This window comes from Ranitomeya variabilis, chromosome 6 (assembly GCF_051348905.1).
Source record: "Ranitomeya variabilis isolate aRanVar5 chromosome 6, aRanVar5.hap1, whole genome shotgun sequence".
In the NCBI taxonomy this organism is placed as follows: Eukaryota; Metazoa; Chordata; class Amphibia; order Anura; family Dendrobatidae; genus Ranitomeya; species Ranitomeya variabilis.
In genome coordinates this window covers 48,945,732-49,017,820 of record NC_135237.1, presented here as the reverse complement: position 1 = coordinate 49,017,820, position 72,089 = coordinate 48,945,732, and the positions used below count along the sequence as shown (strand labels likewise).

Below are 72,089 nucleotides of genomic sequence, written 5' to 3'. Positions count from 1 at the left end.
GTCAGGATTCAATACACCGGAGACTTTTTTTTTCTTTGTTAAGTTCCTATTCTTCTATGAATATACATCAGATTCAGTTTACTGCTGTCTGGAGAGAATAGTCTTCATTTTAGTATTCAGGAAAAAGACACAAAACCCATTTTAGAGAAACTGTAATAGTAATAATGACACCAGCACCCCATCCCGAATACAATTAGGGCACCACCCATCGGTAATTTCCTGGCGAGTTTGTAAAAATGGGGCACTTTTTAGCCAATGGCCATAAAAAAGTGGGAGAATCTATGGCCCCTGATTCATTAAGCAGAATTCTGACACATGGCTATGCTCCCACGATGAGTTTTTTTACACTGCATAATTTTTAAAAAATGCAAGTAGTCTATTTTCAATAATGGGTGCAGAAAATGGCCAACAGAAAAAACTTACCAAATGCTAGGATAGGTAGACACCTCTCCATTACCAAGCCGTGGGCTTGATGTCACTGGACAATTCAAAGGTGTCATCTAGTTGAATGGGTCTACGTGTGTCTCAGGTACGTGTTGAATTTGTCACCACACGTACTGGAAACACTGACTTGTGCAAAAAAGCCCTTAGGCTGCTTGAAATGTTACAAAATGTTTGCACAACACAAACTTGTTGTTTTTTTTACACCAATTCTGGTCATCTTTGGCAACTTTCTGAAAAGTTGGTGGCGGTCAGATGAGACAGGGCGTGGTCGCGAGCACTCAACAAATTCTCTCGGCATCCACCCCATATAGTATACCCTAAACCCAGCAGGTGACCGTGAACAGTAAACTGTGGGCCTTTTTTTGTAAATGTTTTAGATCCTTGATGAGGGTACTGCCCACCCACAGGTGAAAATGAAACGGCCAAAAATCTCATCAAATTTGTCCAAATTTTTTAAGAGACAAATGTAATTGGTGCCTGTAATGTTATGGTCATCTATCATATGCCTGTAGGGTTGTCTTTAAAATGATACCTGCTACACTGAGAACTCAATTCCGGGTCCCTGTGCAAGTTCACAACCCTGTACAGGAGATGAACAGTGAAGGCCAGAGCTTTCATGGGACATGATAGTTGTAGAAGCTAGAGCAAAGATTCAAAGTTCTACTTAGGTCTTCCAGACGATCTCGGACTGTTGCATGATTCCTCAGCAATAATGAAAAGCTTAATAAAGATGTGATGAGCTTTATCAAAATTAGGTCAAAGTGAACATTGAGGAATTGCTCAATGACCAACAAATTCTTTGAAAAAGGTTTCCCTTGGACTAGTTTTGAAGAATCTCCTGTAAGGTGCTTTCTTGTGATCATCTCAGAAAACTTGCCTAATTGAACTGATACAGTATATCTACCCTGGTGTCTTGTACAGCTTAGCTAATGTTCAGATAGTGGTTGACGACATCTGTATTTGCTCCTGACTGATCGCTCTACAATAGACCTTAATCTGATTTATGTAGCAGTTTATTGCTTTTATTATCCTCGGACCTCAGATCCAGTGCTACAGTGAAGCTATGATGTATTCTTTGTTATCATTTTTAGCGAAAGTTTATTGTGAACAAATATGGCTTTAAATTCCAAACATTTAGGATGCAGTATTTCTTTTCTACGGGTTATGGTGTCATTCAGAGTTATAGGAACAGAAGAGTCCAAAAAAGCTCTCAAATGTAATCCAGCCATCGGCCAGTGATAGCATGTGTTTCTGATAACAAGGTCATCACGTGGAGTTTCAATAAAACAGAGACGGTGAAAATACATCCAAGAGCGATGCAGTTCAGGAGTCCGGTATATTGGGAACAGTTAATGCTCGTATTCGAGAAGGATAAAGCTTTGCTCACCTTTACAACACATTAAAGTTGGCTGGCGCCACTCCTTTAATAGTACAAAGGGATCCTGCCACCTACAAAAACACGTTTAAATTACATCTGGCTGACTTAATGGAAGTGCAGCTACAGGGAGAAAATGAAGTTATATTCTCCCTGCAGCCGCTCACTTCCAGTCATTGGGCGGTGCAGAGAGTGGTTACAGTCAGTGCTCACTATGTTATGAATGCGGTGTATCCACTTCCCGGCTCATTGATTGACATCCTGCTCTGCAGCAACTGTGTGCATGCAACTTGTAAGCAAAGAAGGCTGTCAATGTATGTGCTGGGAAGTGATTACAGCACGCTTATAATGGGCAGTGATTGTAATAGCTCCGTAGTACAGCAAAAACAAGCGGCTGCAGGGAGAACATAACTTCATTTTCTCCATTTTCTCCCTCTAGCCACTGTTTTAGTATGGCAGCCAGGCAAGTCTTACACCCTATTTTTCCTGCAGGTTACTACTATATCAGCAGATGAATAATGTTTTCAAAGGCAACAGGTTCTCTTTGAATTGGTTCTTCATTTTGGACAGGGCATCCCAATTTGAAGGCTTTCCAATGATTCACGACATCCCTTGCCAAGAGAACCCTGCCATGAAATACCATTCTCCTGCAGCACCAGCACAGGAAAAATGGAGTATGACACAGCTCCAATTAACTGGAGCTGTGTAATACAGGACCTACCGTTAACCACGGGTGGAGCGGAACTCCACCTGCTTTTGTTAACCGATTAAATGCCACTGTCAAACTATGACAGCATTTAACTCGTGACGTCGGGCACACGAGTACTTACTTCCGCCCATTGGCATGCCATGACGTGATTGTGGGTCGCCCATGGATTGTCATGACAGCCGGGGGTCAGCTGATGACCCCGGTGACTGTCATTACAGAACTTCCTTGAAACTCCGCCTATGGCAAGGCTTCAAAGTAGACTGTGATTTCTGCTATAAACAACGATGCTGTGGCATTGCTGCTTATAGCACAAGCAATCAGATGATCCAATCTAAAAGTCTTGTAGGGAGGGCTAACAAAATCAGTTAAAAAAATAAGTTTTAAAATATATGAAAAAAAAATAAATTAAATAGAAGTTCAAATCACCTCCCTTTCCCCCTCAGTGAAATAAAATATATATATATATATATATATATATATACACACGCACACACACATTTGGTATAGTCATGATTAGAAAATGTCCGATCTACCAAATATAAAAACCATTAAACAGAATAGGTAAACAGCCCAAAAGGAAAAAAATTCAAGAATGCCACTTTTTTTTTTTTTTTTAAGATAGCCACGATTCCATAAAAAAAGAATGCTGTAACAAGTGATCAAAAAGTCACATCATTCCAAAATGGTAGCAATAAAAACGTTCTCTCGCTCTGCAAAATTCAACCTGTCATACAGCTCTATCAGATGAAAAATAAAAATGTTACGGGTCTCAGAAAATGGTGACAACTCCCCCCAAACTTCAGATTTTTTCTGAATCGCCATAATTGTATTGATGAACTTTCCTTTCTCGCCATCACCGAAACCTGGCTCACCCCTTCTGACACAGCCTCCCCTGCTGCACTCTGTTACGGTGGCTTCCACCTTTCTCACACACCCCGCCCCAGCAAACATGGCGGAGGAGTTGGTTTTCTCCTATCAGATAACTGCTCCTTCACCTCAATCCCACTGCCACCCTCTGTCACCCGCCCTTCCTTTGAGGTGCACTCTGTGCGCATCTACTCCCCCTCCACTAGCTGTCATTTATCGCCCCCCAGGGCCAGCCACCACCTTCTTTGACCACTTCACCACCTGGCTACTTCATTTCCTTTCCTCGAACATCCCCACTATCATCATGGGCGACTTCAACATCCCCATTGACACTTCCCTCTCAGCTGCCACTAAACTTCTATCTTTCACTTCCTCCTTCGGCCTCACTCAATGGTCTTCTACAGCCACAGACAAAGATGGTCACACATTGGACCTCATATCTTCACCCGCCTCTGCTCCCTATCTAACCTCTCTAACTCACCTCTTCCTCTCTCTGACCACAACCTTCTCACATTCTCTTCCCTCTCCACTCCATGTCTACAATCCCCACCCCACAAACTTTCACACCCTCGCAGAAATCTTAAACATCTTGACCTACATTCATTCTCTGAATCCCTCCTCCCTCTCACAGATATAAGTTCCTTACACAATGCGGATGACGCTGCCGCTCTATATAACACCACAATAGCTGTAGCTTTGGAATCTGCTGCCCCACTTACACATATCAAAGCTCGCAAAATCAACAGACAGCCCTGGCACACCAGCCTGACCAAAGAACTGAGGCGAGCTTCCAGGGCTGCTGAGCGCAGATGGAAAAGATCCCACTCCAACGAACACTTCATCGCATTCAAACAGTCCCTCACTACCTTCAAGACCACACTCGCCACAGCTAAACAAACCTACTTCTCATCTCTCATATCCTCCCTGTCTCACAACCCTAAACAGTTATTCAACACCTTCAATTCTCCTCCCTCCCCACTTATCTCAGCTGAAGAATTTGCCTCATTTTTCAAGCAGAAGATTGATAACATCAGAGACAGTTTTGGTCAACAACCCCCAGAGCCCTTCTTCCCGACTTCCCAGCCCTCCACCTCCAAAACCAACTTCTCCACCATTACAGAAGATCAACTCTCCACTCTACTCTCAAGATCGCATCTCACCACCTGTGCACTTGACCCGCTCCTATCCCACTTCATCCCAAACCTCACCACAGTCTTCATCCCAACCCTAACACATCTCTTCAACCTATCACTAACAACTGTTTTCCCCTCAAGCTTTAAACATGCCTCCATCACACCTATCCTCAAAAAGCCTTCTCTTGACCCATCCTCTGTATCTAGCTATCGCCCTATATCACTTCTCCCCTATGCCTCCAAACTACTGGAACAACACGTCTACCTTGAACTGTCCTCCCATCTCTCTTCTTGCTCCCTCTTTGACCGCTTACAATATGGCTTCCGGTCACACCATTCCACTGAAACTGCCCTAAATAACGTCACTAATGACCTCTTAACCGCCAAGAGAAAGCGACACTACTCTGTTCTCCTCCTCGACCTGTCGGCTGCCTTTGACACAGTGGACCATTCCCTATTATTACAGACCCTTGGCATCACAGACTTGGCCCTATCCTGGATCTCATCATACCTAACAGACCGGACATTCAGCGTCTCCCACTCACACACCACGTCCACACCTCACCCCCTATCTGTCGGAGTCCCACAAGGTTCAGTTCTAGGGCTCCTGCTCTTCTCCATTTACACTTTTGGCCTGGGCCAGCTCATAGAATCTCATGGCTTTTGGTATCACCTCTATGCTGATGATACACAGGTCTACATCTCTGGACCAGATATCACCTCCCTACTAACCAGAATCCCTCATTGTCTATCCGCTATTTCATCCTTCTTCTCTGCTAGATTTCTGAAACTTAACATGGAGAAAGCAGAATTCATCATCTTTCCCCCATCTCACGCGACCCCCCCAACAAACCTATCCATTACAGTAAATGGCTGCCCACTCTCCCCAGACCCACAAGCTCGCTGCCTCGGGGTAATCCTTGACGCTGATCTCTCCTTCAAACCACATATCCAAGCCCTTTCCACTTCCTGCAAACTTCAACTGAAAAATATTTCACGAATCCGTACATTCCTCAACCAAGAATCTGCAAAAAAACCCCTAGTCCATGCCCTCATCATCTCTCGCCTTGACTACTGCAACCTCCTGCTCTGTGGCCTCCCCTCTAACACTCTCGCACCCCTCCAATCTATTCTAAACTCTGCTGCCCAACTAATCCACCTGTCCCCCCGCTATTCCCTGGCCTCTCCCCTGTCAATCCCTTCACTGGCTCCCCATTGCCCAGAGACTCCAGTACAAAACCCTAACTATGACGTACAAAGCCATCCGCAACCTGTCTCCTCCATACATCTGTGACCTCGTCTCCCGGTACTTACCTACACGCAACCTCCGATCCTCACAAGATCTCCTTCTCTACTCCCCTCTTATCTCCTCTTCCCACAATCGTATACAAGATTTCTCTCGCGTATCACCCCTACTCTGGAACCCCCTACCACAACACATCAGACTCTCGCCTACCATCGAAACCTTCAAAAAGAGCCTGAAGACCCACCTCTTCTGACAAGCCTACAACCTGCAGTATCCACCAATCAACCAAACCGCTGCATGACCAGCTCTATCCTCGCCTACTGTATTCTCACCCATCCCTTGTAGATTGTGAGCCTTCGCGGGCAGGGTCCTCTCTCCTCCTGTACCAGTTATGACTTGTATTGTTTAAGATTACTGTACTTGTTTTTATTATGTATACTCCTCCTTACAGGTAAAGCGCCATGGAATAAATGGCGCTATAACAATAAATAATGATGATGATGGAGAACCATATTGCATGGTCATTTTTACCATAAAATGTATACTGTAAAAACAATTCCCAAAAAACAATGTCAGAATTGGGTTTTCATGTTTTTTTTTTTTAGTTTCACCGCACTTGGAATTTTTTTTTTTTTATGTGATGAATAGTGTTGAGTAGTGTTGTGCGATACCGTCCGATACTTGAAAGTATCGGTATCGGATAGTATCGGCCGATACCCGAAAAGTATCGGATATCGCCGATACCGATACCCGATACCAATACAAGTCAATGGGACACCAAGTATCGGAAGGTATCCTGATGGTTCCCAGAGTCTGAAGGAGAGGAAACTCTCCTTCAGGCCCTGCGATCCATATTAATGTGTAAAATAAAGAATTAAAATAAAAAATATTGATATACTCACCCGTCCAGAGGCCCCTGCACCTTACCGCTGTTAACCGGCAGCCTGCTTTGCTTAAAATGAGTGCGTTCAGGACCTTCCATGACGTCACGGCTTCTGATTGGTCGCGTGCTGCTCATGTGACCGCCACACGACCAATCACAAGCCGTGACGTCATTCTCAGGTCCTAAATTCCTAGAATGAGGAGTTTAGGGCCTGAGAATGACGTCGTGGCTTATGATTGGTCGTGTGGCGGTCACATGAGCGGCACGTGACCAATCAGAAGCCGTGACGTCATGGAAGGTCCTAAACGCGCTCATTTTAAGCAAAGCAGGCTGCCGGTTAACAGAGGTAAGGTGCAGGGGCCCCCAGACGGGTGAGTATATCCATATTTTTTATTTTAATTCTTTATTTTACACATGAATATTATTATTATTATTATTTATTTATATAGCACCATTGATTCCATGGTGCTGTACATGAGAAGGGGTTACATACAAGTTACAGATATCACTTACAGTAAACAAACTTACAATGACAGATTGATACAGAGGGGCGAGGACCCTGCCCTTGCGGGCTTACATTCTACAGGATTATGGGGAAGGAGACAGTAGGTTCGGGGTTGCAGGAGCTCTGGTGTTGGTGAGGCGGTAGCTTCGATAGTGATGAGGCGGCAGCGGTGTCAGTGCAGGCTGTAGGCTTTTCTGAAGAGATGAGTTTTCAGGTTCCGTCTGAAGGATCCGACTGTGGTTGATAGTCGGACGTGTTAGGGCAGAGAGTTCCAGAGGATGGGAGATATTCTGGAGAAGTCTTGAGGCGGTTGGATGAGGAGCGAATAAGTGTGGAGGAGAGAAGGAGGTCTTGGGAGGACCGGAGATTACGTGAGGGAAGATATCGGGAGATTAGTTCAGAGATATATGGAGGAGACAGGTTATGGATGGCTTTGTAGGTCAGTATTAGTAATTTGAACTGGATACGCTGAGGGAATGGGAGCCAGTGAAGAGCTTTGCAGAGGGGGGAAGCAGAGGAGTAGCGAGGAGAGAGATGGATTAGTCGGGCAGCAGAGTTAAGGATGGACTGGAGAGGGGCAAGGGTGTTAGCAGGGAGGCCACAGAAAAGGATGTTGCAGTAAAGGCGGGAGATGATGAGGGCATGCACAAGCATTTTAGTAGATTGAGGGTTGAGGAAAGGACGGATTCTGGAGATATTTTTGAGCTGGAGGCGACAGGAGGTGGAAAGAGCTTGGATGTGCAGTTTGAAAGACAGGGCAGAGTCGAAGGTTACTCCGAGGCAGCGGACTTCGGGTACGGGGGAAAGCATGATGTCATTGATTGCGATAGATAGGTCAGGTAGGGAAGATTTGTGGGATGGAGGAAAGATGATGAGTTCAGATTTGTCCACATTGAGTTTGAGGAAGCGAGAGGAGAAGGAGGATATGGCTGATAGGCACTCTTGGATTCTGGACAGCAGAGCGGTGACATCTGAGTCAGAGAGGTAGATCTGAGTGTCATCAGCAATATGAATATGGTTCCGATACCGATTCCCGATACCACAAAAGTATCGGAACTCGGTATCGGAATTCCGATACCGTAAGTATCGGCCGATACCCGATACTTGCGGTATTGGAATGCGATGAAATGAATGGTCTCATTCAAAAGTACAACCTGCAAAAAACAAGCTCTCATAGGTGGATGGAAAAATACCGGATTACTCACCGGTAATGCTCTTTTATAGAGCCCATGACAGCACCCACTAGAGAGAGAGGGGATCCGCCCCTAGGAACAGGAAACCTACAGAGAGATAAAAGGGGCGGCCCCCCCTCGCTCCTCAGTTGTTTTACAGAGAATAGGAGGAACCGCTGCCAGGTTTTAGTTAATAGGTTCAGGTATATACATACATATTTACAACCTTATACTATATTACTCTATTATTTACATCTCCCTACCAAGGCACCACGTGCAACTAAATAAAAGAAAAGGGAGGGATGTGAATGGGTGCTGTCGTGGGCTCTATAAAAGAGCATTACCGATGAGTAATCCGGTATTTTCTATTCGCCACGACAGCACCCACTAGAGAGATTTACAGAGATTGTAAATTGGGTGGGTTAACTGAGTCAAGAACCGATACCCCAAAGGTTAGATCAGAAGCAGCAGATAGGTCTAATCTATAGTGCCTATAGAAGGTATTAGGTGAGGACCAAGTTGCAGCCTTACATATAAGATCTATTGGCACGTTCGCCCTTTCTGCCCAGGAGGTCGACACGGCTCTTGTGGAGTGTGCTCCCACATGCATTGGAGGATCTCTTCCTCTAGCTTTATACGCTAAGATTATGGCATCTCTGATCCAGCGTGATAGCGTGCTTTTTGTGACTCTGGAACCTTTCGTTTTACCCTGAAAAGACACAAAGAGAGCCCTACTCTTCCTCCAGTCCCTAGTCCTTTCTAAATAGGCCAGAACAGACCTTTTTACATCTAAGGTATGAAGTCTTACTTCTTCTGGAGTCAAGTGGTCTTTATAAAAGGTAGGTAATAAGATCTCCTGGGATCTATGAAAACTAGTGGCTACTTTAGGGAGATAACAAGGGTCCGTTTTTAAAATTATTCTATCAGATGTCACAGATAGGAAAGGAGGATCAATTGATAAGGCATGTAGATCACTCACTCTTCTAGCAGATACCAATGCTACCAACAATATCGTTTTTAACGAGATGTTCTTTAAAGAGGCTGCCTGAAGAGGCTCAAACGGGCTCTGCGTCAAGGCATCTAGGACCAAGGTTAGATCCCACTGAGGCATCTGTGGTATATCTATTGGTTTTGATCGCTCACATGCCGATATAAAATGAGATATCCATCTATCTCCTGCCACATCATAACTAAAGAGGGCTCCTAGAGCTGAAACCTGGACTCTGAGTATTTACAGAAAGCCCCAATTCAAGTCCTTTTTGCAAGAACTCCAATATTGAAAATATAGGCACCCCAGAAGAAAGTTGTGTTGTATGAAATTCAAGAAATTTCCTCCAGACCCTGACATAGATTCGGGTAGTAGAAGGCTTCCTACTCTTCATGAGGGTATCTTTAACCCCTTCCCGACATTTGACGTACTATCCCGTCGAGGTGGGGTGGGCCCGTATGACCACCGACGGGATAGTACGTCATACGCGATCGGCCGCGCTCACGGGGGAAGCGCGGCCGATCGCGGCCGGGTGTCAGCTGCATATCACAGCTGACATCCGGCACTATGTGCCAGGAGCGGTCACGGACCGCCCCCGGCACATTAACCCCCGGCACACCACGATCAAACATGATCGCGATGTGCTGGCGGTGCAGGGAAGCATCGCGCAGGGAGGGGGCTCCCTGCGGGCTTCCCAGAGCCCCCCGCAGCAACGCGATGTGATCGCGTTGCTGCGAGGGTCTTACCTCCCTCCCTGCCTGCTCCAGACCCGGATCCAAGATGGCCGCGGATCCGGGTCCTGCAGGGAGGGAGGTGGCTTCACAGAAGCCTGCTCAGAGCAGGCACTGTGAAGCAGCCTGCACTTCTCGCAGATCGGTGATCTGTCAGAGTGCTATGCAAACTGGCAGATCACCGATCTGTATTGTCCCCCCCTGGGGCAAAGTAAAAAAGTAAAAAAAATTTTTTCCAAATGTGTAAAAAAAAATAAAAAAAATATTCCAAAATAATGAAAAAAAAATATATATATTATTCCCATAAATACATTTCTTTATCTAAATAAAAAAAAAACAATAAAAGTACACATATTTAGTATCGCCGCGTCCGTAACGACCCGACCTATAAAACTGGCCCACTAGTTAACCCCTTCAGTAAACACCGTAAGAAAAAAAAAAAAACGAGGCAAAAAACAACGCTTTATTATCATACCGCTGAACAAAAAGTGGAATAACACGTGATCAAAAAGACATATAAATAACCATGGTACCGCTGAAAGCGTCATCTTGTCCCGCAAATAACGAGCCGCCATACAGCATGATCAGCAAAAAAATAAAAAAGTTATAGTCCTGAGAATAAAGCGATGCAAAAATAATTATTTTTTCCATAAAATAGTTTTTATCGTATAAAAGCGCCAAAACATAAAAAAATGATATAAATGAGGTATCGCTGTAATCGTACTGACCCGAAGAATAAAACTGCTTTATCAATTTTACCAAACGCGGAACGGTATAAACGCCTCCCCCAAAAGAAATTCATGAATAGCTGGTTTTTGGTCATTCTGCCTCACAAAAATCGGAATAAAAAGCAATCAAAAAATGTGACGTGCCCAAAAATGTTACCAATAAAAACGTCAACTCGTCCCGCAAAAAACAAGACCTCACATGACTCTGTGGACCAAAATATGGAAAATTTATAGCTCTCAAAATGTGGTAATGCAAAAAATATTTTTTGCAATAAAAAGCGTCTTTCAGTGTGTGACGGCTGCCAATCATAAAAATCCGCTAAAAAACCCGCTATAAAAGTAAATCAAACCCCCCTTCATCACCCCCTTAGTTAGGGAAAAATTAAAAAAAATGTATTTATTTCCATTTTCCCATTAGGGCTAGGGTTAGGGCTAGGGTTGGGGCTAGGGTTAAGGCTACACTTAGGGTTGGGGCTAAAGTTAGGGTTAGGGTTGGGGCTAAAGTTACGGTTAGGGTTTAGATTACATTTACGGTTGGGAATAGGGTTGGGATTAGGGTTAGGGGTGTGTTTGGATTAGGGTTTCAGTTATAATTGGGGGGTTTCCACTGTTTCGGCACATCAGGGGCTCTCCAAACGCGACATGGCGTCCGATCTCAATTCCAGCCAATTCTGCGTTGAAAAAGTAAAACAGTGCTCCTTCCCTTCCGAGCTCTCCCGTGTGCCCAAACAGGGGTTTACCCCAACATATGGGGTATCAGCGTACTCAGGACAAATAGGACAACAACCTTTGGGGTCCAATTTCTCCTGTTACCCCTGGAAAAATACAAAACTGGGGGCTAAAAAATAATTTTTGTGGGAAAAAAAAAGATTTTTTATTTTCACGGCTCTGCGTTATAAACTGTAGTGAAACACTTGGGGGTTCAAAGTTCTTACAACACATCTAGATAAGTTCCTTGGGGGGTCTAGTTTCCAAAATGGGGTCACTTGTGTGGGGCTTCTACTGTTTAGGTACATTAGGGGCTCTGCAAACGCAATGTGACGCCTGCAGACCATTCCATCTAAGTCTGCATTCCAAATGGCGCTCCTTCACTTCCGAGCCCTTCCATGCGTCCAAACGGTGGTTCCCCCCCACATATGGGGTATCAGCGCACTCAGGACAAATTGGACAACAACGTTTGGGGTCCAATTTCTCCTGTTACCCTCGGGAAAATACAAAACTGGGGGCTGAAAAATAATTTTTGTGGGAAAAAATTTTAGTTTTATTTTTACGGCTCTGCATTATAAACTTCTGTGAAGCCCTTGGTGGGTCAAAGCGCTCACCACACATCTAGATAAGTTCCTTAGGGGGTCTACTTTCCAACATGGTGTCACTTGTGGGGGGTTTCTACTGTTTAGGTACATTAGGGGCTCTGCAAACGCAATGTGACGCCTGCAGACCATTCCATCTAAGTCTGCATTCCAAATGGCGCTCCTTCCTTTCCGAGCCCTCCCATGCGCCCAAACAGTGGTTCTCCCCACATATGGTGTATCATCGCACTCAGGACAACTTGGACAACAAATTTTGGGGTCCAATTTCTCCTGCTACCCTCGGAAAAATATAAAACTGGGGGCTAAAAAAATAATTTTTGTGGGAAAAAAATTTTGTTTTATTTTTACGGTTCTGCATTATAAACTTCTGTGAAGCACTTGGTGGGTCAAAGTGCTCACCACACCTCTAGATAAGTTCCTTAGGGGGTCTACTTTCCAAAATGGTGTCAGTTGTGGGGGGTTTCAATGTTTAGGCACATCAGTGGCTCTCCAAACGCAACATGACGTCCCATCTCAATTCCTGTCAATTTTGCATTGAAAAGTCAAACGGCGCTCCTTCCCTTCCGAGGTCTCCCATGCGCCCAAACAGTGGTTTATCCCCACATATGGGGTATCAGCGTACTCAGGATAAATTGTACAACAACTTTTGGGGTCCAATTTCTTCTCTTACCCTTGGGAAAATAAAAAATTGGGGGCGAAAAATAATTTTTGTAAAAAAATATGATTTTTTATTTTTACAGTTCTGCATTATGAACTTCTGTGAAGCACTTGGTGGGTCAAAGTGCTCACCACACCTCTAGATAAGTTCCATAGGGGGTCTACTTTCCAAAATGGTGTCACTTGTGGGGGGTTTCAATGTTTAGGCACATCAGGGGCTCCCCAAACGCAACATGGCGTCCCATCTCAATTCCAGTCAATTTTGCATTGAAAAGTCAAATGGCGCTCCTTCGCTTCCGAGCTCTGTCATGCGCCCAAACAGTGGTTTACCACCACATATGGGGTATTGGCGTACTCAGGACAAATTGTACAACAACTTTTGGTGTCCATTTTCTCCTGTTACCCTTGGTAAAATAAAACAAATTGGAGCTGAAGTAAATTTTTTGTGAAAAAAAGTTAAATGTTCATTTTTATTTAAACATTCCAAAAATTCCTGTGAAGCACCAGAAGGGTTAATAAACTTCTTGAATATGGTTTTGAGTACCTTGAGGGGTGCAGTTTTTAGAATGGTGTCACACTTGGGTATTTTCTATCATATAGACCCCTCAAAATGACTTCAAATGAGATGTGGTCCCTAAAAAAAAATGGTGTTGTAAAAATGAGAAATTGCTGGTCAACTTTTTACCCTTATAACTCCCTAACAAAAAAAAATTTTGGTTCCAAAATTGTGCTGATGTAAAGTATACATGTGGGAAATGTTACTTATTAAGTATTTTGTGTGACATATCTCTGTGATTTAAGGGCATAAAAATTCAAAGTTGGAAAATTGCAAAATTTTCAAAATTTTCGCCAAATTTCCATTTTTTTTGCAAATAAACGCAGGTAATATAAAAGAAATTTTACCACTATCATGAAGTACAATATGTCATGAGAAAACAATGTCAGAATCGCCAAGATCCGTTGAAGCGTTCCAGAGTTATAACCTCATAAAGGGACAGTGGTCAGAATTGTAAAAATTGGCCCGGCCATTAACGTGCAAACCACCCTTGGGGGTGAAGGGGTTAAGCCCACTAGAAAAACCTCTTAGAGTTAATAATTGCCTCTCAAATTCCATACAGTCAAATTCATGCCCTTTACCCGAGGATGGAAAAACGGTCCCTGAGACAGTAGGTCCCTGGTCTGGGGCAGAATCCAAGGGTCTGTAGTTGACATTGCCCTGAGCCATGAAAACCATGGCCTTTTGGGCCAAAATGGGGCTACCAACAGAACTCTTGCCCCCTCCTCCCTTATTTTTCTTATTACTATGGGTAATAGATTCCATGGAGGGAATGCATAAGCCAGGTCGAATGTCCATGGCACCTGAAGGGCATCGAATATGTCCGGGTTGTCCAGTCTGCAAAGGGAAGCAAATGTTTTGACCTGTCGGTTGGACCTTGTCGCGAATAGATCTATTTGAGGCATGCCCCACCGGTTTGTTATCAATCTGAAAATTTTTCTGTTGAGCATCCATTCCCCTTGATGAAGGGTATGACGGCTGAGGAAATCGGCACGAAAGTTGTCTATGCCTCTGATGTGCACCGCTGACAAGGACAACAGATGATTTTCGGCTAACATCATGATGTCTGATGTGACCTCCATAAGATTGTCTGACCGTGTACCTCCTTGATGATTCAGATAGGCCACCGCAGAGGTGTTGTCGGAGAGGACCCTTGTGTGAGAGCCTCGTAGCTGGGGAAGAAAGTGGAGTAGGGAATAATATATGGCTTTTAATTCTTTAACATTAGAGGATTTAGCCGATTCTGATCTGGACCAAAGACCCTGAACCACCTGATCTCCAAAATGTGCCCCCCAGCCTTCAGGACTAGCATCCGTGGTCACTATAGTAGAAGGAGTGATGACCCATAGCACCCCTTTTGATAGATTTTCCCAATTTAACCACCATGTAAGGGAGTATACTACCTCTGACGTTAGAAAAACTGTCTGATCCAAATGTCCTCTACTCCTAATGTCCTCCTGTAATATAAATTTCTGGAGCTGCCTGGTATGAAATTGTGCCCATCTAACCGCAGGGATACATGATGTCAGTGAACCTAGCAACGACATGGCATTTCTCAGTGACATACTACGTTTTTTGATTGCCAAGCCCACTTTGTCAATAATGGAAGCTTTCTTATCATCAGGCAACCAACATATTTGGTCGACTGAATCCAGAAGGAGTCCTAGGAATTTTTGACAAGTAATAGGTTGGAGTCTGGATTTTTCCCAGTTGACAATCCAGCCAAGCGTTTGTAAGGAAAACGCCACCTCCTCCAACCTTTGCTCACACTGTAGGGCATTCTTTCCCACAATTAGGAGATCATCCAGATATGGAATGACCAGAGTGTCCTTTAGGCGCAGAAAGGACATTACCTCCAACAACAATTTAGTGAAAACCCTTGGAGCCATAGATAGGCCAAAGGGCATTGCCCTATATTGTAGATGACGAACTTGACCATCTATAAAAACTGCTACCCGAAGAAACTGCTGGTGTGACTGGTGTATAGGAAGATGGTAATAAGCATCCTTAAGATGCAGTACTACCATGTAACAGTTAGGGAACAAATTCTTTATGGCTGACCGAATGGATTCCATTTTAAATGGTCTGGGTTTAATGAAAGTGTTCAGCTTCCTTAAATTAAATATAGTTCTAAAGGATCCGTCAGGTTTAGTAATCAGAAACAAGGGGGAGTAGAACCCCTTCCCTGTTTGAGATGACGGAACCTCTATTAAGACCCGTTTGGCAAGAAGGGACTTAATTTCAATTTCCAGTGCTTCTTGCTGTAGTCTGGATTTTAGGGAGGTGAGCAGGAAGGAATCCGGAGGTTTTCGGATAAAGTCTAGGGTGAGGCCTGAAGATATTAAATTTATGGCCCATGGATTTACAGTTATTTTCTTCCACTGATCAATAAATCCCAGAAGTCTACCGCCCACCGGTGGAATAGGGTTCCCGGAATTTTTCAGCTGGCCTGAAGGGACGCTTGTTGAACAAATTGCCCTTTTGCCTGAACTCTTTGTTTCTCCATTGGTCCTTAAAGCCTCCCTTTCTGCCAAATTATGGCTTCCTGAATGCCCTTATGTAAGAAGGAACAAAGGGATTAGGGAACCCCTTCATTCACCCACCCGCCTTAGTGAGTATCTCATCCAAAACGGTTCCAAAGAGGTACTCACCCTGACAGGGTATGGCACACAATTTGGATCTAGACTGGGCATCCCCCTTCCAGTTTTTTAGCCATAATGCTCGCCGAGCAGTATTGGAGAGGCTAGCGGTCCTGGCCGCCAGGCGGAGAGAATCTACGGAGGCATCAGATATAAAAGCCGCAGCACCCTTAATCAAGGGAATAGACGCACGCAATGTCTCCTTAGATACGCCACTTCTGATATTTTGGTCCAGCTGCTCTAACCAAACCAGCATAGACCTACTGGTACACGTGGCTGAGATTGCCGGCTTGAATGCAGTGACACAGGCTTCCCACGATTTTTTAAGGAGTGCGTCCGATTTCCTATCCATGGGATCGGATAAGGAACCTGCATCCTCCACAGGTAAAGAAGAACGGCGAGACGTAGACGCAAGAGCCGCATCAACCTTCGGTATTTTAGCCCAGGCATTCAAATCCTCGTCATCAAAGGGGTAGCGTCTTTTACAGGATACTGGCACAAACCCCTTTTGTCCCTTACTCCATTCTCTCTTAACGAGGTCCTTTATAGCCTGGTTTACTGGAAATACGTGGCCTTTTCACTGAGAGAGACCCGCGAACATAACCTCCTGTGGTGTTTGGGGTTCTTTTACCTCAGACACCCCCATTGTACTCCTTACTGACTTAACCAGATTTTTCACGCTATCAGTTGGAAAACAGACATAGTCCTCTTCATCTGAAGAACCAGATAGGTGAGAGACATCTGAGTCAACCTCCCCACTTTCTGCTAATGTGTCAGCTCTCGGTGAGGATACTCTCCTACTCCTCTTTTCAATATTTACGGAGGGACCACCTCCCAACGACTGAAGTTCTTCCCGAATCATTAGCCGTATTTCATTCAACTTAACGGACTCCTCCTGCCGCAAGGTGTTATCTATACATGCCTGACACAGTTTTTTAGAATAAGAGTCAGGCAAAGGCTCGGTACATATAGCACACTGTTTGTGCTTAGTCTTCCCTGTGCTTTTTCCCTAGAAAGGAACAAAAAGCAGAGGAAGCGAATATAAGATTCAGGGAGGCTGTGTATCCACTCACCCAGAAGCATAATTATATACCGGCTGCTGGGTTGTTCGTCTGGCCTGGGGTGTGGAACGGGACGACTTCCTTCCTGATTTGTCAGTGGAATCACTCTTTTTAGAGTGTCACTATTTCTTTTTGTAGCATCACCACTGGGTAGTGGCTCCTCCACGGGGTGCTCACAGACCTCCTCTTGGGATGACATAATGGCACACTGCCTGCACTACTACTGATCTTTTTATAGTGCAGGAGTCCCAACACACACACCCCTTCCAGCCGCTGCTTTGCTTTTTTTTTTTTTTACCTGGCCATAAACCGCATCCAGGGAGCAATGGGACCGCCTGGAGGAATCCAACATGGCGGTTCCCCCGGAAATACAACGCCGACCTCAGAGGTTCGGCTGTAACTACATCCGGGATTTGATCTCACTGCCCTCCGCTTCCGGGAACGGCAACCCCACACCACGTCGCCACCATACCTGAGGGACCGGGGGGATATCCAGACCGGGGGGATATCCAGACCGGGATAGACCAGGTACCTTGTCGCCCACCTTTCGGCCGTCCCCAACAACGATGTCCCAGCAGGGAGGTCGTTGCTCACTTCAGGCCCGGTAGTCGGCCGCCGCAGATGAGGAGGGAACCAACAGGAACCCCCGACTCTGCCCACCCGCTCTGGAGCCCCTGCCACTCAGCAGACGTACAGGCGGCATCCAGGCGAGTTTTCTCCTCTTCCACATACTGCACTAGAGTCTTCTCTGTGGGTTCCCTTCTAGGAACAGGAAACCAACTGAGGAGCGAGGGGGGGCCGCCCCTTTTATCTCTCTGTAGGTTTCCTGTTCCTAGGGGCGGATCCCCTCTCTCTCTAGTGGCTGCTGTCGTGGCGAATAGAAAATAAGAGTTATGGCTCTTGTAAAAAGGGAAAACCGGAAACGAAAAACAAACATTGGCTCCTTCTTCAGGGAGTTAAACCCACAGTTCCCTGAATGACCAATTCATTTTCACCTGACTTTGGTATTAAATTAAAAAAAAAAAAACTACAAGTGAACTGGGACGCATCTGGAGGTGGGGACATGTGCCCTGGATGCAGAGGGAAGGGGCAACTTCTGCCATGATTGCAGCAGTTTAAGAATTTTCCGCTTTAGCAGAGCAGTCAGCAGTAACATCTAGCAGCTGCAGACTTATGGGGAGAGACAGCATAAGAACAGGAGCTTCGCAGTACGTCCCAGGGCACTGATGAGCTGTCAGCCAATCAGTGCACAGTTACCGCCTCTGCACCGCCATTGGGTGAGAATGCAGTCTTGCACTGGTTGGCCTTAATCAGCCAATCACTGCTAGGCTTATTTTTATTTTTTTTTTAAGACAGGTTGAAAAAGGCAAGTGAGTACAGCACTGTGGTGCGAGTGTGCTCCAGGTTATAGGTGTATGTGTGCATCATGTGTAGTGTATTAGTGGTGTTTGACTGGTGGGGTAATAGTCCTGAGTGACATGTTTAGGTGATGGCAATATGTGTGTAGTATTACATTTTTGGTGCATTATATAAAGGCGTATATATTTATTGTTTACATGAAATAACTAATCTTTCCAGAGTGTCCTCGTACTCTTGATCCCGCCTGGGGCAGTGGTGGGAGGAAAATTATGATCTTCCTTCACACCCTGCATAAGACTAAGTTTTTGAAGGACATTTTTTTTTGTAATATTCTAATATAATAAATATTAATTATCCCTCTCCCCCCTCAAAAAATATTTTTTTTGCAAATGGGTTACATTAAAAATCTTTCACCGTTTGGCTTTTAAAACAGTTTATTTCTCTACACATTGCTGGCTACCGAATGATTTATCCAAGACTGTCAGCGGGTTTCATTTGTAACGCTGTAATCCATCTTTCTCCTCTCAGCTGATTTATGACCACATCAAAGTCGAGATATATTTGGATGTGGTCATAAATCAGCTGAGAATAGGGCTGAAAAAGGCAGGCAACAGTTACAAACTTCCTGACCGAAGAGGAGTACGGAAACAAAAAGCCTGTAAAAGTGAAAAAGTGCAAAATTTGAAATAAAATCCAATTGCAAAAACAATTTCATGAGCTATACCCCTGTCCTTGTAGACCAAAGGTCACTTTAAGCCAGAAGCCTGCAGAAATTAGGAACATGCAATTCATAGGACGATAATGTTCCAGCACAAGTGGCGGATGACGTTCTCATATTGCTTCATCTGCACTTGGTCACTAAAAGAAGACTCGGCTGGTGGCCTCATCGGGGACTTGAGGTTAAGGGAGAATATAGATTTTTTTTAATGTTTGCTTTATTTTATATTTTGGGGAGGCAGAGGGGCTCTCAATAAGCATTATTACTGTACAAGGGTTACTGAAGAAATATTTGGCACTCAGACTATTTTATTGGTGGGCCCTCGGGGTATTATTGCTTTTTAAGAGGGCACTTTTGGTCATTAACATAGGTAAACGTTGTTTTAAATGTATGTAGCTGCCTAACTTGAAGTGCAGCTGCAGGGAGAAAATTTGGTTATCTTCTCCCTGCAGCCACTCTACTCCAGTCATCAGGAGGCAGTAAGCCGTGAACAGTCAGCGTTCCCTACGAAGGGAGTGAGTTTTAATCACTCCCCCAGCTAAGGAGAGAGGGATGTGATTCTACAGCGCTGTGTAGTGAGCGGTTAACTGGTACAGCCCCAACTCCTCCAGTATGACCAATTCCTCCCAGGAACCGCTGGCTTTCAGTCAGAGGTGTGTCCGGAGCGGATACAGTCACAGCTCAGTACAGAGTGAGTGGTGGCTGTAAGTACACCATGGCACTTTGATTGACCACTCACTTGCCATAAATGTGCTGCAGAGCGAGCTGTCAATCAAGGTGCAGGCAGGGGCATACAGCCGCAGCTCCCAATGACTGTAGCCACTTCGGGAGGGCGTCTCTATGACTGAAAGCTAGCAGCTCCCACAAGATAAAGTACATTTTCTCCTGGTAGCCTCACATTCAGTTAGGCAGCCAGACAGCACTGTAATGTATAAACTTGCAGATCAACAACATTTCCGGACACAAGAGGTTTCCTTATCATTTAGACTCCATTTGCAGCTACAAAAGCTTCAACTTTGACGCACTATATTCACTATACAAGATATTAGCGCTGCATCAACCCAAATATTAAATGTAGACAGAAAACACAAAACCAGGACGTACAGAAGAAAATGGTGATAGAAGATTTATTCAGTTTTGCAAATAAGTTATAATGTGCTTTTGGTAAGTGGAATAAAACTTTTAATAATTTCAAGGCAATTTTAGGTCTCACAAAATGCTGCATGGAGCGACAGTGATTCTGAATGAGGAAGAAATTAAACTCAAAGCTGAAAGGTACGTTTTCATTGGTTTTCGTTGAACTTAATAGAAACGAGTGACAACTCTTCCAAATAGCGATGGGTATAGAAAAGCTCCAACACTGCACTCCATGCACCTTTCCTCAGCTAAGCCAAAGGGTCCATCTCCCACCTCATGGACACTTACCACTCAAGTAGATGGAGTGGAAACTTGCTCTATTCAAAGTGGGCTCTGCAGCGTCCCCCAAGATTACATGAATAAAAGGAGCGGAGGCCAGAAAAAAACATTTACTATATGCAGCTTCTGATTACATTTGACCTCACTTTTCCATCCTATGTAACCAAAGAAGGGGATTGTTTGGTTACCAGAATTTCTGAAAAATGGCCTCAGAAGAGCACTGAAATAAGCAGGTAAATGCCCAGTTTGACCGTTTTAACTCTCCTGTAGTGAGGACGTACCAACCATATATATGATGCCGCAGGAGCAACTCACTGGCATTGGGACTACTGAGGACAGAGATTGTCTGCAGCGGTCATATGTGCATGGACAGTGCATATTCAATGCAGGACTGTTAACTGGGACCTTAAGGGTTCACCAGGTAAACTTTAAAAACCCTGGACAACCCTTAGGGGGTTAGTTGGACATGTGTGGTCCGTCTCCTTCATTGGCCCTTTTACCAGTCCAGATGATTCTATATAATCTCTTAAGAGACCATCTCTTAAAAAGTTTTGTTTTTGTGGTTGTTAAATAAACAGCACATCTGTTTATAAGTCGTGTCTGGTATTGCAGGTCACTGAATGGGGCTGAGTTGCAAGACCAGCAAAAGCTGGCATAACACAATGGTGCGGTCTCTAACGGTGAATTTGGACTGGTCGATTTTGGCCATTAAACAACTGCCGACCGGCTATATACAATCGAATGGTAGTTAATTTACTGGGCTCTTTACAGTGATGGGGACAAAATGATGGCAAATAAGTTTTTGGTAGCAAATCTCCTGTTTACAGCGAGCAATGTGCTGCCGATAACGATAATTTTTATGCACGCACAAAAATTATCACACCTGACAAGTGTTTTGCTCACGTGTTGAGTATCTGATGTACTGTTTACATAGACCAATAGTCGGGAATGATAATTACCTTGTCTAAATGGGGAAAAAAAAAGAAAAAAAAAAAAGAATAGGAAACCTTTTCCAACTTCATGTAACCCCCTCTGGTTTACTGCACAGACATGCTGCTGAAAACTAATCTATACTTTTCGACTGGTCTTTAAATGTGGAGATTGCAAGTGGAGATGGTATATACACTTCATAGTAATACCTACAATACATAGTAGCATCAGAAGCCACAGACAAAAAATATATATATTTTGATTTTACATTCATTGTAATAGACTGTAAATCACACAGAGGGAAGCAGAGGAGAAAAATAAAATACTGTTCACAACATGCACAAGGAAGCCAAGATCCCGCTTCTGGTTATAGTGACACCTCTACAGTAAATTGACAGGAAGCAATTGCTGGAAGACTCCTCCACTGACTATAAACCCATATTCAGGAGACGTGTGGAGGAGTGATGACTTCTTAGGGATTTGATATGCGACTTACAAACATAAACACCATATGCCGCTGGTTATTACCTAGAGGACCAGAGGAAATTGCAAATTTGGTGGCAAAGTGATAAAAAGACATCTGCTTCAACATGCTTTTAGTGTGCATCCGGAGATAAGCGAGGGGTCGTCTTCAGCAATTTCTGTGCCGGGGATTGTGCAACACTCAAATATATTAACAGAAGACACAACTGTAAAGTGAGGAGCAACAGAAGACATTGGGAGGAGAATGGCGAAGAAGACTTAGCGACACAGTATGTTTTGCAATGTAATAAAGTTAAAAAGGACAGCATGAACAGGTGGCAATGTAGTTAATGCAGCTCGCGCACTTTCCTTCATGCCCCCTGGTAAAAAGTCAAATTTTTCATGCGCTTAACCCCTCTGCCTGCAAATCTTTTCAATGGTATCATACAAATATTTGCCTCATGATACAAACAAATAAGTGCAAACTGGTAAGGTCCCTATATTAACTGTAAATGATTTTATATACAGGAAAACTGGTCTGACTACACGTGGATCATAGGAAGATCATCGTACAGCTGGTTTATAGCATGGAGCAGTATCCGCTACACGGGCCTCCCCGGCCAACTTCTTCGTTAGACAACCTAACGCCTCTGTTGTGAGATTCGCTTTCCCATAGTCCTGGGGTCTGTATTATCTTTTCCACAAGTTCTTCAAAGGCACACTGAACTCCGTCTCTGGTCTTCGCACTAGCCTCTGGAATAGACAGAAGAAAAGAAAAAAAAAAAAAAAGAATTAGCACTGAAGAACGCTTGTTTATCTCAGACGATTATTCTTCCAGATTGCCCCCTACACATGCACACTTGGCTTGGCCAGGAAGTGCCCACGTTTCCAATAGTGAAAAGCAAGCAAATTGCTGGCAGATACCTCCGACTGCGATCCCATCTTGTTTGAGAACTAAGGATTGGATATGTTGAAACCCAACAAGCCCAACTCTGCTTTCCCAACACTCTCTTACACATTAGATGGTCTCCAACATTCATTTAATGTTTGTGAATACTATCCCATCTCAACCTTTAATGGTTCCTTCCAAGCTGTGACCATCAAAAGTGAAGGTATGGAAACAGCTCCGGGCATCTGAGCTACATTGCTTCCTTAAGTCTTACTCAATTCTATGGGGATTACGTAAAGAGAATGGGTCAGCCACTCCCGGCATTTCCAATGCTTTACCTCCAGTGCTTAGAGCCGGGACAGGACTACTCCCGTTCATGGCAGAGATGGGAATAACCCTTTAGGTCCATTACCGAGTCTTTTTAGGTTAGATAAACAAAAATGGCCCCGTAGAATAGCGGTTTGTAACGGTTCCTAAGGTCGCCATCCAGTATTTCACTCCTAGATGGGAAAACATTCTGCATTTTTCACAATGTAAATGGTGAGGCTAAACTTGGCAGGTGATGTGCAGCACACAAAAAGTAATACATGCAGTGGTTAAAGGGGTTGTCTCATCTTGTCAAGCTCACTTCATCTGCTTCCTGGGGAGAAGTATGCTCCTGCTTGACTGGCCATTCAGACCAGTGGCATTATTGAGCCACTGGCTCAAAGCGCCCACTCCTATCATAGCAGCATTGGAGGAGCGCAGTGGAGCTCAAGCTGGCAGGGACAAGAACTAACAGTGAGCTCTAGCATCAGAGCCGCGCTTACAAGCTCTTCTGGAAAAAGGCTTGTACGCACTATGTGTTCTAGCAGAAGTGGCCAGTAATCTAGGCAAACAACTAGAAATACAGAAAAAAAAAAATAATTAACACTTTTATATAATATTTTATAAAAGCTTCCTGGAAAGTGAATTGGTTGTCGTGGGCCAGTTGAATGGCCACCAAGGTCTCCCGATCTGACCCCCCTTAGACTTATCTTTGGGGTCATCTGAAGGCAATTGTCTATGCTGTGAAGATACGAGATGTGCAGCATCTGAAATAATGGATACTGGAAGCCTGTGCTAGCATTTGTTCTGCGGTGTTGCTATCAGTGTGTCAAGAGTGGGAGAAGAGAGTTGCAATGACAATCCAACACAATGGGCAGCACTTTGAACACATTTTAAAGTGGTCATAAACTTGTAAATAACTCATGAAAGAATAAAGTTACATTAAAACCAAGCACACCATTGTTTTTCTTGTGAAATTCTCAGTAAGTTTGATGTGTCACATGACCCTCTTCCTATTGGAAAAAAATAAAGTTGGATCCAAAATGGCCAACTTTAAAATCGCCGCCATGGTCACCACCCATCTTGAAAAGTTTTTCCCCTCCCATATACTAATGTGCCACCAACAGGAAGTTGATATCACCAACAATTCCCATTTTATTTAGGTGTATCCATATAAATGGCCCACCCTGTAGATCCCATTAAATAAAGAGCATCTAATTAGAGAGAAAATCTGTGAGAGGTTAAGCAGAATATCTTTACAAAACTGTCAGTGTGTGGCGTCCACTCCGACGCGCGTTTCTGTATTGCACCTTCATCAGGGGTACTGTATAGGTATTATGCGTAACCCCTTATGGATGCATATTTCTTTATCTTGTATACATGTTTATTGCCTTTTTCCGGCTCTATATCCATTTTAGACTGTTTCTATCTTTTTTTGTTGATTACTTCTATGCAGTGCGTGCATCTGTCTTCTTGGTGCCACCATTGTACCGACCATTTGAATTAAGTTTTTTTTTTTTTTTTTTTTTAATATGCTATTAGCTTCTACAATTATTTAAGTTTTTTCCAAATGGTTTCCATAGTAAGACATGTATGGCAAATATATGTATAATTTATGGCGAATGTTGTTCTGAAACACATTTCAATCTATACATATATTATCTGCACAGTTCAGGTTAGTTCTGTACTTTTTGAGAACGAAGAGGATTTTTAGGAAATACATTGTAAAGGCGCTTTTTTTTTTTTTCTACAGTACAATCACTTTGCAATTTTACCGATTAAAGAAAAGGAAAACTTTTTCAATGTTAACAGATGTAAAAGGAGTGAACAGTTGTCGGATTCTGCTCCTAGTTCATTCCTTAGTGTTAACCAGGAGGGAAATGGTTAGGAACTGGCTCCCAAACATAATGGCTAGATCTGGTGAGAATAAGCTTACAGGAGTTTAGATGCAGCCCCTGACTCCATCCATGGGACTGCACATTACAATCAGTTGCCGGTATCCTCCATGTGTGGAGTTGTAGTTACTTTCTATTAGTTTAGGGGTAAATGTGTAGCGTCCTGCGTGAATCTTAGCCGAGCTGTGCTCACATAAAGGAATATGATGGAAAACAGATACACAGATGGTAGAGGCGAGCTAGGGTCCTATGGTGGAGCACCTAGGGGCCGCATGTTGCCCTGGGCTGCCATCTGCCCACGACTTAGGCTCCTGCCAGGCTTGGAAAATTGCAGCTGCAAAACAGCTTTTAAAATATAATATCCCAAGCACTTTTCTTAAAAAAAATAATAAAAAAAAATTGATATTGTAAATGCCAGAACCTGATAAAACACAATCGCCGACACGGCCGTAAAAGCGAGACTATAATCCATTAGCTGTGCGGTCCCATAAAATGAATACAATTTCTATTATATAAAATAATTAGCCAGAGTTCATTAAACCTGAATCATTAAGAGGTAGACTGACATATATATGCCCTGAAATCACCGGTAACTGATCGGGTGTAAATCTTCGGATCTCGCTCCTTTCGGCAGGCGTTATGCTGACTTTTTACTAAATCTAGATTTTACTGAAGGGCAATGACAGGTCCTGAATCCCGCAGAGCTGCAATCCATAATCAAAAGAAAACACATTAGGTATCATTAAAATTTACTGCTCCGCTTTCCAGGGGTCAAGCCTTACGTTTCTTGGCAGACTGCACTTTGGTGAAGTATGAAATTGTACGTGGATGGTGGACATGGAGGTTAACTACTTGACCTCAAGGACTTGGGAGGGGTGCGTAAAGGTATACAGCCGCTACGCGAGTCACCAAATTAGTACAAAGCTTTTATAAAATCACATGGAGTTAAAGCGAGTAGAAGGCTCTCATTGTGTGTATTAGAAACCACTGAGGACTTCACTTTTCTATTAGATCTATAAGATCTCAATAATGTAGCCAGACACCACGGGCAGCATACATATAAAGCTGAGGGTGCGTCTATATGGGTAGCCATACGGACGCGTCCACCCTTACAAATGCATTACAGATTCGTGACCTGCTGGAAAAACCCTTGTCAGGCTGCAATTCACGTCACAACCACCAGGCATATTTAGCGTAATCGTAAACCTGGTCAACTCACTGCCTACACCTGGAGAGAAGTGGAGCCAAAAGGTAAGGGAGGACAGATCTGGAGCTTGGGCGTGGATATACAGATTTATTAAAAGAGTAGTCCAAGCTTGTGGATAAAGTCTGCAGTCACTATGTGACTGCAGGCTTGCAAATCCTCACAATGTGCATAGTGCACAAGGTCAAGAATCTTCATCTGTCATTTGTACGCAAGTATGCGACTTGCATATTTCCAGGCTACATTTCAAATAGACGTGTCCGGCTTCACTTATATTGAGCGAGTTTGTGCACGTCTAATGGGCACGTGACTGCATGTATGCAAAACGCATTATTGCGGTCACAGGGCAGCCCACTCCAGGAGAATCCTAACAGTGTACAGTGTGCGTGCTGTGAGGATCCACAAGCCCGCAGTCACATAGAATAACTGCAGACCTGAACATCAAGCCGGGACAATCCTATTAAGATTGGCGTCTTATATACTGGAGTAAATTGTGCCACATTTATTAAAAGGCTTTGGTACAGTTTTTACTGTTCTAAAGTCAGAAAATCACAGCTCTTAGGCCGAGGTCACACTTGCGAGTGCAATGCGAGAAACTCAATACCCGGCACTGCCACCGGCACTTGGAACCGGAGACACACGCTCCAGTCCCAAGTGCCGGGACTTAATGTGCGAGTTTCTTACATTGAACTCGCAAGTGTGACCCCGGCCTTATAAGCAGATTTGCGCTAAAATGTACAACGTTTTCTGACGCCCTGCATAACAATCATGTCTTGACGTTGTTGGATACACCACCCTATCTTTTTCAACTTTAGATAAATAAATGTTGAATAATTTGCAACGTTTTGGAAATTTTCGCTCAATCTAAATTTTTGGAGTTTGTTGATTAAGAAACTTGAGTAAACTGCTTGTAAGGCCCTGTTCACACTGCAATCCTACAGTGCATTAAAGGTTCTGCCTGAATATTCCTGAGGGGCCACCAACTGATATGACAAGAGCGAAGTTCAAACAAACTTTTTTTTTTTTTTACAGTGTGTCTTTTTTTCATGGGCACAGAAAGGTAGTGTGATACGTTTCTGTATCAATTTCCCAGAGGAGAATGCATGGCTTAGAAGTCTCCTCACTCCGACATGCCACAAAGTGAAACATTACTTGTTATACCCCAGTTGGAAACAACGAATGCTATGGCCCCAGCTGGGGTTTGTCTGAATCCTGTTCTTAAGGGAATTTTGGTGGAAACCCTGAATGGACTGTAGATACAGTGCGAGTAGGACCCAAGCGGACCAGTAGGACCTAAGGACCAGTTGTTGATTTTCTAATTGCATGAGATATACATAGGACACAATAAGCACATAACCTCTTCCTTACAAGTGGCATACATGTACCACCCACATCAGGTGTGGGTATATAGAGCAGACTCTGGAGTTGCACCCACTCCATTAAGGGCAGGCACCAGCTGTTGTAACACAGCCGGCACCATTTCTGACCCAGTTGTTTAAGTGGTGTTTGGGTGCCCTTTGCTCTTTCCACATCCAACCTCGACCCCTGACCCAATGGGCTACTGAAGGAATATCACATCAGCTGGAGGCCTAATGAAGGTCCAATCTGCAGCATCCAGATGTTACAGCATAGTGGAGGGGATTTTATGAAATCCCAGCTCCACTATGCGTGCAGGGACGCCTCCGGCAACCGGACATGCGTCGCGTCTTTCTAGACGGCAGCATGCCTATTTATCTTGCAAAGACGCTCAGTCTCCGCAAGATAAATTACACAGTCTATGTGTAGGATGCAGTGATTCCGCATGGTTCAATGAACACATGCGGAATCACAGCAGGGACAAAAGCCGGCAGCGCTTTGGACGGAGCTGCGTCCAAAGCGTGGCCAATTCGGACCGTGGAAACATACCCTAAAAGTATTTAGCCCATAAGGTAAACAATGTAAATAAAAAAAGACCTAAAAACACAGAAATTGGCATTTTTCAGTTTAACAGCTCCACTCACTATCTCCAAAAATAAACTGCAATAAAAAGCAATTAAAATGTCATGTCTGCCTAAATGGTACCAATAAAAGCTACAGGTCTCCACGCAAAAGTACCGTAAAATAAAAAAGGAATGGCTCTTTAAAAGGGGTGGAAAAAACTAAAGTGCAAAAATGAATATTGACTGTCATTAACAAAGCGAGAAAGAAATGAATATTGACTGTCATTAACATTTTACAGAATGGAACATTTTTGTTTTGATGTTTGAAATTTTTCTCATCTTCTTTAAAAGTCATAACTTTTTCATTTTTCCATTCTCAAAGCCCTATAAGGGCTTATTGTTTTGAGGGACGAGCTGTAGTTTTGAATAACACCATTCATTTTACTATAAAATGTACTTGAAAGTTAAAAAAAAAATTAAAATTGGGAAGTAAAAAATAATTAATGCTTTACAATAATTTACATAAGGTAAAAATGACATGGCAACATGATCCCTCCTGTTAGTACGATTATGGCGATACCAAACGTGCACAGACTTTTTTTTTTAGATGTAAAAAAAAAATAATATATATATATATATATATATATATATATATATATATATATATATATATATATATATATATATATATAACGTTCGTGAAAACAAAAAAAAAATATTTTTGATTTTGTCGACATTTTCTGAGCCCTGTAACGTTTTTTATTTTATTTAATTTAGCCGGCATCAGCTGTGTGCTGAGGAAGCTTAGCTCTTCACACAGTCGCCCTCTCAAGTACCTACAGGTGATTCTCACAAAATTAGAATATCATCAAAAAGTAACACTAAAAAGAAACGTCTGCTTTTTTATTTTCCTTTTATTATATATTTTTAATTTACATATATATATATATATATATATACACACACACACACACACACACACACACACACAGAGGTGCTTCTCACTAAATTAAGGGTATCATCAAAAAGTTAATTTATTTCAGTTTTTCAATACAAAAACATATTTCAAGTGTTTATTTCTGTTAATGTTGATGATTATGACTATATAATATAGGAGTTTCACTTTTTGTATTGAAAACTGAAATCTATTAACTTTTTGATCTTCAAATTTTGTGAGAAGCGCCTGTATATATCATTTTGAGTTGAAGGCATTGTCTGGCCTTAGGCTACAAATCTGCAGACACTATGTGATTACAGATTTGTGAATCCTCACATTGCGCACTGCCAGGAACTCTGATGTATACGATTTGCATACATGACGTTACGTGCCGACTAGACGTGCATGGCCTGGTTCAATGGAAGTGTATAGAGCGAGGCCAGATCCGGTAGATTAGACAGCAAGTATGTAAATTGCATCATTGCAGTCACAGGGCCGCCAGCTCCAGGCACCGGCACAGGAGAATCCTCAAAGCGAGAGCAAATGTGAGAATCCACAAGTCTGCAGTCACAACGAGTAACCACACACTTGTACCCCAAGGCTGAAGAACCCGTTTAGGGGTTAAGTGGAAGCTACGATGGATGCATTAGAGACCCATAGATAAACATTAAATATAACTAATTAATGGATGATGGTGGTTGAGGTCTTTAAGTGGCTACAGTGTTTGGGTCTTGCTTCTGAACTGGAATGTTACACAACCCCTGGCAAAAATTATGGAATCACCGGCCTTGGAGGATGTTCATTCAGTTGTTTAATTTTGTAGAAAAAATAAGCCGATCACAGACATGGCACAAAACTTAAGTCATTTCACATGGCAACTTTCTGGCTTTAAGAAACAGTAAAAGAAATCAAGAGCAAAAAATGTTGTAGTCAGTAATGGTTACTTTTTGTAACCAAGCATAGGGTAAAAATTATGGAGTCACTCAATTATGAGGAAAAAAAAATTATGGAGTCACCCTGTAAATTTTCATTCCAAAAACTAATACCTGCATCAAATTAGATCTGCTCGTTAGTCTGCATCTAAAAAGGAGTGATCACACCTTTGAGAGCTGTTGCACCAAGTGGACTGACATGAATCATGGCTCCAACACGAGAGATGTCAATTGAAACAAAGGAGAGGATTATCAAACTCTTAAAAGAGGGTAAATCATCACGCAATGTTGCAAAAGATGTTGGTTGTCCACAGTCAGCTGTGTCTAAAATCTGGACTAAATACAAACATGGGAAGGTTGTTAACCCCTTAGTGACAGAGCCAATTTGGTACTTAATGACCGAGCCAATTTTTACAATTCTGACCAGTGTCACTTTATGAGGTTATAACTCTGGAACGCTTTATCGGATCCCGCTGATTCTGAGATTGTTTTTTCGTGACATGTTGTACTTCAAGTTAGTGGTAACATTTCTTCGATATTACTTGCGATTATTTATGAAAAAAATGGAAATATGGCGAAAATTTTTAAAATTTTGCAATTTTCAAACTTTGTATTTTTATGCCCTTAAATCCGAGAGATATGTCACAAAAAATAGTTAATAAATAACATTTCTCACATGTCTACTTTACATCAGCACAATTTTGGAAACAATTTTTTTTTTTTGTTAGGGAGTTATAAGGGTTAAAAGTTGACCAGCAATTTCTCATTTTTACAACACCATGTTTTTTTTAGGGACCACATCACCTTTGAAGTGATTTTGAGGGGTCTATATGATAGAAAATAACCAAGTGTGACACCATTCTAAAAACTGCACCCCTCAAGCTGCTCAAAACCACATTCAAGAAGTTTATTAACCCTTTACGTACTTCACAGGAACTAAAACAATGTGGAAGAAAAAAATTAACATTTTACTTTTTTTTGCAAACATTTTACTTCAGAACCATTTTTTTTAATTTTCACAAGTGTAAAAACAGAAATTTAACCACAAATTTTGTTGTGCAATTTTTCCTGAGTACGCCGATACCCCATATGTGGAGGTAAACCACTGTTTGGGCGCACCGCAGAGCTTGGAAGTGAAGGAGCACCGTTTGACTTTTTCAATGCAGAATTGGCTGGAATTGAGATCGGATGCCATGTCGCGTTTGGAGAGTCCCTGATGTGCCTAAACAGTGGAAACCCCCCACAAGTGATACCATTTTGGAAACTAGACCCCCCAAGGAACTTATCTAGATGTGTGGTGAGCACTTTGAACCCCCAAGTGCTTCACAGAAGTTTATAACGTAGAGCCGTGAAAATAAAAAATCGCATTTGTTTTCACAAAAATGATTTTTTCGCCCACAAATTCTTATTTTCACAAGGGTAACAGGAGAAATTAGACCACAAAAGTTGTTGTGCAATTTCTCCTGAGTACGTCGATACCCCATATGTGGAGGTAAACCACTGTTTGGGCGCACCGCAGAGCTTGGAAGTGAAGGAGCACCGTTTGACTTTTTCAATGCAGAATTGGCTGGAATTGAGATCGGATGCCATGTCGCGTTTGGAGAGTCCCTGATGTGCCTAAACAGTGGAAACCCCCCACAAGTGATACCATTTTGGAAACTAGACCCCCCAAGGAACTTATCTAGATGTGTGGTGAGCACTTTGAACCCCCAAGTGCTTCACAGAAGTTTATAACGTAGAGCCGTGAAAATAAAAAATCGCATTTGTTTTCACAAAAATGATTTTTTCGCCCACAAATTCTTATTTTCACAAGGGTAACAGGAGAAATTAGACCACAAAAGTTGTTGTGCAATTTCTCCTGAGTACGTCGATACCCCATATGTGGAGGTAAACCACTGTTTGGGCGCACCGCAGAGCTTGGAAGTGAAGGAGCACCGTTTGACTTTTTCAATGCAGAATTGGCTGGAATTGAGATCGGATGCCATGTCGCGTTTGGAGAGTCCCTGATGTGCCTAAACAGTGGAAACCCCCCACAAGTGATACCATTTTGGAAACTAGACCCCCCAAGGAACTTATCTAGATGTGTGGTGAGCACTTTGAACCCCCAAGTGCTTCACAGAAGTTTATAACGTAGAGCCGTGAAAATAAAAAATCGCATTTGTTTTCACAAAAATGATTTTTTCGCCCACAAATTCTTATTTTCACAAGGGTAACAGGAGAAATTAGACCACAAAAGTTGTTGTGCAATTTCTCCTGAGTACGTCGATACCCCATATGTGGAGGTAAACCACTGTTTGGGCGCACCGCAGAGCTTGGAAGAGAAGGAGTGTCGTTTTACTTTTTCAATGTAGAATTGGCTGGAATTGAGATCGGACGCCATGTCACGTTTGGAGAGCCGCTGATGTGCCTAAACAGTGGAGACCCCCCACAAATGACACCATTTTGGAAACTAGACCCCTTAAGGAACTTATCTAGATGTGTGGTGAGCACTTTAAACCCCCAGGTGCTTCACAGAAGTTTATAACGTAGAGCCGTGAAAATAAAAAAATCGCATTTTTTCTACAAAAATGATCTTTTTGCCTCCAAATTTTTATTTTACCAAGGGTAACAGGAGAAAATGGACCCCAGAAGCTGTTGTACAATTTGTCTTGAGTACGCCGACACCCCATATGTGGGGGTAAACCACTGTTTGGGCGCATGGCTGAGCTCGGAAGCAAAGGAGCGCCATTTGACTTTTCAATGCAAAATTGACTGGAATTGAGATCGGACGCCATGTCGCGTTTGGAGAGCCCCTGATGTGCCTAAACAGCAGAAACACCCCAAAAGTGACCCCATTTTGGAAACTAGACCCCCCATGGAACTTATCTAGATGTGTAGTGAGAACTTTGAATGCCCAAGTGCATCACAGAAGTTTATAATGCAGAGTCGTGAAAATAAAAAATATATATTTTTTAACAATAAAGATTTTTTAGCCCCCAAGTTTTTATTTTCACAAGGGTAACAAGAGAAATTGGACCCCAAAAGTTGTTGTCCAATTTGTCCTGAGTATGCTGGTACCCCATATGTGGGGGTAAACCACTGTTTGGGCGCATGGCAGAGCTCGGAAGGGAAGGAGTGCCATTTTGGAATGCAGACTTTGATAGAATTGTCTGCGGGCGTTATGTTGCCTTTGCAGACCCCTAATGTACCTAAACAGTAGAAACCCCCAACAAGTGACCCCATTTTGGAAAATAGACCCCCCAAGGAACTTATCTAGATATGTGGTGAGAACTTTGAATGCCCAAGTGCTTCACAGAAGTTTATAATGCAGAGTAGTGAAAATAAAAAATATTTTTTTTCCCACAAAAAAGATTTTTTTAGCCCCCAAATTTTTATTTTCACAAGGGTAACAAGAGAAATTGGACCCCAAAAGTTGTTGTCCAATTTGTCCTGAGTATGCTGGTACCCCATATGTGGGGGTAAACCACTGTTTGGGCGCACGGCAGAGCTCGGAAGGGAAGGAGCGCCATTTTGCAATGCAGACTTTGATAGAATTGTCTGCGGGCGTTATGTTGCGTTTGCAGACCCCTAATGTACCTAAACAGTAGAAACCCCCACAAGTGACCAAATTTTGGAAACTAGACCCCCTAAGGAACTTATCTAGATATGTGGTGAGAACTTTGAAAGCTCAAGTGCTTCACAGAAATTTATAATGCAGAGTAGTGAAAATAAAAAAATATATATTTTTTTCCAACAAAAAAGATTTTTAGCCCCCAAGTTTTTATTTTCACAAGGGTAACAGGAGAAATTGGACCCCAAAAGTTGTTGTCCAATTTATCCCGAGTACGCTGATGCCCCATATGTGGGGGTAAACCACTGTTTGGGCGCACGGCAGAGCTCAGAAGGGAGGGAGTACCATTTGACTTTTTTAGCGCAAAATTGGCTGTCGTGTTTGGAGACCCCCTGATGTACCTAAACAGTGGAAACCCCCCAATTCTAACTCCAACCCTAACCCCAACACAGCCCTAACCCTAATCTCAACCCGATCCATAATCCTAATCACAACCCTAACGATAATCACAACCCTAACCCCAAAACAGCCCTAATCTCAACCCTAACCATAACCCTAATCAAAACCCTAAATCCAACACACCCCTAACCCTAATCCCAACCCTAACCCTAATCCCAACCCTAATCCCAAACGTAACACTAATCCCAACCCTAATCCAAACCCTAACCCTAATCCCAACTCTAACCCTAACTTTAGCCCCAACCCTAACTTTAGCCCCAACCCTAACCATAACTTTAGCCCCCGTCGTCACAAAAAAGTTCAATGTAACCTTTTTTTTGTACGTCGCGTCCGCCATTTCCGCGGATGCGTGGCCGTAACTCTGCCCCCTCCTCCCCAGGACATAGACTGGGCAGCGGATGCGTTGAAAAACTGCATCCGCTGCCCACGTTGTGCACAATTTTCACAACGTGCGTCGGTACATCGGGCCGACGCATTGCGACCGCCCCGTACCGACGCAAGTGTGAAAGAAGCCTTAGGCTACTTTCAGACATAGCGCATTTTTGAGCGCTATTTTGCGGGCGCTTTTCAAAAATGCGCAATGTCATTTTCGTCTGCCGGCAAAGTGAATGAGAAATTCACTTTGCCGTTCAGACACACCGCAAAAAAACGCGGCGCTTTTGTCTGCAAACACGCCGGCGTAAAAAGAATTGACATGTCAATTCTTTACGCAGCGGCGTGTCTGCGTATCCCCCTAGGGCCCCATATTACCTTCCACACACAGCGCCTTTGTCCTGGGTGTCGGCGTCTTTGTACGGAGGGGTTGACACCCAGGACCGGACGTGACGTCGGACAGGAAGAGGGAAGCCCCCGCCCCCCAGTGAAGCAGCATGGAGTCCTTCTGTGTGTGTGTGTGTGCGTGTGTGTGTCCCCATGCGACGCTAGTGCCACCATTGTGCTAAGTCGCCGTATGGGACTACTACTCCCATCCGGTATTAGGATGGGAGAGTTGTCCCTGTGTCCGGCGACTTAGCACAATTGTAAAGTTACACAAAACACCTACACACAATACACATACATGACACACAGTACATACAACATATAACACAGAGTATATACTCACCAACAGCACACTTGTAGGCGAAGCCCTCGATCCTCCAGGAAAAAATCCAAAAATAATAAACCAAATTCATACTCCCTGTCCGCAGAATCCATAAAACGAGTGTCCCACGCCGATCGGCTGCTCTCCGGCGATACACTGCCAGGAGCGAAGCTCCTAGCAGTGTATCGCGTACTGTTCCGGAGTTCAATGACTCCGGCGTCTCGGTTAACAGCAGTACAGCTGCGTTGAACTTTCCCACGCAGCACTGCCGTTAAGCGAGAGTGCCGGGGTCAATGACCGCCGGTAAACTCGCTCGCGCATGCGCAGTGACACACCGACAGGAACTATGGCTCCTGTCAGTGTGTTGCTGCAGCCGTGGAGAGCAGACATATCTCTGGATGTGTCTGTTCTCCATGGAAAATCTTGATACGTGGCACTTAAATATGTGGCAATTAAATACGTGACACGTGGCACTTATACGTGATACGTGTCACTTAAATACGTGGCACTGAAATACGTGATACGTGGCACTTTGATACGTGGCACGTGTCACTTAAATACGTGGCACTGAAATATGTGGCACGTGGCACTTTGATACGTGGCACGTGTCTCTTAAATACGTGGCACGTAAAGATGTGGCACGTGGCACTTTGATACGTGGCACGTGGCACTTTGATACGTGGCACTTTGATACGTGGCACGTGGCACTGAAATATGTGGCACGTGGCACTTTGATACGTGGCACGTGGCACTTTGATACGTGGCACTGAAATACGTGGCACGTGGCACTTTGATACGTGGCACGTGGCACTTTGATACGTGGCACGTGGCACTTTGATACGTGGCACTTTGATACGTGGCACTGAAATATGTGGCACGTGGCACTTTGATACGTGGCACGTGGCACTTTGATACGTGGCACGTGGCACTTTGATACGTGGCACTTTGATACGTGGCACGTGGCACTTTAATACGTGGCACTGAAATATGTGGCACGTGGCACTTTGATACGTGGCACGTGTCACTTAAATACGTGGCACTGAAATATGTGGGACACGTCGCACAAAAAAGTTACACGTAGTTTTTTTTGTGTCGACGGTCCGCCGAAGCACGACGCATCCGTCGCACGACGGATGCGACATGTGGCAATCCGTCGCAATGCGTCGCTAATGCAAGCCAATGGAGAAAAAACGCATCCTGCAAGCACTTTTGCAGGATGCGTTTTTTCTCCAACGACGCATTGCGACGGAAGCCAAAAAACGCTAGTGTGAAAGTAGCCTAACCCTAACCCTAGCCCTAACCCTAAATTTAGCCCCAACCCTAACTCTAACCCTAACCCTAATTTTAGCCCCAACTTGTCTTCTCCTGCCGGCCGGCAGATGGCAGCAGATGGCGGGCGCACTGCGCATGCGCCCGCCATGATGAAAAAGCCGGCTGGCAGGAGAAGACAGAAGAGGACCCAGGGACCCCGGGTGAGTATGATAGGGTCCCCGAATCCCCCTATTTCTCTGTCCTCTGATGTGCGATCACATCAGAGGACAGAGAAATAACTGATCGCTTTTTTTTTTTTTTTTTTGCGGTCGCCGGTAAACTGTTAATTACCGGCGATCGCAAAGCAGGGGTCGGTGCAAATCGACCCCGATCATGTTCTTTGGGGTCTCGGCTACCCCCGGCAGCCGAGACCCCAAAGAACATCCGGGTGCCGGGCGGCGGGCGCACTGCGCGTGCGCCCGCCATTTTTTCCCGGAAAAAAGATGGCGGCGCCCATGGGGAGACACGAGGAGCACCGGGGGAGGTAGGTAAGTATTGGGGGGCTATTGGGGGCCATCGGGGACCACATTTCTCTGTCCTCCGATGTGCGATCACATCGGAGGACAGAGAAATTAAACGGCAAATCGCGTTTTTTTTTTTTTGTTGCGACCGCCGGTAAACGGTTAATTACCGGCGATCGCAACTCGGGGGTCGGTAAAAACCCCCCGAATCATGTTCTCTGGGGTCTCGGCTACCCTCGGCAACCGAGACCCCAGAGAAAATCCGACTCTGGGGGGCGCTATTCACTTTTTCCACAGCGCCGTTAATTAACGGCGCTGTGGTTTAAGTACCCTTAGCGGCCGCCGTTAAAAGGCGTATCGGCAGTCGTTAAGGGGTTAAAGGCAAACATACTGGTAGAACATGGAAGACATCAAAGCATCAAGACCGGAAACTTCAAGCAATGTGTCTCCAAAACAGGAAATGCACAACAAAACAAATGAGGAATGAATGGGAGGAAACTGGAGCCAACGTCTGTGACCGAACTGTAAGAAACCGCCTAAAGGAAATGGGATTTATATACAGAAAAGCTAAACGAAAGCCATCATTAACACCTAAACAGAAAAAAACAAGGTTACAATGGGCTAAGGAAAAGCAATTGTGGACTGTGGACGACTGGATGAAAGTCATATTCAGTGATGAATCGCGAATCTGCATTGGGCAAGGTGATGATGCTGGAACGTTTGTTTGGTGCTGTTCCAATGAGATTTATAAAGATGACTGCCTGAAGAGAACATGCAAATTTCCACAGTCATTGATGATATGGGAATGTATGTCAGGTAAAGGCACTGGGGAGATGGCTGTCATTACATCTTCAATAAATGCACAAGTTTATGTTGATATTTTGGACACTTTTCTTATCCCATCAATTGAAAGGATGTTTGGGGATGATGAAATCATTCTTCAAGATGATAATGCATCCTGCCATCGAGCAGAAACTGTGCAAACATTCCTTGAAAATAGACACATAAGGTCATTGTCATGGCCGGCAAATAGTCCGGATCTCTATCCAATGGAAAATCTTTGGTGGAAGTTTAAGAAAATGGTCCATGACAAGGCTCCAACCTGCAAAGCTGATCTGGCAACAACAATCAGAGAAAGTTGGAGCCAGATTGATGGAAAGTCCTGTTTGACAATCATTAAGTCCATGCCTCAGAGACGGCAAGCTGTAATAAAAGCCAGAGGTGGTGCAACAAAATACTAGTGATGTTTTGAAGTGTTTTTTGTTCATTTGTCATGATTCCATAATTTTTCCTCAGAATTGAGTGATTCCATAATTTTTACCCTATGCTTGGTTAAAAAAATGTAACCATTACTGACTACCACATTTTTTGTTCTTGATTTCTTTTACTGTTTCTTAAAGCCAGAAAGTTGCCATTGGAAATGACTTTAGTTTTGTGCCATGTCTGTGATCTGCTTTTTTTTCTACCAAATTAAAAACTGAATGAACATCCTCCAAGGCCGGTGATTCCATAATTTTTGAAAGGGGTTGTAGTCACTTACAATATTCCATACCTTTTCTTCTTTAGCCAAATGACATATCCAGATTGCAAGAGAAGGTTGTAGCACCTGGAGGAAGCCTACAAGAACAAGGTCGGTACATGCAAATCTTATGCCGATGTCGCCCAGCACATCAGCCCTAGAGCTACAGGGCAGCAGCGCCAGCCACAGACATCACCCAAGAAAATCCAAGTTAATAGAAGCCAGCAGATTGCATTGGCAAAATAGTTGAACAGAAGACTGTACATAAAAAAAGCAACCTGGCGTTACTCATAGGAAATGAATCCCAGCTATTGACCAATAAGCGAGGCCACCACAACAGACGTGGAGCGGATCCTTAACTCGGCGTGGAGCCGTGCAGCGAGCCAGCACAGCTCAAGGGCAAAGGATATCAGATCATCAGGAATGATTCCATTTTTGGAACAGGTGAAGTTACAATGTGTCAAATCTATTATGGGGAGAGATACAAGTAATGTCTCAGAGGAGCTGTAGGCAGCGATACGTGTAACCAGTTATTCGCATGTTGTACAAGCACAATCAATACCATATTGCTTCTCTTCTAAGATGTGGTTAAATAAAAGCGGCAGAGAAGATCAAATGAAGAGCGAGACGCTGCCGTCTCAGACACAGACTGTTTCCTGTCTCGTCCATGACTTAAAGGTTTTAGAGTCCAAGATCTCAGGAGCAGAGGATGAATCAGATACCAAGAACAGTAAAGCCCAACTGGTCCAAAAATACTGGAAGGTTTCTGCCGAACCCAGTTCTCCCACCAACCACACGGGCTGGCATTACGCTGCTTGTACAAAACAAAACAGGACGTTTAACCCTTTTGTATTACACCTGATGAAGACCCTCACTCAGGGTTGAAACATGAATATACATCTTTTGTTATGTATGTTTGTAGTTTTATTTTTTTTAATCAGCTTTCTTTCTTTGTAGAATTTAGCTGTTAGGATATATTGTAATCTTCTACCATTTATTAACACATCATTCCTAGATCTAAAATTATGAGCTGATTAATTTCTTAATAGGAACCAGGGTATTGTTTTTCTGATACAAAGAACAAATCCCCAGCATCATCTTAAGATTCAGCCTCCTCCACTAAGGGGGCACGAGATACTGCAGACTGTTAAACATAAAAATGATTACAGACTTTACAGTATAAGCCAAGCACTATGAAGACCGAGTGATTAAGGCTGAGAGAAGGTAAAAGCTGGTTCAACATAAGAAAGATCACACTATTCATACCTATGAACAACATTGAATGCTTTCGTGCAAACTTGAGACCTTCGTTTCGGTCGACTTCTCGGTTATCCTGCAGAACGAAAAAAGTAATATTAGCGACGCAAAACACAACAAAATACAAAATGTGTTTGGATACGTCCTATTAATCCAATTAATGGTGGAGTCAATTTTTGCCTTAAAGAGGACCTGTCTCTTGCTCAAAAAAAAAAAAAAAAAATGCGTTAAATACCTTGTAAAATAAAATCCCTGAACTCTCCTGATTCTACTACAGATTTCTTTTTTACGCTGTATATTTTATATGTATGCACTTTATTCCATTGCAGAGATATTAACACTTGTTTCTTCTGGAGCACACTATGTGAAATCTCTGCTCTGAAGCACAACTGGGCGTTTCTTCAGAGTCATCTTGGGGGCGTGCGCTTTCATCCCTCCCTCCCAACCACTGCCAATCACAGATCAGCTGATCTAGCAGTCTATCAGTCTCAGATGCTGATGAGCTGTGATTGGCTGGGAGGGAGGGAGTGAAAGCGCATGTCCCCAGAGAAGACTGAAAAAACTCCCAGTTGGACAGCGAAGAAGAGATTTCACATAGTGCGCTCCAAAAGCAACAAATGTGAACATCTCTGCAAACGTAACGTAGCACAAAACAGAAGTCGCAAATCTCAGGGATTTTTACATGTTTAACTAGTTCTTATTTTGAGCACCAGAGATCCTTTAAAAAAAACCCTCAAACACACGCACTACATATATTAATGATCCATCCTGAAGACAGGTCATCAATATCTGCCACCCCACCGATCAACTGTTAGTAGCTCTGGCTGAATGTAAGCAGTGAACTGAGCCAGAACCACTGGCCGATTGCTGGGGCTACGGGAATCCCCACTGATCTCATACTGATGACTGATCCTATTGATAGGGCACCAATATATCAGTAAGAGACAGTTTTGAGTTTTTTTTATAATGGCACAAAAAATTTAAAAAAATGTTGCATTTATCTGGAAGTATAACTTAGGATGTGCTTCCATTCATTCACGTCCTATCACGCTCAGTGCTGCTGACGTCACACCCCCACTAGTCCTATGAACCCGAATGTGCTCGTTACCATGAGATCTTGGGTAAGATCTTTACAACTTCTATTAGTAATATTCAGAACATTATTTTTGTGGGGTTCTACATTTTAAACAATTCTCTGGGTGAGACATTTTGTTTAAATATCCTTTTTTACTCGTCACCTTGTCTATCTTGTTTCCTACGAGCATTTTTACTATGTCATTTCTTGTGCAATACGTCTCCAGCTCGTTTAACCAGTTGTCCAGCTTCACAAATGTGTCTCTTCTCGTGACGTCATATACTAAAAAGACAAAACGGGTATAAAATCAAAGCAAGTCAATTTACTATCATACGGTATAGACAGTATTATGTATTTTATTGCAGACAAATATGGATTATACATACTAATCTATTCCTCAACTCTGTGGAGAGATTTATCGAGCTAAATGTGGCAGAAATCTGCACAAAATCTGCGACTTGCACCATATTTATTGTGTTTTAGACACAATTATTTATTGTGTTTCAGCACCTTGACATTGCACATAGCCTCACGGGAAAGGGGTGCGATTTATTGGAAAAAGGGCAAGCCTAAAATGCGACACTGTGCTCCAAGATTTTGGTGCACATTTCTGGCACAAAGTCAACTACAAAAAAAAAAAAAAAAAAGTTAGATAGTCTGAAAATTTGCCAGAAATCTCAGTGATAAATCTTTCCAGACTCATTTTGCGCTCTCTCAAATTCAGAAAGATTGCAAAAAAAAATCTGCCCCATTGTGTGGTCTTGTAACATCAGATGGAACGTAATATATCCATAATAAAACTGCATGTGAACAAAAATTTCAGTATGCAGAAATCAGATTCTTTAATAAAGGCCAATCAGTTATATTTAACCACCAAAATAAAATCAAGATTCATTTTAATGAAATTAATTCAGATTTTTAAGCTTTTATTCATGCAGTGAAAGAGGGATTTTTGTGTACTCACCGTAAAATCCTTTTCTCCGAGCCAATCATTGGGGGACACAGACCGTGGGTGTTATGCTGCTTGCCACTAGGAGGACACTAAGTGATACAAAGAAAGTTAGCTCCTCCCCTGCAGTATACACCCTCCTGCTGGCCCTCAGCTAACCAGTTTGGTGCAAAAAGCAGTAGGAGATCAGTAACAACATATTAGCTTACAGCATGTCATATTATATATGAGAGTATAGCATATCGGATTATAAAAACAAGCATAAGCCAATACCAGGGTGGGAGCTGTGTCCCCCAATGATTGGCTCGGAGAAAAGGATTTTACGGTGAGTACACAAAAATCCCTCTTTCTCCTTCGCCTCATTGGGGGACACAGACCGTGGGACGTACCAAAGCAGTCCCTGGGTGGGGACAACGTCAGATCAGGCCCTGTGTAACTGCTACTTACAAGTGCGCCACCGCGGCCTGCAGAGTCCGCCTGCCCAGAGTCACATCTGTGGAAGTCTGGGAATTATAATGCTTCAAGAATGCATGCGGACTGGACGAATCCGCAAGCTTGCAGGCGTGTCTTGTTGACGCCTGGTGCCTAGAACCCACGATAGACAGGGAGATAGGCTGTTGTTATCTAACACGGAAGGACTCCTGGATGGTGAAAAGAATACACCAGGCTAAATGGCCGATGAAGACGGCCAAACCCTTCCTGTAAACGTCAGGAAGCCTTCCTCTTGCCGTTAGGAAACCCAAGATACAGTGTCCAACCTTCGGAAGGACGCCGTCCTCAAGACGTAGCTACTCAAAGCACTCGCTTCGTTCGGAATATGGGGAACTCATTCCATTTTGTGGACTGGTGCCAAAAGAGATGAGGGAAGAACTATGCCCTCATGACAGTAGAAATACAATACCACCTTGGTAACTAGGGACGGGGAAGGCCTGAGGACAACCTTGCCTTGAAGGAAATAAGGGAAAAAAGTCTGAAAAGACCCGTTAGCACCGAAGACTCGTCAGGATGAGGATATCGCCGAGAAAAAAAGAGGGCGACCTTCCCTAATAGAATAGATCCCAATGATCTAACGGTATGCAATAGGGAAGAACTACATGTGAAAACATCCTGCGAGGTGGTCCCTACTTGCAGTTTTGTTGCAGAAAGACAGAAAGCTATCAGCTCCGCAAGCGAACTGACGTGGTCAGTGCGGATTTCCGAGGATCACTGGGGCCCTTTCTGCTTCTGAAAAGCTTTCGGAAGTGGAAACTGGTACCACGGAATAACCAGAGCATGCAGTGCGATGGCTCTTGGATCTCGAGGCCGAACAACAAACTCGAGTACACAGGCGATCAGTCAGGACGCCATCCGAACTACAACTGTAGAGCTCCAGTGAAGGCAGGTCTGATGGAAGACTTCCGGGTGAAGTTCCCACTCACTTGAGGTGAAACCCTGACGGCTAAATATGTTCGCAGCCCAGAGTTCTACTCCTGGGATATGTACTGCCAAGATCACCGAGTGATAGATCTCGGCCCATGTGAGGTACCTTGGCCATGGTGCTTGAATGTGGGTACTCGCTAGATGATTGACGTATGACACAGCCGTGGCGTTGTCCAATTGAAATCGGATGGGTTGACCCGCCATAAGGTAGTGGACCTACTATAGGACTACCTTTGAGATCTCCAGAGCAATGATCGGGAGAAGAGGACTGGCATTGGAAGTTACTAGTAACCATGGAACCGGGAGAAAAAACCCTGGATGAAGAAGGAGCTCAGAGACTATCGTCTGAAAGGCTGCTTGACTTGCTGAAAACTAACGGAGCGAAGGAAACTGCTTCCATTGTCGTCTCCGTTTTTTTTTTTTTTTTTTTTTTTTTTTTAGAACCCTCCCAGCAAATCGAATGAAATGAGGGGATGAGTGAGCAAGAGCGCGAGCTCCCTGTTGAAAAACCATGACCCTGTCTGGAGGGAAATTTACCACCCTTCTGGAAGAGTACCGGAGCATCCTCAAAAAGGATATCTGCTGGGCTGGAAATGAGAAGTTGTCTAAGTCTAGCCACCAGCCCAGGTGAGAGGGTATATCAAGTGATATAGACGACTTAGCGTAGTCCTGCAAGGGCGGGTAAACAGTCGGCCAAACAGGGCAGGACGGCCACGCCTCTATGCAAGATGACAGCCGCCATGACCCTTGCGAACACTCTGGGTGCGGTAGCAAGGCCGAAGGACAAGGTCGTTACTTAATTGCTGTTCACGAATGGAAAAGCAAAGGAATTTTTGAAAAGGTTAGGCATCCCGAATGTCGATGGATGTCAGAAACTGCACCTTTTTTGTTGAAGTAATGGCTGAGCGGAGGAACTCCATTCGAAGAAGAAGAACCTTGTGAAAAAATTGTTAGAAGTCTGAGGTCCGGGATCGGTCCTACTTCTCGTTCCCCTTTTAGGAACCAAGATCCCTTAGATCTAGACTGTCCTGGACAACCCTTTCACTGTTGGTCGGGGCTGTAGGAACGTACGATCCTTCGTTAGTCTCCCGCTCAAAAATTTGATTGACCAGCTGAACTGTCTTCATGAAAGGGGTACTGGTGTGAATCAAAGTAGTTAAGGTCTCCAGGCAGGAGACCGTTGCTCTAGCAATCCATGCGGCGGCTAGGGAGGGTAGAGGGCTGGACCCGTAGCCGCAAAACGGAACAAACCAGATTTGCTATTTGACAGATTGTGGCATTTTTAATTGAGGACATATCGGGCAGGGATACTGGTAGGTAAACCACAGGAGATTGTACCCGGTTAATCTGCCGAGTGGCAGAATGCGCCGCTGCTTCCAGCAGGTCATTGCAGAGTTAAAAATTAGGAGCCTCGATCCACCATCCTCTTAACAGGGAAGTGGAGAGGGAACATTCGCCTTCTTGCATCTTCTGTTAAATAGTGGTGATGCAGAGGGGGGGGCTCAGACGCCCGAAAAAGGGTGCCTCTGTACATCCACAGAGTTCAGGTCTCCGGGTGGACAGGACAGGTTGTCTGGCGTTAGGCCTGGATGCAGAAGAGAATACCTGGAAGCGACCTTCATGTGCCCGTCTGTTGATGGTGTGGGGAGACCGGCGCCCTTTAAAGTGCCTGTCACCCTTAAAAATCAGACCAGACATAGCGTCCCACGTAGAGGCTTCTATCCAGTGAATCGCATATCCGGACTCGATGGCAAAAGCTCTACGAGGGAGTTTAGACTGAGGGAACTAATTACACTGGGATAAACTTCAGCGGAAGAGGGCTCCTCATTCATGACCAGTTTCGGATTGGTCATGTGCCTTTAAGACCAGGGAATACTGGTCGTGTGCCCTTAAGACCAGGGAATACTGGTCGTGTGCCCTTAAGACCAGGGAATACTGGTCGTGTGCCCTTAAGACCAGGGAATACTGGTCCCGTGCCCTTAAGACCAGGGAATACTGGTCCCGTGCCCTTAAGACCAGGGAATACTGGTCCCGTGCCCTTAAGACCAGGGAATACTGGTCCCGTGCCCTTAAGACCAGGGAATACTGGTCCCGTGCCCTTAAGACCAGGGAATACTGGTCCCGTGCCCTTAAGACCAGGGAATACTGGTCCCGTGCCCTTAAGACCAGGGAATACTGGTCCCGTGCCCTTAAGACCAGGGAATACTGGTCCCGTGCCCTTAAGACCAGGGAATACTGGTCCCGTGCCCTTAAGACCAGGGAATACTGGTCCCGTGCCCTTAAGACCAGGGAATACTGGTCCCGTGCCCTTAAGACCAGGGAATACTGGTCCCGTGCCCTTAAGACCAGGGAATACTGGTCCCGTGCCCTTAAGACCAGGGAATACTGGTCCCGTGCCCTTAAGACCAGGGAATACTGGTCCCGTGCCCTTAAGACCAGGGAATACTGGTCCCGTGCCCTTAAGACCAGGGAATACTGGTCCCGTGCCTTTAAGACCAGAGAATACTGGTCACGTGCCTTTAAGACCAGAGAATACTGGTCACGTGCCTTTAAGACCAGAGAATACTGGTCACGTGCCTTTAAGACCAGGAATACTGGTCATGCGGGTTTAGGTAAAATCTCAAAGCGAGCGAGAAGCGTCAATTCAGGGGGCGGAGCCACAGGCATGACGTGGGCGGAGCCTCGAGACTTCCATGAATAGGCCCAAGCCGGGGCGTAAATTTCTGCAGCCGGCGCCAGCGTAGAAGTAAGGGGTGGTCACGCCCGTTGCTCGAGAAAATTGAGCGCTTCTGCGGATGTCGGGTATTGCAGCGTGGATGGGCGTTACCTCAGGTGCAGAGATAGAGGGATAAACCTCAATCCATCATCCCTTTTGTTAGGGAGGTGGAGAGGAACCGTCCGCCTCCTTGTGCCATCCGCTTTCACAGTGGTGGGACAGTGGGGGCTGCCCGGACCATGGAGAGGGGCTTCTGTACATCCACGAAGTTCAGCCCATCGGGACCGTGAAGGCATCTTCGCCCCTGAAGGGGATTTCAACTGCGGCCTAGTCCGGCTGAAAAAGCCGGGGACTAAATTTATGGAGCCTGCCGGTGGAGCGCGTCGGCGGGCCGCGCGCCGAATGATTGCCGCTGGCGTACCGGCCAGTGGCACCCCCAGGACCGCATCTTCCACGCAGGCAGCGTGAGGAAGAATGGCCCCCGAGAACTGCAGGGTGCCTCTCGTCCCAGACGAGAAGCGCCGATATAGGGGGCGGGGTTACGGCCGTGGGAGGGATCTGCTCACTGCGGCCTACTCCAGCTGAAAAGCCGGGGACTAAATTTCCGGCCTGCCTGGCGATGCGCGGCGGCCGCAACGGAGCGACGCTAACCGCCGCAGTTCCCCGACCGCCGGTGCCTCTCCCCAGGGACTCTGCCGCAAGTACCGCCGGTGCCTGCCCCATAGAGACCACTGCGGCCTACTCCGGCTGAAAAGCCGGGGACTAAATTTCTGGCCTGCCCGGCGGTGTGCGGCGGCGCGGCCGCAAAGCGATCCGGAGCGCAGGAGGGGAACTCCTGATGTACTCACAGTCCGGTAATGCAGGTCCCCCTGTCCCTGCGCGCTCCATCCATCCTGTCATCCTCTTCTGTAATCCCTTTTGTGCAACGCCATGTGATGTGGGCCTTGTATGTCGGGCCCCCGGAGAGGAACATTAGAGCAGGCTCTATGTGCTCGCCGTCTTGCAGGGGAAAGGGAGATCGGGACCAAAGATGGAAACCCGTCGCCCCAGTAAAAATTGGCGTGCTCCAGCATCGCAGGAGAGGGACGGGGAGGTATACTCGCCGTGCTCGCCTGTTGCTGGTTCGGGGGAGAGCGGGCCCTATAAAAGGGATCCGTCGCCCCCTTCACTCCGTTGAATAAAAAATAAAAATTTACAGAAAAATTAAAATTAAAATAAGAAAGTTGGGGTCTGAAAACAGACCCAAGTGCCTCCTACAGACACTAAGCAAGAACTGGGTTAGCTGAGAGCCAGCAGGAGGGTGTATACTGCAGGGGAGGAGATCACTTTCTTTGTATCACTTAGTGTCCTCCTAGTGGCAAGCAGCATAACACCCACGGTCTGTGTCCCCCAATGAGGCGAAGGAGAAATAATGATGATAGTATTTGAATGCGAGTCACAAAATTACAGACATATTCCAGCATTTTAGCAGCATATTCTTCTACAGTTTGGAGGTGACCACTGCCGCCATAGATGATGCTGGACTGATCCAGAAGGCTCAACTCTCCTCCCAAAATTCTATCTTTGGTCAGTAAATCGTTAACAGTAACATTTAGTAATATTCTTACCCAATATAACCCCTTGTGCACCTCTGTAGTAGCTGGGAGTCAGTGTTCTGAACCGCTCCTGTCCGGCAGTGTCCTGCAGACAAACCACATATTACATGGTGATACAGAGCCCGAAATACGCTGCGCTATAGCACCACCTAGTGGGCAAACAAGAGAACACAACCCAAAGACACAAAACCGGAAAATCAAAACTGCATCAAGCGGTGACTGTAAATTAAACCATTGTGGTCACAGCAACTCCTGTATACTGCATCAAGGGTCCTGAAAACACCGCCCCATTTCCTCATCATAACCCACTCACACACAATACGTGTGACCTCCACCCCCAGGGGATAACTGTGACTGTACACTTTTGATGTTTGGTCACTATACCCAATGTGCTCTTGTGCTGCTGCCGCCTTCATCTGTTAGTTCCGTGTCTCTTTTTTTTTTTTTTTTTTTTACAAAATGACCACAGAAGTGGCGGGGGGAGTACTGGGGAAAATCTAAACCACATCTGCCAGACCTTCTCTGCAGGTTGGACACAGCATCATGGTTATCAGCACCGGTCCAAACCACAGCACAGAGGAAAGGCAAGGAAGGCATTGGTCTCACAGGGGATGGGGGATCTGTAATATAACCGGACGTCTGTCCTTCTGTCCGAAAACTCCGGCGCATGCGCACTACGGCATCATTATCTACAGGACGTTGGTTGGAGTAGCAGCTTCACCAGGGGTTGGGGAAAAAGAAAAAAAAGTGAAAGAAAAAAAGAGAAAGAAAAAAAAGAGAAAGAAAAAAAAGAAAGAAAACAAAGAGAAAGAAAACAAAGAGAAAGAAAACAAAGAGAAAGAAAACAAAGAGAAAGAAAACAAAGAGAAAGAAAACAAAGAGAAAGAAAACAAAGAGAAAGAAAACAAAGAGAAAGAAAAAAAAGAGAAAGAAAAAAAAGAGAAAGAAAAAAAAGAGAAAGAAAAAAAAGAGAAAGAAAAAAAAGAAAGAAAAAAAAAAGAGAAAGAAAAATAGGGATTTTTATGTACTCACCATAAAATCCTTCTCTCCGAGCCAATCATTGGGGAACACAGACTGTGGCAGAACCGTAGAGTGCGCACGCTTTCCTCGGCGCTGAATCCCAGTCCGATCTCTCCCGGAAGCTGTGCCTGTCAGCATGTGAATATCCCACTGCAGAGGTCCACCGCTAACTCTGAGCCAGCTGGGTGGACCAAGATGGCCACCGGGAGAGCGTTCCCGTGGCCGGACGAGAAGTGCCAGAAAAGCAGGCGGAGCCGCCTTAGCGCGCCATAGTGAGGGCGCGGCTTCTGGGAGAGATCGGACTGGGTTTCAGCCCCGAGGAAAGCGCGCGCACTCTACTGTTCTGCCACAGTCTGTGTCCCCAATGAGGCGAAGGAGAAAGAGAAAGAAAAAAAAAAAGAAAAAAAGAAAAAAAGAGAAAGGAAGGAAGAAAGAAAGATTGGAAAAATGAAAGAACGAGAAAGAAAGTAAAATGTACTTCTATAAATGCTCGTCACCCAGGTGTAGAACGTGCCCAATCAATTAAAAAGAAAAAAATATATATATATATATATATTACATACACACACACATATATACATACACATACATACACTAGATGGTGGCCCGATTCTAACGCATCGGGTATCCTAGAATACGTAGAATATGCATGTCCACGTAGTATATTGCCCGCAGCCAATTAGTAAACAGCACAGAGCCACGTATATTGCACCGCCCACGTAGTATATTGCACCGCCCACGTAGTATATTGCACCGCCCACGTAGTATATTGCCCAGTCACGTAGTATACTGCCCAGTCACGTAGTATATTGCCCAGCCACGTAGTATATTGCACAGCCCACGTAGTATATTGCACAGCCCACGTAGTATATTGCACAGCCCACGTAGTATACTGCCCAGTCACGTAGTATACTGCCCAGTCACGTAGTATACTGCCCAGTCACGTAGTATACTGCCCAGTCACGTAGTATATTGCCCAGTCACGTAGTATATTGCCCAGTCACGTAGTATATTGCCCAGTCACGTAGTATATTGCCCAGTCACGTAGTATATTGCCCAGTCACGTAGTATATTGCCCAGCCACGTAGTATATTGCCCAGCCACGTAGTATATTGCACAGCCCACGTAGTATATTGCACAGCCCACGTAGTATATTGGCCAGCCACGTAGTATATTGGCCAGCCACGTAGTATATTGGCCAGTCATGTAGTATATTGGCCAGTCACGTAGTATATTGCCTAGCCACACATGTCACAGGTTAAAAAATAAACATATACTCACCTTCCCGAGGGTACCCTTGTAGTTCTGTCGCCTGTGTGCGGTGCAGGCGGCAGCTTGCGGTCCCAGGGTGTGATGACGTCGCAGTCACATGACAGTGACGTCATGGCAGGTCCTTCTCGCGCAGGGTTTGTGATGACGTCACGGTCACCCTTAGCACCGAAACCTGCCGCTTGCATGGACCGGTCACTGGAGCGTCGCGAGGAGTGGGAAAGGCGGCGGAAGGTGGGTATATAATGATTTTTAATTTTTTTTATTATTTTTAACATTAGATGTTTTTACTATTGAGGCTGCATAGGCAGCGTCAATAGTAAAAACTTGGTCACACAGGGTTAATAGCGGCGGTAACGGAGTGAGTTACCCGCGGCATAATGCGGTCCGTTACCGCTGGCATTAACCCTGTGTGAGCGGTGACTGGAGGGGAGTATGGAGCGGGCACTGACTGCGGGGAGTATGGAGCGGGCGCCGGGCACTGACTGCAGGGGAGTAGGGAGGGACTAATCGGACTGTGGCCGTCGCTGATTGGTCGCAGCAGCCATGACAGGCAGCTGGCGAGACCAATCAGCAACTTGGATTCCTTGACAGACAGAGGCCATGACCAATGAATATCCGTGACAGAAAGAAAGAAGGACAGACAGAAAGATGCAAGTGACCCTTAGAATACATACATACATACCAGGCTGGGGCCCAGGATATGGGACATATACCAGGATGGGGCTATATATCAAGATAGTTGGAAGGGAGGGGCCCAGTCCAAATCTTACATCAGGGCCCATTAGACTGCAGTTACTCCACTGCCTGAAGCTCGGGCACATGTGAGTATTCATAGTTTGCCTCTCAAAATGTCATGAGGACTTGACTGCGCCTGCGCTGCCCCAGGGAATGACCTCGCCTGTGCGAGATCTCCACAGGGCAATGCAGGTCACTCAGTGACCAGAGGACAGTGGTGGCGATAGAGGGAAAGGCTGGAGAGCTTTATAGCAGGGACAAAGTGATTACTCAGGAATGGAATAAAGGTACCGTTACACTAAGCAACGCTCCAGCGATATAGACAACGATCCGACCTAAACTAGATCGCTGGAGCATCGCTGTTTAGGTCGCTGTAGAGACGTCAAACACAGCAGCTCCAGAACGATGCAGGAGCGATCCTGTGACGTAACGGCGACTCACTTATCGTTCAAGCTCCATGTAAAAACATTGCTGACATCGTTGCTTTTGCTATCAAACATGACGATACACGCCGATCTAGCGACCAAATAAAGTTCTGGACTTCTAGCTCCGACCAGCGATATCACAGCGGGATCCAGATCGCTGCTGCGTGTCAAACTCAATGAGATCGCTAACCAGGACGCTGCATCGTCACGGATCGTTGTCGTTCTCGTTGGAAAGTTGTTTAGTGTGAAGGTACCTTAAGAGATTGAAAAGTCACAAGGTGCAGATTTAATCTGCATTACAGCGACCTAACACAGATTAGATCAGTTAGGGGGGTGCGGAAACCTACTGACAGGTTCCCTTTAAGAAAACTTATTACACTTCAGAGAGATATTTTAGATGTTTTGAAAGATTAGACTTTTTTTGTTTAAGAGAAGAGCAGCTCTCACCTAAATGAATGTGTCCCCCTTACTTAATAGTGGTGGGATAGAGGGGGGACCTCAGTATCAGAACTCCCACAAATCACGACTTCTCATTTGCCTCTATGACGTCATCGGTTTCTCAGAAAGTACAGGTACAGTCTAAATCTCGATGTAAACCAACCGCACAACTCACTTTTTCCTATTTTATGGGGGGTCATGCTCTGAAAGTTATTTCACTTCTACAATAAAATAGTAATTCCTGGCTTTAGATTTTACACAGTAGTTATACAGAGTGCAATATACTTCACCAGATACAGTTACACCATTTTATTTAATTAGTCTGAAATATTTTCTTTGAAAAAAAAAAAAAAAAAAAAAGAATGATCCGTTTTCTTACACGACAGAAAAGATTTATTAAACTACAGTCGGTTTTGCCATGTGGATTTAAGACTTATACAGGATGTAAAGACCCCGCCAACCAGAAATGTATTCCTGGGTTCCAAATTAGCCTCTATGCACTACAGAGCCCAGCGAGGACACCGATGCCGGGAGCCTGCATGGTAGCGGACACTTCAGAAATCATTCCTGATCTCCTGAAGTGTGGACTCGGGTCAACATGAAAGACACAACTTGCTTCCAGAAAAATAACATTATTCCATTTGTAATGGTGATGGTACTGCCTTTCGCACTGTCTTTTAAAACTGATGTAGGCACAGATAGTACTGTTTCCTTGTTTCTGCCCTGTAAGTATTGTAGGTACATACAGTACTGCCTCCATCTCTCGCTCTGTAAATTATAAAGGCATATATAAAACTAGCCTCGTCTCGCTTTGTAAAGGATCTATGCACAGACAGTACTGCCTCCTTGGCTCTCCCAGCAAATTAAGTAGGCATAAATAGTACTGACTGGTAAGTAGACTTGTATAAATAGTATTGCTTCCCTCTCACCCCTGTAAATAATATAGCAATAGATAGAACTGTATCGCTTGACCTGTAAATTACAGTGGGTGAAATAAGTATTGAACACGTCACCAGTTTTCTAAGTCAATATACTTCTAATGGTGTCATTGACGTGACATTCTCACAAGATATCGGTAACAACCCATCCAATCCACACAGGAAAAGAATTCAAAACATAGATGTCCAGAAATTAAGTTATGTGTAATAATGAGAAATGGCACAAGGAAAAAGTATTGAGCACATGAAAAAAAAAGAGGTTAAAAAATCCATGGAAAGTGATGACACCATCTGAAATCTATCAGAAATCGGAAAGCAAACCTGACACTTACTGAAAAATAACATCAGCTGGTTCAACTGATGGCCTATAAATAGGTATCTCATTACCAAGGAGCCACATAAGAAACATCTCTTCATGGGTAAAACCAGTGAACTCAAGACCGTCGCAACCTCATTGTTCCAAAACATACTGATGGCACTGGTTACAGAAGAATTTCTAAACTACCGAAGGCTTCAGTGATCACTGTTGGCACCATAATCCGGAAGTGGAAATGACATCATTTCCCAATAAACCGGCCATGACCTGGTGCTCCCCACAACATTTCAGACAGAGGAGTGAAAAGCATTATCAGAAGAGTTGTATAAGAGACAATAACCAACTGTGGAGAGTTAAAGAAAGACCTGGAATCAGCAGATATAGTTACAACTGTAAGTAATGCACTCAACCTCCATGGCTTGTATGCACAAACACCACACATTGCTGAACAAAAAACAGGTTCAAGCGCGTTTAAAGTTTTGTCAACAACATTTAGACAAGCGTGTGATATACTGAGAATAAAATCTGGTCAGATGAGACGAAAAGTGAACTCTTTGGATGAAATAATACACACCATGTTTGTAGGCCAAAAGGCACTGCAGATCACCCCCAAAACACCATACCAACAGTGAAGTTTAGAGGTGGGAACATCATGGTGTGGGGCTGTTTTTCAGCATACAGCCCTGGCAAACTTCATATAACTTAAGGAAGGATGAATGGACAAATGTATTGAGACATTCTTGATAAAAAACAAAACAAAAAACTGCTGCCATCTACCAGGATGGCGAAGATGAAACGAGGGTGGACATTTCAGTAAGACAATTATCCCAAACACAGCCACAGAAACTCTCAATTGGTTTCAGAGAAAGAAAATAAAGCTGCTAGAATGGCCGAGCCGATCACCTGATGCAAATACAATAGAAAATGTATGGAAGGAACTAAAGCTCAGAATTCATAGAAGGAGCCCACGGGACCTTCAGGATGTGAAGAGTGTGGGAGAATGGGCCCAAATCACACCAGAGCAATGCATGCGACTAGTTTCTCCATATAGGAGGCGTCTTGAAGCTGTCCATCACCAACAAAGGCTTTTGTATGAAACTGTCAGTAAGAGTGTTCAAGACTTTTTCCATGTGTCATTTTCTCATTATTACACAATTTATAGACATCTATGGTTTGATTTCTTTGCCTGTGTGGATTGGATGTTACAGATCTCTGGTGAAAATTTCATTTCAACAGCACCTTTTGTGACGTGTTCAATAGTTCTTTCACCCACTAAATGTTGCATTGATAGTACTGCCTTCCTGTTTCTCTTTGTAAATGGTGAAGGCACAGATGGCACTATTACCCCGCAAATTATGTAAGCATGCATAGGACTGGCTCCATCTCTACCCTGTATGTGATGTAGGCATAGGTAGTACTGCCTTCCTTCCATTTGTACATTATACAAGCACAAAATACATACCCCAGTCTATCCCATTAATTTAAGAAGAAATAGAACTGTCTGTCTCTCTGTGGTAATTATGTAGAAATAGATAGTATTGCCTCCCTATGAATGACGAACATACAGTAATTGCTATCCTTTCCCTGTAGATAATATAGGCACATATAGTGGTGCCTCCCTGTAAATGATGTGGGCACAGATAGTACTGCCTCCACCACTCCCTGTAAACAATATATGCACAGATAGTAAAGCATTACCATCTAAGCCCACGTCATTTATCTGTATCTACAAAATTTTCAGGGAGGCAGTACCACCAGTGTTAACATCACTTATAAGAAGAGTCCGACATGCTCCACTATCTATGCCTGTATCATTTACAGGAAGATAATACTTACAAAGAGAATGAGGAAGGCAGTACTATCTGTGCAGTTACAAATAAATAAAAAGGACAAGAAAAAAAAGAAAAAGAAAAAATAGGGATTTTTGTGTACTCACCGTAAAATCCTTTTCTCCGAGCCATTCATTGGGGGACACAGACCATGGGTGTATGCTGCTGCCACCAGGAGGCTGACACTAAGTATTACAAAGAAAGTTAGCTCCTCCCCTGCAGTATACACCCCTCTGCTGGCTCCCAGCTAACCAGTTCGGTGCAAAAGCAGTAGGAGATCAATAACAACATATAAGTGTATAGCATGTCACATTATATATGAGAGTATAACATATCAAATGATAAAAACAAATACAACTAATAATAGGGAGGGAGCTGTGTCCCCCAATGAATGGCTCGGAGAAAAGGATTTTACGGTGAGTACACAAAAATCCCTATTTCTCCTTCGCCTCATTGGGGGACACAGACCATGGGACGTCCCAAAGCAGTCCCTGGGTGGGGACAACATCAGATCAGGCCGTGTAACCGCTACTTACAAGTGCGCCAAGGCGGCCTGCAAAGTCCGCCTGCCCAGACTCACATCTGTGGAAGTGTGTGAATTATAGTGCTTCAAGAATGCATGCGGACTGGAGGAATTCGCAAGCTTGCGGTCGTGCTTGCCGACGCCTGGTGCCTAGAGCCCTGAGACAGGGAGATAGGCTGACATCTAGCACGGAAGGACTCCTGGATGGTGAAAAGAATCCACCAGGCTAACGTGGCCGATGAACACGGCTAAACCCTTCCTGTGACCGTCGGGAAGCCTACTTACCATCGAGAAGCCCAAGCAAAGTGTCCAACCTTCGGAAGGACGCCGTCCTCGATACGTACCCACTTGGAGCACTCACTTCTTCCGGATTATGGAGAACCCATTCCATTGTGTGGACTGGAGCCGAAAGAGATGAGAGGACGATGCCCCTGCAACAGTGGGAATACAAAACCACCTTGGCAATGAGGGAAGGGGATGGCTTGAGGGCAACGATGCATTGATGGTAATAAGGAAAAAAGACTGAAAAGAACAGAGTGGCAAGCTCTGAAGACTCATCAGGATGACAAGAACGCAGAGAAAAAAGGTGAGTGACGTTCCCTGATAGTAAAGTCTTTCTGGATCGAAAAAGGAGTCTACTGTAAGATCCCCAGGACCATTAAGGTCCCCCAGATCTAACGGTATGCGGTAGGGAAGAACTACAGGTGAAGGCTCCCTGCGAGAAGGTCCATATTTCCAGTTTTGACGAAATAAGACGGAGAAATACTAGTACCGCAAGCGAGAAAACCTGACATGGTCAGTGCGGGTCTCCCGGGATCACTGGGGGCCTTTTCTGCTTCCAAAAAGATCTCAGACGTAGTGGAAGAGGAGTTATGGAAATTGGTACCGTGGAAGAAACGGAGCATGCGCTGCGATGGACTTGGATCTTGAAGCCAAACCATGAACTGGAGTACATAGGCGTTCAGCTTGGACGCCATCCGACCTACATCTGGAGTACTCCAGTGAAGGCAGATGTGAAGGAAGACTTCCGAGTGAAGTTCCCACTCACTAGAGGAGAAAAACCCTGACGGCTGAATATGTCAGCCGCCCAGTGTTCTACTCCAGGGACATGTACTGTTGAGATCACCGAATGATAGATCTCGGCCCATCAGAGAGTGCGAGGTACCTCGGCCATGGCGCTTGACTGTGGGTACCTGCGAGATGATTGACGTATGGCACAGCCGTGGCATTATCCAAATTGAAGACGGATGGTTGACCCGCCTAAGGGCAGTGGACCTGCTGTAGGATTAGCCGTACTGTTCGGATCCCCAGAGAAATGATCGGGAGAAGAAGACGGGCATTGGTATCCCTAATAACCATTGGACCAGAAGAAGGCTCTGGATGAGGAAGGAGCTTAGAGACTACCTTTTGAAAGCCTGATTGACTTGCTGAAAACGAGCGGAGCAAAAGAAAACTACTTCCGTTTTCGTCTTATTGCTCAGAACCCTCCTAGCTAATTGAATGAACCGAGGGAATGAGTGATCAAGTGCACAAGCTCCGTGTTGAAGGGCCACGACCTTGACTCGAGAGAGAGAATTACCATCCTTCTTGTGCAGGATCATCGTCAAAGAGGATCTGCTGGGCTGGGAATGAGGAAAAAAAAAAAACTTGTCTAAGTTTAGCTGCTAGCCCAAGTGAGAGGGTATTGCAAGTGATATAGACGACTTAGCGTAGTCCCTGTAGAGCGGCTAGAAAGTCGACCGAGTAGGGCAGGACGACCATGTTTCTAGGGTGCAAGAAGCACATGACAACTGCTATGAGCGTTGCGACCACTGTGGTGCGGTAGCCAGGCTGAAGGGCAAGGTCGTGACCTGAAAATGCTGTTCGCGAATGGAAAGGAGAAGAGATAATTGTAGAGGGGAAAAAAAGTAGACATGTGAGGGTAAGAAAACCGAATGTCGATGGATGCCAGAAAACTCCACTTTTTTTTTTTTTTTTCTTTCTGTTGAAGCAGTGGCTGAGCGGAGGAACTGCATCTTAAAAAGGAGGGCCTTGTCAAAGGTTGTTAGAAGTTTGAGGTCCAGGAATGATCATAGTTTCCCTTTTCTCCTTCGTGAAACCAAGATCCCTTAGATCTAGACTGTCCAGGCCAATGCTTCTACTGCTGGATGGGTCTGTAGAAAAAATACGATCCCTTGTTAGTCTCCCGCTCAGAAGATTTGATTTGAATTGAAGTAGATAAGGTCTGACCAGGAGACTATTGGTCAAGCAACATCATGTGGCGCTAAAGAAGGGTAGAGCGCTGAACCCGAAGCCACAATACGGAACGAACCAGATTTGCTATCCGACCGTCTGTGGTTTTTTTAATTGATGATACATCGGGCAGGGATACTGGTAGGTATACCACAAGAAATTCCACCTGGTTAGACTGCCAAGTGGCAGAATGCGGGGCTGCAACCAGCAGGCCTCTTGCCATCTTCGTGCAGAGTAGAAAATTAGGAACCTTCGATCCACCATTCTGTTAACAGGGACGTGGAGAGGAATCGTCCGCTTTCTTGCATCATCCCCTAAATTGATACAAAGGGGGGTGCTCGGACGCCAAAGATGTGTGCCTCTGTACATCCCCAGAGTTGAGGTCCCCGGGTGGACAGGGCAGGTTGTTTGGCATTAGGCCTGGATGCAGAAGAGGATACATGGAGGCGACACTGCATGTGTTCGTCTGTTGAAGATGTGGGAGGAATTGGTGCCCTTAAAAGGACCCGTCGCCCATAAAAACCAGACCAGGTATGGCAACCTACTTAGCGGCTTCTGTCCAGTGAATTGCTCGTCGATTTGTTGATGGTATAAATAGGAGAGTCCCTCCTTTTCTGAAGCTCTTGCAATCCAAGGCAATATGCGATCCATATTCAGCGTTGTTCTCAACAAATCATGGGGGAGAGATTAGGAAATGAAAACTTCCGTTTTGCAGACGCCTGTACGTTTTTCTAGAACACTTGCGGCCCCTGCTAGCGGACGCTCCCATGTAGGAAAGGGACCATGTATATCTGGGTTGCGGTTAGGGATGAGTGGTGGAAGGCTCCGGAGCTCAGTTAGAGTGACCAGCTTAGTATTGATGATGTGCCCATAAGACCAGTAAATACTGGTCATGCGCCTTTAAGACGAGGGCATGCTGGTCATGTGCCTTTAAGAACCAGGACATACTTGTCATATGCTTTGAAGACCAGGGCATACTGGTTATGTGTCTTTAAGTCCAGGGCATATTGAACACGTGCCTTTAAGACCAGGGCATACTGGTCATGTGCCTTTAAGTCCAGGGCATATTGGTCACGTGCCTTTAAGACCAGGGCATACTGGTCATGCGTCTTTAAAACCAGGGCATACTGGTCATGTGCCTTTAAAAACCAGGTCGTACTGGTCATGTGCCTTTAAGACCAGGGCATACTGGCCAAGTACGTAAGACCAGGGCCTACTGGTCATGTGCCTTTAAGACCAGGGCATACTGGTCACGTGCCTTTAAGACCAGGACATACTGGTCATGTGCCTTTAAGACCAGGTAATACTGGACATGTGCCCTTAAAACCAAGGAGTACTGGTCATGCGTCTTTAAGACCAGGGAATACTGGTTACGTGCTTTTAAGACCAGGAATACTGGTCACGTGCCTTTAAGACCAGACAATACTAGACATGCGCCTTTAAGACCAGACAATACTGGACATGCTCCTTTAAGACCAGACAATACTGGACATGCTCCTTTAAGACCAGACAATACTGGACATGCGCCTTTAAGAACAGAGAATACTGGACATGCGCCTTAAAGAACAGACAATACGAGACATGCGACTTTAAGACCAGCCAAAACAGGACATGCGCCTTTAAGACCAGCCAAAACAGGACATGCGCCTTTAAGAACAGAGAATACTGGACATGCGCCTTTAAGAACAGAAAATACTGGTCATGCGCCTTTAAGACCAGACAATACTGGACCTGCGCCTTTAAGAACAGACAATACTGGACATGCGCCTTTAAAACCAGACAATACTACATGCGCCTTTAAGAAGGGAGAATACTTGCGCGTTTAATGCCTTGATGTAGAGTGGTTGTGCCCCCTTAATGCTAAAAATCGTTGCCTCAGTGTGAGCCGGCCGGGTGGACCAAGATGGCCACTGTGAGCTGCAGAGTAGATAAAATCTCGCAGAGAGCGAGAAGCGCCAACTCGGGGGGCGGAGCGACGGACACGATGCTGAATAGGCCCAAGCCGGGGCCTAAATTTCTGTAGCAGGCGGGCGACACCAGCGGGGCGTTTCAGGAGACTTCCGGGATGCGGCCTACACATCGGCCGAAGCCAGGGGCTAAATTTTTGTAGCCGGCCAGAGCGTTACCTCAGAGAGGTGGGCCACAGGAAAGTGGCTAAGGCTGCCTTTATGGATATCCCTCTGAAGATGGGTCCACTCACCATCGTTGCGCGTCCCGGCATGGAGCCGCCGCGGATGTGGGTTTCAGCGCTGTTCTGTGCAGCGTGGACGGTGCAGGGATAAACCTCAATCCATCATCCGTTTGTTAGGGAGGAGGAGAGGATCCGTCCGCCTCCTTGTACCATCTGCTCTTAATAGTGGTGGTGCAGTGGGGGCTGCTCGGACGCCACACTGGATTGTGCCTCTGAACAGCCGAGGGTAAAACCTGGTGGGCAGGGCTGAATGTCCGGCAATAGGCCTGGCTGCAGAAGAGGATACTGGAGGTGACACTCCAGTGCTCGTCTAATAAGGGAGGGGGAGATCGGTGCCCTAGAAGGGGCCCGTCGCCCCTAGAATCAGCTCAGGCAGTGGCTTCCCACGTCGCAGGAGAGGATACGGAGAGGTGAAACTCCCGTGCTCGCCTGTTGTTGGTTCGGGGGAGATCGGAACATGAAAGAATCCGTCGCCCCCTTCGTCCGGTAAAAGGTAAAAGTAAAAAGATTCTTTGGGTCTGAATAGCAGACCAGTCCGTGTGCCTCCTACGGACACTAAGCAAGAACTGGTTAGCTGGGAGCCAGCAGAGGGGTGTATACTGCAGGGGAGGAGCTAACTTTCTTTGTAATACTTAGTGTCAGCCTCCTGGTGGCAGCAGCATACACCATGGTCTGTGTCCCCCAATGAGGCGAAGGAGAAAAGAGGTCAGTACTATCTAGGTCTATGTAATGAATGGGGGGAGAGAGAGGCGGTGGCAATACTATACATGCCTACATCATTCACCGGGAGAAACCAGGAAAGAGTACTATCTATGCCAACATCCCTTACAAAGAGATACAAGAAGACAGGCCTCTCCAGATAGAGGCAGAAACGCTGCTCTACCTGTAAATGAAGTAGTCACATATACTACTATCTCCCAACTATAAATTATAGTAGTCATAGATAGTATTGTGTCCCTGTAAAGGATGTAGACTTTGATAGTGCTGCCTCCCTGTCTCTTCCTGTAAATGATGTTCGCACAGATGACAAAAGCTTCCTCTAAATAACCAGTTTACCAGTAAGTGACAAAGTGAAAGTATCAGTTGTACATTATTGATCCAGGATCCAACATGTTTCATTCCTCTAGCAGAACAAAGAGCCAGCACACAAGACTCTGCACTCTTCTTGAAAGGCTCCTGTACTCTTACTACATGTGAAACAAAAATGGGCATCAACCATCAAGGTAAAGATGGGCCAGATGAAATGGGAAGTTAACAGTGCAGTGTATGATCACGTCCTATGTTACTTAGCGTGGTACGTATGGCAGCCATGTTCCATGTGTAAAAAGCCTGCTGGGAATTTTTAGGTGTAAAATGTTAGTAGGATTCGTTATTACAATTTGCAACCATCAACAATGTGTGATAACAATGTAGGATGGCGTCTGGCACACCCAACATTGTACTAACCACACAGGAATGAGGTCTCGGCATCTCAGGAGCCTGACCACAAAAATATGTCATCCAGGCACATCTAGACAAGATGTAGACGGTATGCCCGTCATCGCTGTACTGCCTACATACGAGGGCCGTGTAGATAACATTGCGGGGGTTCTCATACGTACCCATATAGCAAGTTTGGCCTTGTTACCGTCAACAGAAATGGTTTTCACCTTGAAGTCGACACCTGAAAAACAAATCAGTTATTTTATTTCTGCACGTGAAAAGGTATAGAGTCCTCTGTGCAATAAATGGTTAAACTGCAGCTGTCTTATTAAGGGACAAGTCAGGTCATGCATTGCTGGGAGGGATGACATCAGTCTGCGGAGGCACAGAAGAGGATGAAGATGTTGTGTTTGCAGAGAATAACCAGGCCCGGAAGGTCAACACCGCAGCACCTTCCATTTCTGAAAGAGTCTGAAACAAGCAAAGTGTGCGCCGGCATCTACTACCATTTGATTGGCTAGGATGGGTAAATTTGCATATATCGCATCAAGGATTGTGATCCCCAATTAGTTAACGCAGATAAGCATCTTAAAGGTGTTGTCAAACCGTAAAAAAATACAGTTATAAACACAGCGGCCCGAACCTCAAGATGTCTGCAGCGGCGCCTTCAGTCCTGTGTAAGAAGGGGTCCGAGTCGCCGACTCATTTCAATAGCTAATCTAGCTGTTGTATAGACAGAGGAAGGGGTTGACTGAGCTATTGAAACGAGAAAGTCAGCCAGCCCCTTTGATACATGTCATTGATGACATGCTGCTCACTCCTATGTCACAATCAAACCAAGAAGTGGAGCTGCCAGGAGGGGTGCCAATATCCGGACACCTTTTTTTTTTTTTTTTTTTTTTTAAAGAGAATCTGTCTTGTAAAAAAAACGCCCTCAACCTGCAGGTTAATAGTGCTCTGAAACTGCCCGGTGCCCACACCGAGAGCCCCGCTGCTGGGAGGAAATTTATTTCCCCAGGCAGCCTCGGATTTTCAGACATAGAAGCGCATGGAACCACACACCCAGCACTGACTGAAAGCAGGCTCTATGACTGAAAGCCAGGAACAAAATTCATTTCTTCCTGGCAGTTGGGCTTTCAGTGCTGGCGCCGGGAAGCTTCAGATAATTATTAACCTGCACACTAACCCCATAACAGCAGGTTAATAGCTATTTTTTACATGACAGGTTACCTGCAGATAAAGTACATTGTGTTCGGACCTCAATAGTCAGCCCACCCATCGAGTCTCCTGAGCTAAGCGTTTTATATATGACAGATAGAAATCTCTGGTCAGGAAACCCGGCGGTATAGTCACTTATTGCAGTCTGACTGCAGTCCGTGTTTCATGGATGTGTGAAACTGAACTCAGATGTAGAGATTACTGTTTTATACACCTTTACTGATGGAACAGAGAAGGTGGAGGACGATTAGTGGCCGCTTATTGGCCGCAGCGGTTACATGACACATTGTAACCATCAGGAGACTCCATGCCAAACTGGGAGGAGAGGGGCCCCAGTCCAGCAAGTAGCATGCATTTTTTATTTTGTTCAAAAAACTTGTGCTATTAAACGGAACCTATCACCAGGTTTGGCTGATATAAGATAAGACCACCACCTTTCAGCCCTGGTATACAGCATTCTATAATGCTGTGTATCTGCCCCCCACCCGAACAGCAAGAAAAGAAAAAAAAAAAAAACTTTTATTATACTCACCAGCGGAGTGGTCCGGACTGATGGGTGTCGCTGGTCTTAGTCTGGCGCCTACCTTCTTCTTGCTTTGTGTGTATAACGTGTCCTACGCCATCGTGCTCCTGCGCAGGCGTACTACTCTGCCCTGACTAGGGTAAAGTACTGCAGTGACCATGCGCCGGGGCTCCTTGGCCTTTCCCAGCGCATGCGCACCGCAGAACTTTGCTCTGCCCTAGTCAGGACAGAGAAGAACGTCTGCACATGTGTGCGATGCCAGAGAGACCAGACCGGACCACCCCAGCAGGTGAGTAATAAAAGGTCTATTTCTTGTCTTGCAGGTCGGGTTGGGGGCAGATGGTCTTATCTCATCAGTCAACCCTGGTGACAGGTTCCCTTTAAGAAGGGGCTGTCCGATAGTAGATAACCCCTTTACATCCAGTATCTGAAGTGACAGAAGCTACTCTAAGGTCATCAGACAAGTGATGTTTCCAAATGAACGCTTACAAAGCAGATACTTACCAATGGTAGCAGCAAGTTCAGGGTCAAATGTATCATCTGTAAACCTTAGCAGAAGGCTGGAAAACAAAGACACATGATGAGTATAGGCCAATATACAGAGATTCATTTAGCAAAACAATGTGGAGCCGTCAGCTGAGCCGTAGCCCACATTTACAGCAAATGTGTCATTTACTGCATGGAGCAGGTTCGGGATCTGGCGCCGAAAGCAGAAGATTAACCTCTTAAATGCCGCTGTCAATTGTGATTCAGCGGCATTTAGTAAGTTAGGAACTGGAGAGGAGGAAGGGGGTCATTGATGGCTGCTGTATTAGTACATCTATGAAGCCAAGTCTATTGCTGGGCTTCACAGGAGACCGATAATGACTGCAGTGTATTGTAAAGGGAATCACACAATCACAGGTCCAAGACTCTTACCCCAAATATGTAAAATATTAACTTTTAGGATTGCATTAAGTGGCACCAGAGTCCCTGACCCCTACCTCGGTGAAGAGGCTTTTTGCATTGAAAAAAATCTGGACTGAAGAGTTAAAATATTTGGCAGTAAAGGAAGCCGATTTGTTAGCCGAAGGCCTGGAGAGTGGTAGAATATTGAGGGTCTGTAGGAACACAGGAGCACAATGGGGCGTCATCGCAAGGTTGGGGCTGCATTTCTTCAAACGGAGTTGTGGATTTTGTCTGGTGTAATGGTGAGACATAGAGGCAGGTATTTATCCATCAGACAGAACCATCAGGAAGAGGTCTGTTTGTAATAACATGGAGAGGAGGATTTGCACAAGTGATATCCACAGAAGATCAGTGGTTAGTTCTCCAAGATGTTTGGAACAACCTCCCTGCAGACTTCCTTCAAAATTTATGCACAAGTAACTAGAAAAGTGGTCGTTGTTGTGAAGTCAAAGGGCGCTTACACCAAATATTGACGTGACTTGGATTTCTATTTCATTCACTTTGCAATTTGTTTTGATGAAAATAAAGGAATATTTCTATTTTTTTTTTTCTAGGAAAAAACAGAACATGGTGGAGAACAAATTCAGAACTCCAGAATCCTTGTATACCATTTTCTTTATAAAAAGGGAATGACGCTATCAAAAGTGGCATTTATAGTAAGTCGCCTTGATTTCCTGCTATGTCTGATCAATAGGGGTGCGGTGGTCAGACCCCCACAAGCCTGGGGCAGTGCACATCATACGCAGATTAAGGCTATGGAAGGTTTGGAAACAAGCGAGTGAGCCGCACCAGCCTCTGCCCTGCCATTTTTAGGACTGAACATGACAACGTGCTGGGAGAATTCAGACTATTGCGCCACCTTGGCCATGCCGGCAATTTATATATAGAACGCACTTTGGAATAATATGCCAGATGTACGGTGAAAGGACAGACTGATCTAGATGACCTTTTCTCTGCAAATGCAGTACAAAGGTGTCAGAAGAGGAGACAGTGAGCTCTGCGACAGTAACGGCCGAGGCTGTAAATGGGGATTACATTATATAAGCAAAGGAGGCCACTAACAATAGACTGCCATGGAAATCACAGCTTCTAGGCTCCTTATAAAAGACGAGAGTGACTCACTGAGAGCGGCTGGATCTGACTGCTCGGAAATAATACTAATTATCACGTCCTTTTACATGTTAACTGTTATTAGGGATTATATACTGCTGTAAAGAGAATTCTCCAAGAAGATTGGCAGGTGACTAAGAACTGCGGGACTCTCAGCTGGATCATGGCTGCTACCAGGTGGACAAGAAGACATCAGTACGTTGCCCAATAAGTTTTGCTCATTTAAGGGTATGTGCACACGTTGCGGAGTCTGCAGGTAAAATAACATGTGTTTTACATGCGGGTTCCCTGCGGATTTATTGCGAATTTAGTGTGGATTTCACCTGCATTTTTACCCCTGCAGAATCCTATAATGGATTAGGTGTAAAACGCTGCGGAATCCGCACAAAGAATTGACATGCTGCGGAAAATAATCTGCAACGCTTCTGCACGGAATTTTCCACAGCATGTGCATTGCAGATTTGGTTTTCCATAGGTTAACATGGTACTGAAACACATGGAAAACTGCTGCGGATCTGCAGCCAAATCCACAACCTGTGAACATACCCTTAAAGATTACTCCTATGACAACTTTTAAATGGCTGAGTAAATATCCATCCAGGGACCAACCAGTCTCCCCGCTATGGCTCACAGATGGGGGTCTCACGCACCAGCAGACAGCAGCAAGGAACCCATGAGATGAGCACTAGGATCCCACCCATTCATGGTGATGTGAGGGTCACAAGGCTGGCTAATACTCGCTCCAGAAAAAAAGCCAAAAGATAAATGACCTTGTGCATTACTGGATGCCGGATTACAGGAATTTCACTACTACCCTTCCTTATACTCCCATGCTTTGTGAGTCGCCCGGCTCCCCTCGCAGGGTTAATTCCCAGCAGGTATGATTATGTAGATACTAGTAATGACTTGTACCTGACAGCTGTATGTGTGACATCGCCGTCATATGGTGGTTCACATGCCATGTAATCGCTGCTGACAGTCACTATCCAGAGTCTATTCCCATCAGTACATGAAGGGTTCACATAGGAGCGAAGGTTCTCAGTAACAGACTCCCACCGCTGCCGAAATGTGACATACCGAACCGCCACATCAGCACTCAGCAGCCTGAACCAAAAGTATCCGCAGCAAGAAAGAAAAAAGATACAAGGAGGCCGAAAACTTCATCTATAAAGAACCCATTGAGGACACTTACAAGGCGGCACAAATACACCCTGTGATATCTAGTGGCTGCACTGAATACACGGTATAATGCTCACTATTCACCTACTGCACTGTGCACAATACAGACAAGTGCAGATTAATGGGGGCTTCCACTGAAGACTTATATGATGAGCCCCCATTGCTTGACTGGTGAAGTGACAACCCTCAATTCCCCTGCAAGCACTCTAGATCAACGCTGAGGCATCGGGAGATTTCGGCACCTAATGTGTAACGGGGGCTTCTGGACTCTCCCGAAGGCTTTATTCACACTTCAGCATTATTAATTAGTATTTGCATGCCAAAAACAAAAACTGATAGTTCCACGCCTCGTTTTGGCATATATACGTGCTCTGATGAGGTGTTATCTGAGCATGCTCGGATGCTAATCGAGTGACTTCGTCGTGCTCGAAAAACATGTTTGAGTCTCTGCGGCTCCATGTCTCACGGCTGTTCGACAGCTACAACACATGAAGGGATTGTCTAACTAACAGGAAATCCCTGCAGGTGTTGCAGCTGTCGAACAGCCGTGAGATATGAAGTCGCTGGGACTCAACATATTTTTTGAGCATGCCGGTCAGCACGTAAGCATGCTCGGATAACATCTCATCACTAGTACTGACCAAACACTGGCCTGTGAATAGCTGGCAGGACAGAAGGATCCAGCCATTTAATTTTAACACGCTGATCCTTTTGCTCCCAAGAATATCACTGTCGCACACCTCTGACCGCAGGTGAACTCCCCTCCCCCCATTCCAAATACCTGTGCGCATAGACATGTACGAGATGGGGCAAGAGGAACAGCCGTCACCCCAATGGGTATTGGGCCGACAGCTTTAGATAGAGAAAAGCAATGATGACCGTACACAATACTGATGGGTTCCACCTAATGCTTTGCTTCAAAAGCATCAGTCAATGGCCACCTCCTCCTGCCTCATTGGCTCGTTCCATTACTTTTACACGTGAGCAATCTATTCCTTTTGAGCATTTTGTCTGTCTTTACCATTACAGTACTGATTTACTTCCATAAAAAAAACCTTCTCCTGCGCCAATGAGCAATTTAGAGCTGCAAATTGGATCTAAGAGACAATTTACCAGTTTTTTTTTTTGGACTGGACATGTACGGAAAACACAGACGTCCAAGTGAGGCCTTTATACGCAAGACGTGAGGGCCGGTGGGCACTGACAATATCTGCCATGTGAGTTGGGAGAAATTTACAGAACACTGCAATAAATGATCTAAATCTTTAATCCTAATAAAATGGTATAAAGGACATGGAGCCCATAATCCCACTGTGCCAAGTACCCTGGTCACTTCAGAAATGATGAATCTTCTCGGAGGCCGCTCTGTTACCCTCAATAGGTGCAATAAACCTGGAAATTTCAGTAGGATTGGCGCTGTCGGACATATTGGATTTCATGTCCGATTTTTTTTGTTCTTATGAATTGATGCGGGAAATGTCTCAGAACAACTTACTCCCTTCTCCCCGTTCTGAACATAAACGAGAAGAAATAATGGATATGAGTGATGAGCAAATGTGCTCAGATGAGGCGTTATCTAAGCAAGCTCATGTGCTAACAGTGTCTTTGGCGTGCTCGAAAAACTTTATTCGAGTCCTCGTGGCTGCATGTCTCCCGGCTGTTCAACAGCTACAACACATGCAGGGATAGCCTGTCAAACAACCGCGAGATGCGCAGGGACTCACATATTTTTTGAGCATGCCGAAGACAGTCTGTTAGCACCCGAGCATGCATAGATAACACCTCATCTGAGCACATCTGCTCATCACTAGTGGAGATCTAAAATGTACAGACAGAATACTTTTAAAATTTAAATTCTATGGTGATCTAATCCTATTGTTTGTGCTCCGAGAGAAGCGCTGGCTGGTGTCTGCTGGCTGATTAGATCTCTCCCACCATGTGCTCACTCCAGCTTTCCCAAAAAGGCATATGGTCATGGAGGGGTCAGGGGAGACGGCATGTGGACATCAGTAATCTCATGTCTGTACAGGGGGGGGGAAGCAGGTTTTCAGCAGGAGGCCTCATTCACATGACAGGTTATGTCTGTGTACAAGAAAAAAAAAAAAACAGAACATTTTGTCATCCGTGCACTGATCCGATTATCATCCATTTTTGACCATCAGTGTAACATCTGGTTTCCTCATAGGAAAATAAAAAAAAACATGAAAAAAAATTCTCCCACAGACAGAACTGACGGCATCGGTGAGATTTTTTTTTTTTAACCAGCGTTGATTGGACTGGATGTGTTTTACTCACAATTCGGATAAAAAAAAACTGCCTTGTCTAAATTTTGGGATCTCTTGTGGACACTCGATTGGTCAAAAAACACGGACATGTGAACAGCCCCATAGATTATAACAGGTACAGGCTGTGCCCATAAAAGACAGACGTGTGAACGAGGCCATGGAGGGAAGAGTATGAGGACATTAGAGTAAGGACGGGCTTACAAGACATGACAGCAGGGGGCCGGGCGGGGGGAGTAGGGTGACCGCAAGGGGCCTGGGGGGGAGTGGGGGTGTGTATGCAAGGGGCGGGGAGTGGTGGGGTCAGGGTGGCCGCAAGGGGCCCGGGCGGGTGTGTGTCGACTAGGGGCCCGGGCGGGGGAGTGTGGGTGTGTGTGGCGACAAGGGGCCCGGGCGGGGCGGGGGTGTGACCTCAAGGGGCCCGGGCGGGTGTGCGTGCGTGCGTGTCGACAATGGGCCCGGGTGGGGCGGGGGTGTGACCTCAAGGGGCCCGGGCGGGTGTGCGTGTGTGTCGACAATGGGCCCGGGCGGGGGTGCGTGTGTGTCGACAATGGGCCCGGGCGGGGGTGTGTGTGTGTGTCGTGGCCACAAGGGGCCCAGGCGGGTGGGGGTGTGTGTGTGTGTGGACAATGGGCCCGGGTGGGGTGTGTGTGTCGACAATGGGCCAGGGCGGGTGTGCGTGTGTGTGTGTGTCGACAATGGGCCAGGGCGGGTGTGCGCGTGTGTGTGTCGACAATGGGCCAGGGCGGGTGTGCGCGTGTGTGTGTCGACAATGGGCCCGGGTGGGGGGGGGGGTTGTGGCCACAAGGGGCCCGGGTGGGGTGTGTGTGTGTGTGTGGACAATGGGCCAGGGCGGGTGTGCGCGTGTGTGTGTGTGGACAATGGGCCCGGGTGGGGTGGCTGCTAGGGCAGCAAATAATGTTGTCACTTCCTACAGTGAAAAATCAGCTCGGAGGAGTATTTACATAGGACTGCAGGTGGAATAAACGCATTGCTATGTCTCTGACCATCGACACAGGGGCAATTTACAGATCCGGCTCTGCTACATCAATTAGTATTAATACCTAATTAAATCAAGACCCCCCCCCCCAATAAACTGAGGGGCACAGAGTGCTGGTACCTGCAAAATCAAGAAAGTACAACTTGGGGGACTACAACTCCCAGCATACTTTGACAGTCTGGGACTTGTAGTCCTGAGCAGTGAGCCCACACCGACCTGACAGATGTCCCTGCTCCCAAAGACCAGGCCCCAGTCCTCGCAGACCCCCGTGACGCCTCTCCTCACCTGGACTTGCCCACCCCGCTCTCCCCGATGATCAGGATCTTCAGGGTGGTCAGTATGTCTTCCTCCATCCTGGGGCCGCCGCCGCTCCGGCTCTGCACAGCACAACACTGCGCGCTCCCGCCGCTCTCTTTACCCTGTGCGCGTCCGCGGGAAAGAGCAATCCGCACAACAACAGCTGAGGGAAGCGCGTTCCCGGCCAAAGCACTTCCGGAATTCTCCCCCTTGCGTGCGCGCTCACGTCACGGCAGCTGCGTCATTGACTCCGCGTCGCTGCTGCGGCCTAGAACCCAGAGTCATCGTTTCCGGGAACAGTGCGCTTGCTCGTGTTTGGCGCTAGGTGGCGCACGGTGCACGCAAATATAAAGGCTGCGCTGCTGTGGCGATAATAGCAGTGTGAGGAGGCGCCGCTCACAGGCGGAGAGGGGAAGGTAAACGCTCGTCTTCCCTCACACAAAACGCAATGGATTTACTCAATTTATTTTTGACGTTTTATAATCAGTCTTGGTACTTTATTTAGCTTTATATAGAAGCCTTTGTGAAAACAAAAATACCACACAATATGCTACAGGTCGTTACCTTACCTTCTCCCCAATACCATCACACCAATGTAATAAAATTACACATAAAAATAGTGCCCAATGTACGAAACAATAAGGCTGTGTGCACACAGTGCGTTTTCACAGAGTTTGTCCGTGCGGAAATGGTCCAAATACGCTAGTGAATCCTTAAGCCGGCTACAGTGAGAATCCTGAAGTGCTGTGCACGTGAGCAGTAATTTTCCTTGATGTTTGCAGTGCGTTTTTTTCTGTAGCATGTCAGTTCTTTGTGGGATTTTTAGCGTTTTTCACCCATTGACTTCAATTGAGTCAGTAAAATCTGCAGCTAAAAAGCAGGCGTAAAAATGTTTGCGGGTTTGCTGAGTTTTTGTTTGCGTTTTTACGGCTTCCTATGGTGTTTCCCACGCTGTCATCTGTGTGACAGCGTGGGAAACAGCATAAAGATAAACAGTCGCAGATAAACTGTGACAGCGGCATTTAACAAGCGCCGCCCGCAATCGTTCCAGAAATCCGCACACCGGTGACCACATCACGTGATCGCGGGTCATCGGTGGGTTGGCATGACAACCAGAGATCTCCTGGAGACCTCAGTGCTCATAGCAAGTGAGTAATTCATCTACATATAAGCGATCTGATTGGGTTATGGCAGCTTCTAGTCTCCTATGGAGCCAAAAGTAAGAAAGAAAAAAAAATGTTTATAAAAGTTCAAATCACCCCCCTTGCGCCCCATTCAAAATAAAACAATTAAAAAAGATAAAACATAGACATATTTGGTATCGCCGCATTCAGAATCGCCCGATCTATCAATAAAAAAAGGATTAACCTGATCGCTAAACGACGTAGCGAGAAAAAAAGTGAAAACGCCAGAATTACTTTTTTTGGTGGCCGAAACATTGCATTAAAATGCAATAACGGGCGATCAAAAGAACGTATCTGCACCAAAATGGTATCATTAAAAAGGTCAGCACGTCACGCATAAAATAAGCTCTCGCCTGACCCCAGATCAGGAAAAATGGAGACACTACGGGTATTGGAATATGGTGCTTTTTTTTTTTTTTTTTAAACAAAGTTTGGAATTTTTTTTCACCACTTAGATAAAAAATAACCTAGACATGTTTGGTGTCTATGAACTCGTAATGATCTGGAGAATCATAATAGCTTTAGCAGTTTTAGCATTTAGTGAACCTAGCAAAAAAGCCAAACAAAAAACAAGTGTGGAATTGCACTTTTTTTGCAATTTCACCGCAGTTGGAACTTTTTTCCCGTTTTCTAGTACACAACATGGTAAAACCAACAGTGGCGTACAAAAGTGCAACTCGCCTGCAAAAAACAAGGCCTCACATGGCAATATTGACGAAAAAATTAAAAAGTTATGGCTCTGCGAAGAAGGGGAGCGAAAAACGAAAACGCAAAACCGAAAAAAGCTGCCAGAGTTCTTCTGGAGGCCGACATTTCTTCACGGACCTGTCTAATCTTCATTCTCAGGTCCTCCACCCACTGGGGGATATTGTCTGCGGTGGTGGTTACCTCCCCACTCTCCACCCTTCCCACCAGCCCCGTCACTCCCTGTTCCTGTTCTCGCACACGCACCTCACTGCCAACCTCAGAGAAAGTCATGTCTGGCTTTACTCGCATGCGCTCTCGCAGTGCCTGTTTCATCATTGCGTCACGCAGTCCCGTCACCAGCTGATCTCTGAGCACCACATCAACTGACCCAACCCCTACACCGTCCTTTCGTCTGATAGCAGTGTTAAGTTCTTGAAGGGCGTTCATGAATTGGGTCACGGTCTCCGCCTCTCGTTGTACCCGGTGAAACAGTCGCATGCGATGTTCCCCTACGTCAGTGGGGTCCCCATGCGACTCCTCAAGTATGCGCAGCACTTTGTCCAGGGTATCTCTCTCCCGGGGGACCTCCAGGGCTGGTGTCATGGGATGCATCCGCATCATTCCCCAGATACGCTCCGTCCAACTCCACAGCATTACATTGTTCCCAGTGAACCTTGGCAAATTATTCAACATGGCTCCCAGGGAAATGCTAGACCTGGGAACTTCCCCAGCTGCTTGGTCTGCCCTTTCCGCGCTACCGTGTGACATCCTGCCAACTACGCCAAATGTAATAGTATGCAGGTACTGAGTGTGTCACCACGGAACAGACAGACCAACAGTTGAGGGGTTTAATAACAGGAATCGGGTTTTCCTCACAGGGAGGAAGCAGTAGAATATAACTAACAAGAACACAGTGTAAAAATATGGGAGTCAAACAGTGTAACAGAATTAAGCAGG

General features: G+C 45.2%; 1 protein-coding gene across 1 annotated transcript; it reads right to left on the bottom strand.

Annotated features, from left to right (window-relative positions):
• Positions 1-20,194: 20,194 nt before the first annotated feature.
• RAB18 (RAB18, member RAS oncogene family) lies at positions 20,195-69,581 on the bottom strand. The gene is made up of 7 exons (XM_077268452.1): positions 69,250-69,581; positions 62,950-63,005; positions 60,884-60,945; positions 47,376-47,448; positions 40,848-40,966; positions 39,619-39,685; positions 20,195-22,642 (listed from the first exon to the last, which is right to left on the bottom strand). The coding sequence occupies exons 1-7, from the start codon at positions 69,315-69,317 to the stop codon at positions 22,470-22,472; spliced, it is 618 nt and encodes a 205-aa protein (XP_077124567.1). The 5' UTR covers positions 69,318-69,581; the 3' UTR covers positions 20,195-22,469.
• Between the last annotated feature and the right edge of the window lie 2,508 nt (positions 69,582-72,089).

Excerpts from the sequence above, each read along its gene's own strand:
- RAB18 (XM_077268452.1), bottom strand. The coding sequence starts at position 69,317 with ATGGAGGAAGACATACTGACCACCCTGAAGATCCTGATCATCGGGGAG. Across the intron at positions 60,946-62,949 it reads TGAACTTGCTGCTACCATTG|GTGTCGACTTCAAGGTGAAA; the intron begins GTAAGTATCTGC and ends TTTGTTTTTCAG. Across the intron at positions 47,449-60,883 it reads AGGCCAAACTTGCTATATGG|GACACTGCCGGACAGGAGCG; the intron begins GTACGTATGAGA and ends GTTTGTCTGCAG.